The 72,089-nt window shown below is 44.5% G+C and overlaps 3 protein-coding genes and 1 pseudogene across 3 annotated transcripts; 1 reads left to right on the forward strand and 3 right to left on the reverse strand.

Moving 5' to 3' along the window:
• The first annotated feature begins 6,312 nt into the window (after positions 1-6,312).
• Positions 6,313-7,833, forward strand: LOC147981210 (uncharacterized). Its single transcript, XM_087513888.1, has one exon. The coding sequence runs from the start codon at positions 6,478-6,480 to the stop codon at positions 7,465-7,467; it is 990 nt and encodes a 329-aa protein (XP_087370014.1). The 5' UTR covers positions 6,313-6,477; the 3' UTR covers positions 7,468-7,833.
• A 232-nt stretch (positions 7,834-8,065) lies between these two features.
• LOC125531668 (uncharacterized) lies at positions 8,066-20,603 on the reverse strand. The gene is made up of 10 exons (XM_087515895.1): positions 20,541-20,603; positions 20,304-20,485; positions 19,328-19,681; positions 19,147-19,252; positions 18,195-18,274; positions 17,642-17,740; positions 16,381-16,627; positions 15,346-15,452; positions 15,176-15,246; positions 8,066-8,655 (listed from the first exon to the last, which is right to left on the reverse strand). Exons 1-9 carry the CDS (start codon positions 20,601-20,603, stop codon positions 15,201-15,203), a joined length of 1,284 nt encoding a protein of 427 aa, XP_087372021.1. The 3' UTR covers positions 8,066-8,655; positions 15,176-15,200.
• On the reverse strand, positions 12,590-13,825 carry LOC147981211 (uncharacterized; annotated as a pseudogene).
• A 21,786-nt stretch (positions 20,604-42,389) lies between the features above and the next one.
• Positions 42,390-43,138, reverse strand: LOC125531804 (uncharacterized). Its single transcript, XM_048696066.2, has 2 exons — positions 43,021-43,138; positions 42,390-42,904 (listed from the first exon to the last, which is right to left on the reverse strand). The coding sequence occupies exons 1-2, from the start codon at positions 43,082-43,084 to the stop codon at positions 42,507-42,509; spliced, it is 462 nt and encodes a 153-aa protein (XP_048552023.2). The 5' UTR covers positions 43,085-43,138; the 3' UTR covers positions 42,390-42,506.
• Positions 43,139-72,089: the final 28,951 nt, after the last annotated feature.

Consider the following 72,089-nt stretch of genomic DNA (forward strand, 5'->3'; position numbering starts at 1 on the left):
TAGGAACAAAGAGAAACTAGCCTCTGAATTCAGAAAATAAGATTTAATAAAGGCATCAGGAATCAAGAACACAACCATGTAACTAGAAGTAACATTCAGAAAATGTCGTGGTACCATTTTCTGCAACTTGGTTTACCTAGCTATTCATAAACCAAAGAAAGCTTCTCTTGGCATGAAATACATCTAAATCTATAAGTCACAAATGAATCAGAAAGTGAGATTGACAGGATTAACTTCAAAATTTTCATTGTCATTTTCCTTTAGGGCATGCCACAAGCTTTGTGAAACATATACACAATCTGTCAAAGCGCAAAATGGTGATAGTGGGAGCATCGAAAGTTTCACATTTCCAGCTTTTGTCTTAAGATTTGGTTAGGCTTTTTGGCTTTGGGCTTTAGGTCATAGGAAATAGGTATCTAGATCATGATTTGAGCTTGTCCTTTTCCTCCCAACAATGCTCTCTTAATATTGCGGGATCCCTAATCCTGAGCCTTTGAGAGGTCCTTCTTGAGCATTTGCATTTTCAACGATCGTCGATCCACGTCAATATGCATACAAGGGCTAAAACATGTACACACACTTAGTGGCCTTCATTAGTCCCACTAATACATCGTCATCAATACCAAAACATAATTAAAGGGCACACTGTACTTTCATATGTCCTTCTACCATTTTTGCACTCCTCTGAATGTAGGTAGAACCTACGCTTTATAAAGAAGGTGACTGGATTAGGTGAGTTTTTTGTCATGCTATAGGTGAAGGTGAAAGAATCAGGAGTGTAAGTGCATCTAGTGCCACCCCTAGTTGGTTTTGCAGTATTGACGACAAACCTAGTTGAGGGACTAATGTGTTTGTGAGAATTGCAGGATAACACAGGTAGAAGTCCCTCATTGATTCGGTTTTCCTACCAGAGATGACCCTTAAAAATGTATGAAGACATTGATGTCAAAGGTGGTTTATGAAGATATTCACATTCAAGACTATGACAAGAGAAGACACCGCATGAAGCCTATGGAGCTCGAAGACTTAGATCTTTCGTAGTTCTTTTCCTTCTGTGTTGAGTCATAGGAACCACCGTACTGTTAAGTGGGGTCCAAGAGAACCAGTCAGAATGACTGAAGTGATGCTTAAACAAAACCTATGTCTTCGAGTGAAGACTATGAGAGCGAATCTTGTCCAGAGTCGGACAAGTCAGCTTTGCTTGTAGCCCAAGTAAAGTTGTCGTGTGAGTTTGAAATCTGACCATTGGAATACGTGCCAGTTCCTTAGTGACCCAGGGTCATTTCGGACAAATCAGGTCGGGTTGCCTAGTGGCTATAAATAGCCCACCCCCTACAACCATAAACGGTTGGCTGCTCAGATTTAGAGTACGGCTTTTGTCGTTTGAGAGCAACCCACCTCGAAGCCTTGAGAGAGAATTCCTTGCGAGGATAAAGACCTAACCACCCAGAGCCAAAGAGAATTAGGCATCACTTAAGTCTTCTTGTCTGTGTGATCTGAAGACTTATTACACTTGAGGACTGTGCATCCTCCAGCCGGTTAGGCGTCGCGTTCTGAGCATCCAAGAGACATTGTGGATCGCCGGTGAACGAAGTCTGTGAAGGTTTGGGAGTCTCCCTTGAAGACTTACCAGAGTGATTGGGCGAGGTCTGTGAGACCTTAGCTCAAGGGGAATACGGTGAGGACTGGGCGTCCTGAGCTGCGTGTTCAGGACTGGGTGTCCGGGACTATGTGTCCTTAGGTTTAAATACCTAGCCGCCCTAACCAGACGTACAGTTTTCACAGCAACTGGAACTAGTCCAACAAATCATTGTCTTCAACGAGTCACTGGTTTCATCCTTCCTTTCTCCTTACTTACTATTACTCCTTGTGAAGTCATTATATGTCTGCACTATCTTTTGTCTTCACTGAGTGACTGTGTGATTTGTTTGGCTTCTTAATATCTTCCTACCTGATCCTCACTACCTAGCTGCTATTAGTCATTGTGCTTTCACTTCATTGAATACATGACTATGGTTTACCTAGTGTAGTCTACCTTCCGCTGCATGGTAATAGGTTTATTTTTATCGTTTGTCTTCGAAACTTCCATGTTTTGAAGACTTTCATAAAAATTGCCTATTCACCCCCCCCCCCCCCCCCCCGCTAGTCGATATAACGCACTTTCAAGGAGGGGGAGCCTAAAGTGTGGAGGAGGAGTCTACAGTCATCATGGATGGGAAGTGTCGAGTTAGCTCCGATACCATATAAAATCTCATGAGATTAGGAAAGTGTCCACTAACTTTTGGGAGTTACCAGGTGGCCAGGGTTGGCCCATTGGTCGGGCAAAGAGGGCGATCGCACTGCGTCCCAATAAGAGGGAGTGCCAAGATATCATATTATAGTAGTAGCCACTATACAATTATCGAATAAGTAAAAAATACTATCATATATAAAAAAATAGAATCCTAAATTTGAAGGTGCAAGTCTACATCATGAACCAATAACAAGTACCGCATCTGAATGAACCAACCTGATAGGTGGGCGGTGACAATGACATGCTCTTGGTACTCATTCACAGAGGTTTGATCAGCACAATTTCTACATCTTTCTCTTGTAAAGCTCGTCCTTAAAGTCAGAGTTGTCTCCCATTGATGTTGGCCAACTATTCAAGCCTTGGGCAACGGGATGAGTGGTAACAATGACTCTTGAAGGCACACTCAATGGATGTCTTCTTCTCAGCAACTTTGTGCCATGCGTGTACGTAGTCAGGTAGCCGTACGAAGTCCTTATTTGTTGTTGTGCTCCAGGACAACAATGAAGGTGGTTTCTAATGGTTTTCTGCTAATTAAGCGGTCAATTCTCCCTTTTTAATTAACGAAATGGGCAAATATTTTGCCTTATTTAGAAAAATCTGATAAGTGACATTGAGTTTAGTTATCCTGTAAGTCTCTCTCCTCTACAGATCATGCATAATTTTGTGCGAAGCTTTTTATTTAGAAATTAGAAATGCATGTATACACTGATTAAACCAAGCATCGAAACAAGCATATCTAATATTGTATATATGCAAAATTGTATTGTTTCTAACAAATCTTGAGATTGGCGAAATCACTAGAAGCGTCTCGTTGTGACGACAACTTCTCTCCTACTAAAAGAATATTGTGGTGGCCATGTTCCACTACAAGAAACATAACCATACGAGGTATGCTCAGTCCGAGAGCATGCTCATGTTGTGAACTAATTACTGAACCTAGCTTGCGGCACATGTGCAAATAGTTCACTTTATATATACCCTAGACTAGATGGTTCTATAAATTTGCTTACCTAATAATACACTAGAAATCATTATTATAAAATTAAATAGACATTACACTTTAGAGATCTCTATCATGGTATTACATTTACACATGCGCGTACACAAATATACACGTGTGCACTATTTAATTTATGTTTTACCAAAAAATAATTCAATGATAACTTTATCACAATACATAATTTAATTAGAAAAGGAAGCATTGCTATACATTAAAATTGATAGCAAAAGTACTACAATTATTATTTTACAATATTGTTATATGATTAATTATGATAGCTAAATAATAGAAAATATCCTCATTACATATTATAATCTGCTAAAAACATGTTGAAATAAGTATAAAAGTTTGATATAAAAAATAATTATTTCCATTCGTCCCTGTCTCAAATGTGTTTAAAGTTACTTGTAGCATAAGACATCACTTAGTTGGCGTAATGTACGACAAAATGGATTCCTGGATTGGGAAGGTTTAGGGAGGAGAGGATTTCAGTGGATTTCATGAAAACGTTCCTTCAACCCAATCCTCTCAAATCCCACCAATCCCCAAACCCCTGACATGCCCCTACTATTTGGTACACATGGATTGGTACACAGGGTTTGCAAAAGTACTATACAATAACTAAAAATGTAATTTTTACAACTTTAAAATTTTAAAGAAGAAATGTACTCGCAAAAAAGGTACAACTAGATTACACAAAATAACAAATATGCTCGTATAATCAGTTATAAGTACTATTAAAGGTTCAAATGAAAATGGTACATGCATACATGACACAGTCCAAATGAAAAACGTGACACATCCCACGGTCCAAATGAAAAATACAAGATGTTTGGTCAGCAAAAGTCTACAGTTCATCACAACATAAACACATGTTTGATCGGCGAATGCTCCGAGATATATTTGCAGGCGGCACAATGTGGAGGGACTTGTGGCGGCAAAGCATGGTCACCCGTGCTTCCGCAAGATCAAGTCCTTATAAAAAATATAGATGAATTGGTCCAAGGTTAGATGTGTGAAAACCCTCAACATATCAACAACAAAATCGAAAAAAGAATCAGCAAACAAGTTATCATCTATCTTCTCTAGAGTGTGAACAATAAGACAAGACCAACATGAATGGATCTGATTTTAAATTTTGCATAATGTATCATATTATGTTTGTCATTATTATAAATAAGAATACTACTTATAATTATGTGAACATTATTTTAAATAACTTATTTCATTTTTATGTTTGTCATTTAAATATTTGTATACAATTTTAAGTTTTTTTTGGGTGGAATATAATTCTAAGTAAGGGGGGAAACTAACATGTGAAAAATGGACTACGGTGACACCAGCCCATTTAAGACTTATGTGCATGCTCGGCTAGGATCCGGCTTGCCCGCTCCCTCCCCATGCTCCCATCCATGCTCTCACTTCATCCTACGGTTGTCTTTTTTCTTTTAATCTAATCACCCCCTGATTTTAAGGAGGTGAGGCCGGGCCTTATTTTGTTCCAATCAAATCAAGCCACATACGCGAGAGCACGGATTGGCGCACACGCGGGAAGCAGGCAAGTCTCGTCCACTCGGCTATAGGACATTATGCTAGCTATCCAAATGGAGCGTCAAATTGTATTTAAGCTGTTGGCTGGCCCGGCCGGCCAGAGTCCCTAAGGTTTTGTCTTCCAACCTTGGAAATTCCTATTTAACGCACATTGCGTCAAATTGTTGAGCAAACGCACAGAGAGGCAACCGAGCAAGTTAATGGGCCGGCCCATTTGTAGTCGGTAGAAGCTTTCGGTTTTGGGAATCTTTTAGAGGGTTCCCAGTGTTTTTTATTGGTTTTTGGAACCGGTTTTCCTTTTTTCATATTCTTTTTTGTCTCTGTTACTGTTTCTGTTTGTTTTCTTTTCCTTTTTCGTTTCTATTTTTTTAATTTTTACTTTTGTTTCTGTTGCTTTTGTTTGATATTTTCAAATTTTTGTTCTGAATTTAAAAAAATGTTATCATGTTCAAAATTGTGTTCACAATTTTTTTAAATGTTCATGTCTCATAAAATGTTCAGGAACTGCAAAAATGTTCTTGCTTTCAAAATGTGTTTATAATTTAATAAAATGTTTTTGTTTCAAAAATTGTTCTCATTTTCCAATTATTTTCAGGATTTTAAAAAATGATCAGAGATTTCATAAAATATTATTATTTTCTAAATCTGTTCATGATTTTATAAAAGAATTTTTGTTTCAATATTTGTTCATGATTTCATAATATGTTCATGTTTCAAAAAAATGTTCAACGATTTCAAAAAATGTTCTTCTCTTGAAAATATGTTCAGAATTTTCATTAAATGTTTTTTGTTTCATAAAATTTCTAGGAATTTCAAAAAAGTTCTGGTTTTCAAATTATTGTTCACAACTTAAGAAAATGTTCGTGTTTCAAAAAGTGTTTAGGAATTTCAAAAAATGTTCGCGTTTGCAACATTTTGTTCCAAATCGCAAAAAATGTCCCCATGCTTCTAAATTTATGTTCAAAAAACAATTTGAGGCGATTATTTGTGAGAAAAATAAAATTTAAAAGGGGGGTTCGCAAAAAAACAGGTCACATGCCCTGGTCACTGCTTCCCTGATGGGTGGGCCCTGCATCATGCTGGCTCGCCACATCAACACGATGTATATATACAAGCGTGGTTAACACCGTAGATGCACACTCAAGCCAAATTTTGTCACCGATTCGATGTACTATGCCGTAAGTTTTAGCACCAAACTGATTTTTCTTTTCAAGTTCAGGCACCTGTGATGTAATTGACTCCATTAAGAACTCTCAACCTCTGGCCTCCAACGTGCAACAGATTTGCTCGAGGTTCCATCCAAACGGAGACAAAAAGGAAACTAGAGGCACGGATGATGACCATCGACCCGAATAAGCCATGCCGTCATGCCGCGGAAAAGGACAAGGAAGGAGAAGAAAATGATGAGCAGATGCCTCGACCGCTCCGCTCGCGAAGAGACCAAACAGCACGGCATACCGCAACATAATTTCCTCCACCCACTCAGTTGACTGACCAATTCCATCCCAAGTCGTCTCATGAGAATCTTCTTCTCCGGTGACCACCCGCCTCTCGACCATCGACAAGCCACAAGCGCACACTCTCAGCAGCCAAACCCCCTAGCTAGCTAGTAACCAGACCAGTTCGTCCCACCATGGTCGCCGCACCGGCAGGCCCGGGAGGTGGAGGTCCGTCTCTCTCTCCGTGCGCCGGCTTCGTCGCGGACTCCCTGATCCTCCCCACCCGGAACGTCAGGCTCTTCGCGCCGGTCTTGGCGCTCGTCCTCGCCCACACCTTCCTCTTCCTCGCCGTCGCCGTCCACTTCGCCCACGAGTACGCCCTGTCGGGCCCCACGATCTGGTTGCACCCAGCGGCGCTGCTCGTCCTCCACCTAGCGTACCTCGCCAGCAAGCTCGCCACGCAGGCCGCCGTCGCGCTCGCCGCCTGCGCCACGCTCCGCGGCGACCGGCCGCGCTCGCTCGCCGAGCTCGTGCGCGGCACCCCCCGGCCACGCGGCATCTTCGCCTGCGCCGCGCTGGTCGCCGCCGCGGAGCTCGCGTCGACGGCCGTCCCGGCGTACTACCTCGACTCCTGGTACAGGTACAGCTGGAGCCACTCGGACACCGGCGGCGTGGAGTCGTTCGTGCAGGGCGTCCTGCTGTTCGTCTTCCTCGCCACGCTCCTCCTCCGCCTCTTCCTCGCCGCGGTCTTCCCGGTCGCCATCGCCGCGTCGGCGACGGCGGCGGCAGAGGAAGGCGGCGACGGTGGTGGCGGCGCGAGCGCGGCCGCTCATCTCCAGCGCGCGTGGCGGCTCATGACCGCGGCCGCGAGCTGGAAGGAGGCCGCCCTGCAGGTGCTCGTGGTGAGCGTCGTGCTGCCACTGGCCACCTACCCGGTGTACGCGTTTGCTCTGGACTGCGGGCAGGGCGGGTGCGTGCTTTTGCTGGGCAGCCTGTACGGGTTCCTTCTGCCGTCCGCCGGTGTGCAGCTCTACTCCACGGTGGCCGCCACCGTGTTCTACCACCGGGGCATGGAGCAGCAGCGTCGTCGTGATCTTGCCATTCCACTGATGATGAAGGACATGAAGCTAGGAGGTACCCCGCTAAATTCTCTGAAATTGATTAAGGGTGCGACGATCGCCTGAAGAGTCTATGATGAATAGCGATCTGCTCTGACTCGCCTGGAAGAATCCGACATTCCTAATGTTCCTCCTGTCCGAGCAGCTCGGGTGCAAATTTATGGCCATGCAGATAGTGGAAATGGCACTCGCTTTGTTCAGGTTTCAGTAAATTTCCAGGTCCGCCATTCGTGAGCTGCCCAGTTGCAGTCCAAACTTCAGAAGTCGTGTGGCTCATCCTAAAAAAGAAAATCTTATGATGTACTCTCTCCATTCTGAATTACTTGTCGCAAGTATGGATGTATCTAGATGTATTTTAGTTCTAGATACATCCATTTCTGCGACGAGTAATTTGGAACGGATGGAGTATACAAATATAATGATTGTGTTGTACTCCCTCCGTTCCAAATTACTCGTCGTGGTTTTAGTTCTAAAACCACGACGAGTAATTTGGAACGGAGGGAGTATGAAATAAGTTGAATGATCATGGCATAATCACAGAATCTTGAGAAATATGCAATGCGGTTACTGAAAATTGCAGTTTGTGTTCAGTGCAGTTCTCACCGTCAGTTTTTTCGACGAAGGCCATCATTCACTTAAAATCGTTAGAATTTGTGCTCAGTGCTCTGTATCCACTGTGCTGCTGAAGCCAGTAAAACTTTACAATGCTCCCAAACAGGGCCCTTGAATAGTTGAATGATATGCTTCCAATGCTAGAAACCTGGACTCGGGCAGTTAAACAGAATTGTTCAACAGCTCAGCTAAAGAATTTTGGTTGGACTTTTGGCTCCGACTAATAACAAATATATTACGAGCGAAGCAAGAAAATACCGGAATCAAACCACAAGCACCGACAAGCATTGGCCACAGAAATAAAACCGAATGGAGCTGAGCCTACACAAGTTCCACACAAATCAATCCAGAAAATCATTTTTGGCATAATTCTCACAGATCAATTCAACAAGCTCCTTGATCGCCATTATCCGCGTCCTTCATCTGCTCACCAAGTCGCCTCGGGCAGCTCCAGTTAATCGCTCGTAGCTGCTCCAAGGTCTTCATTACTCTCTTGTTCACCGGCAGCCTTGTTCTGCCGGTCTGTTTGTCCCCGTGCACCCTGGTATGTCTACCCTCCTTTTTGTCAGTTAACTTAACAGGCTCTTTTTCAGTTGGCTTTAGCAGCTTCCCTTTCAGTTCGTTTGAGCTGCACTGGTGCCCCTGCATCAAACAGTACATATAGGTAAAGCTCATGTTAGTAAGAAAATGGTCAAGAGCAGTAACTGATTTCTCTTTTCCATCGACGAGAAAAGTACCCATGTTGTCAGTTATTAGCACAAAAACAAGACGTGCAGCAACCTGCAGCTAGAATACAATCACTTGCTGGCTTTGGTGAAATTTCTTAATTTCTTCTTAAACACAACTTGAATACTTTCTCTGGCCTTTCCAGGAACTGGTTGAACACAGTTTCTTGCCTGCTTAACCTCTAGATAGCATTACAACCATATATTCTCTTAATGTGTAGTTTCTCTTAACTTGTCAGAACACAAAACTCCACCACCAACACTGAACGAAACCGAGAGATGTGGGCCCGTGTGCCATCTATTAATTTCCACAACAGTTAACTGTGCACAATTATTCAAGAATGGTTGCGCGCACAAACATAAGACGCGCAAACATAAGACAGGTCAGCAACTTATTTCTATTGGATTAACAGGATTTGTTGAAACAGCTGATACAGAACTGAATATTCATACGATAGTCGGTCACAAAAATATCCAGCAAGTGAGTAGCAGCAGTACACAGAAGTTGATTAATTACCTGCACTCTTGCTCAGATATCTGCAGATCTCACTGGTGTAGAAGGTGGGAAAGAAAACGAAGCGCTTCTTTACATCAAGTTGGGCTACTCCTCGCAGGGTTTTGTTCCTCACATCGATAGCAATCATGAACTCCATGTTTTCCAGGATCCCGTGTTTGGTGCTAGAAGCCAAGTAGACAATATCGTCGTCGTCTATGCTTATGGTGGGGAACGCCATCTGAAGTTTTGGCAACGCTGGCGTCGTGTCGCTGCCGCTGCTGCTCAGCTTAGACAGCAGGTCGCCATGACCTGGAACGCCGCCGGAATCCATGGTGACATCTTTGCTTGAAAGTTGACAGTCAGGTTGCCAGACTGTGTTGATGTATAATGTGTTGTCTAATTTCTCTTATCAGATTGGTCTTTTGATTATATTGGCGAGAGCATGCACTTCTACATGATATCGAAGTCAAGATGTCTTGAGTTCAAGACCCAGCTGGCGTAATTATATTGCAGCCTACTTTCGGTTTTTTGATTGCATTGGCTAGAACATGCACTTTTACAGACTGTAGATGAACCATCAACATCCGGCGCCGGCAGTATCACCATGCTCCACGTTCTGGCCTTCCAGCCACCAGAGTCGACCTTGGTGACGCTCTGCTTCCATCGCACCCATTTTAGATAGGAATCTGTGTTAGAATAAATCCGAGGCACTTTGTGGATCTATTGAGGACCAAGCAATCACACGAGGCACGACATCAAGATTTGTTAACGAGGTTCATCGATATGGCTACATCCCTGGGGCATGACTACGGGCGCTCCTCCCCATAACACCGCTACAATACCGCACCCCGACCGCCGGCACACGTCGCCGGCCCCCCGCGTGCCCGTGCTATTCTGTTGACATAGGTTACATCGTGTGTCTACCCCGCTATATAAGAGAGGCCTAGGATACAAGTGTACTATTGGGACACAACTCATATCCTGTCTACACACAATCCAAAACCAAGTCCAATTGTAACCTACCTTGTACAATAATATTCGACACAATTCTAACAAACTCCACCTTGGCGAATATTCTTCACCACCTTGAATTCATCCATGCGTCGAACCTCCATGTACATTGGACTTGAGATACGTCATGAGCACCGCTCCTACTCCCAGCCTTCATGTGACTCCACCTGCAACTTGTAATCACTCCTTTTCTTAACCACAGTCAACACTCTAGCAAAATTAAGTTCCTTGTTACTCTAGTCCGTGCTCACAACTTTCAGAGTATCCGTCCAACGCCATCACACACTGACCACTGTGTGCGTGAAAGTGAACAACTCACATATTGAACGCCACCTATAAGAGTTACCTGAACTCGACATCATCGCTCTCCTTGACTGTCTGTCTGAAACTTGAAGGAATTTCACCGTCACCCTATGTCACCTTAAGTCAAATTCGCAGTTGGCTTATTCTTTTTTTCCGGATAGTCTCTAGCATGTCCCGCAGCTATAGCACTCCGCCTCTTTCTGTCTTGTCATCCGCACTTTGCCATGTGCACCGAGCACCACAGAATATACGGCCATGTACTCTCTCTGTTTTGACAATTTCAGACTTTCCGCCACTTTCTCAGATTCCCCATGGTCAACTCTCGTCTATCAACCGACACCAATAGACCCAGTCACCTACTTGAACCTGGTACTCGTCAACACTGCTTCAGCACCCCTGCATACTTTGTCTGACCACCAGTGCCTTGGCCTGTCGCTGTGTCCCGTGCTTACCGCACGTCTCGTCGCTATCACCGCGTCGAGCCTCTGCTGTCCTGGTTGAGTCTCCCGAGGTCGCGAACCCACATCACTCAACCCCCACTGCAGAGAACCACCGATCATCGCCGATCGATGCCGAGTATCACACCTCCATCAGACCATTGGGCCCTAGTCTGATCCACGTGTCTCTCGCTATCCCGCTGAAATAGGCTTCGACTCTCCATGCATTTACGCCGTAGCCCCTCCATCAGCACAGAGTGTAGTCATTCATCAGACTCCAGCTCCACCTTCAACATGACTCCATGGTAGATGATCAGTCCACCCTCACACCCCGTTGACTTCAAGCTCCGTGTGTACACCACCTTGAATCAACCCCGCGCCTTGTCTTGTCGAAGCCGCACAAGCCCTCGGGCCTGCACCACGTGTTTCCACGCTCCAGAAGTTGGCCACCATCAGCATCGCGCTCCTATGTCGTCGTCACTGAAATCACCACCATCTTCTGCTTTGACCGACATCCCCGTCGATCCATCAGACTGTCCAGTCCGACCCAACCGAATTATCCAACTGCAACCATGCTCCACCCCGCGTCGTGTCCGCCCGCACATCTCCATACATTGCTTGACACCTTGTGTATGCATGATCCATGCACGTTGCACATCACCGGCCTCGTTTCCCCTTCGTCTGCCATGTCAAACAACAGCACCTCAGCGTACCATGCAAAGAACACCGGAAGGAGTCCCCTTTTAGTCTTCTCGTACATGTAGCAGCAAGCTCAAGCTCACCTTCATGCATGCAGCACCCGTGACTCTTTTTGACTCTCTTCTTGTAGTCCCTCCGTTCCCAAATATTTGTCTTTTTAGAAATTTCAACAAGTGACTACATACGGAGCAAAATGAATGAATCTACAGTCTAAAATATGTCTACATGTATCTGTATGTTGTGTCCAGTTAAAATGCCAGAAAGACAAGTATTTGAAAACGAAGGGAGTACTTTACTTTTCCACGCTATAGATCAACCTGATGGTAATTGGAACTCCCATGGTCTAACACGCTCTAGCAGCTCTTGAAAACGAATCCCTTTTTTTAACTACAAATCCCACGAACCAGCCACGCCACGATGCACAACTTGCACACCAACCTCTAGCCAACTCGCACACGCACACGACCTTCCTTCCAGCTCAGCTTGGGCCTCTCGCGCAGAAACCCACACAGCCTCGCCTAGGCCTGTTGCCGGGCTGCAACGAGCCTAGCTCCTCCACGATTGGGCCACGTTGGACGCCACCTGTGCCACGCGCCTGGCTTTGACTTGTCGTTCGCTCGACCCTTGCAGGACGCTTGCGTCAGCTCCTGTTGTCTGCCTGTGTGCCCTCGCCAGCCGCCACATCGCGTTATGCCACCGATTGGCCGAAACCGATCTGACGATCACCAAAGTCGCCGATAACCTGCTGCCTTTCGCTGATTCTGCCTGCTTTCCGATTGCTCTTCACCACGACAATCTCAGATTGCTCCCCGACGTCCTGCACGCACTTCGTGCTCATCTGCAGCCGGTCTCCATCGCGCTCTCCTCTAGATCAACAATCAGCGCCTTTCTCAAACCTTGTTCATGATACCACTTGTTAGAATAAATTCGAGGCGCTCCGTCAATCTACCGAGGACCAAGCAATCACATGAGGCGCGATATCAGGATTTGTTAACGAGGTTCACCGATATGGCTACATCCCCGGGACATGACTACGGACACTATTCCCCATGGCACCGCTACAATACCGCACCCCGGCCGTCCGGGCGCCGGCACACACCGCCGGCTCCCCCGCGTGCCCGTGCTATTATGTTGGCATATGTTACATCGTGTGTCTCCCCCGCTATATAAGAGAGGCCTAGGATACAAGTGTCCTATTAGGACACAACTCCTATCCTGTCTACACACAATCCAAAACCAAGTCCAACTGTAACCTACCTCGTACAATAATATTCGACACAATTCTAACAATCTAGGGCCTTGTTGTACAGCTTCGTTGGCGGGATGTCATGCACTATCACTAGGGGCTCCACGAGGACGTCGCAGACGAGGATGCCGCGCCAGAGGTCCACCCAGGCGACCGTGCCGCGCTCGCCACCGATCGTGATCGTCTTGTCCGTCTTGTGATACGGCCTGTCTTCTTCCGACACTTCGACGGGTAGGGGGGCGAGCTTGTCCCTGACGAGCTCCTCCACTGACATGGGCACGATGATCCACCCCTCGGACTAGGAGTCGTAGGAGCGGTACAGGTGGACACTGAAATCCCACCTGATAATGGGCGTGTCGCAGTTGCACTCGGTCTTGTACACCGGGGACCAATAGCTCATGGCGGTGACGGCGTACCAGGCGCCACCTTTGCGGCTGAGGAGGGCGGTCGCGGAGTCGTGGAAGCCCCTGGGGTGCGGGTTGGGGAGCAGGTCCAGCACATGGGTTCGTGGCCTGTACATGAAGTAGTCCCAGGACTGTATGACTACACAGACGTTGATGTTGTTAGGGACGCGAAGGAGCACGAGGTCGGCTTCGGCGGCGGCGACGACCCTGGGCTCACGACGGCGGTTGTAGTCGAGGCCGGGGCAGTGGACGCACAGGTAGGAGAGGAGCGGCGGTCGGGCGGCGTGGAAGGTAACCTGGATCGGGAGGCCAGTGCTCGTGGCGCCCCTGGCGGTGGTGGCGTTCGGACGGTCGGCGATGTAGCACCGCAGGTCGATGAGGACGTCGGCGTCGTAGCCGTCGCACTCGGGGAGGGTAGGCGGAATCGTGGGGTTTGGCCATATATACCTGCGGGGTTTTGTGGGAAATCTAGTGCCACGTGAGAAATACATGAATACTTTTAGGAAAACGGTTCACGCCTACACGCCGGCCGAATTTTTCGGCCGGTCGCTTCGTCGCGTGAGGCGCTGGTGTGTGGGACTCCGCAGCAGTCTTTCATAGACGTCAGAGCCATATATCTTCACTAGTATAAATGCCCGTGCGTTGCAACGGGCGAAAATATTTTAAACATAGCATTGTGCAACACCTCTCATATCCAATTTTGGCAAATGTTGGAAATAAAATTACATTGAGCATAGCATTTTGGATCATAAAATTCGGACGTGAAGACCGAAGACCTACTTCAGCTCCGCACTTTCATCCGATGAACGAGTAGTCACATGGAATAGTCTTTAAATCGATCTTACTTATTATTGTTCATAAAAACATGAATATATATTTTTTGAGGTGGTGTTTTTTTTGTAATTTTGAGAACATTTCTAAAAAATGGAATCGTTTTTATAGTGATCAACATTTTTTTGGAAAATTATATTTCATTTGTAATTGTTTTTTGCACTGTTTTTTGGGCTTGGCCTAAGCTGGACCTCGATCGACACATACACAGACAACATGTACTCTCTTCCCCTTCCCTAAAAAAAACTCTCTTCCCCTAAAAAGGACAACACGTACTCTCTGTTACTAAAAAATCATTTTTTTATGTCTCTAGCTCAATAAATTGATTTAAAACAATGCGTAATATTCAATAATTCCCGTTATAAGATTCTGAACCAGAGCATCTCCATAATTTACCTAGGAGGGTCTCTAGCTCAATAAATTGATTTAAAACAATGCATAATTTTTTTATGTCTCTAGCTCAATAAATTGATTTAAAACAATGCGTAATATTCAATAATTCACGTTATAAGATTCTGAACCAGAGCATCTCCATCTGCTGGGAAGCCTAGCCATAGGCTGCCAAGGAATGGCTGACCAAACATGTAACTTGAGCGTTCATGTGTGCATGCTACTGAGCTATGCAATTTACCTAGTAAATTAACTAACCACACAGAATTTATCGTTGAGCAGAGTAGAGCTAGCAGCAACAGTCGAGATATGAAAGCGGCGGAACTGGCAGAGCTCCATCTGGACCTCGCCCTTCTCCTTCTGACTTTATTATTACAGTAAACATACCCATACGTTGCAATGAGAGAAAATTAATAAAAGCATCTATCTAGAATCCCACTCCAAAGAATTATGTAGAGCCAAAGGGGATCCAAACAAAAAACCTCATATGTGCTAATAAATTTTGACAAAACCTATATGTACTAATAACCTTTCCAGATAGTACTAAAAAAGAATTAGGAAATTGTCCCGTTGAATGATGAAAAACAAAAAACGGAAGATAATAGGTTGTTCATATGCACCTGATCTCTCCACCAAAACCAACCATCATCCATCCTCGTCAGCTTCAAGTTCTGTTGTTGTACTGATTCCTCTGCACCACAAACAAACAGTAACCACGATCACCGCAAGGAACTGATAGTGCTACGGCATGCAACCAGCGACTGATTTGTGATTAGGTCGGTGGTTTTACGAGTCGTATGATGCCATTGATGAGTCTGGTGAACAATATGCATGTGAGTCTTCATGATTTTCTTTTAATCTTCGATGCATTGGAGTTTCTTCTGAAGATCTAATCTCCTTCAGAACAATACATAATACAACAACCAAGAGCTAAATAAGTCACAACAGTATCAGGTAGAGTTTTCGGGTTCAATGCACATTGCAAAATGGTTTAGATCAACTTAGCAACCAGCAATTAAGTGGTCAATAATCTCATCTCTACCACGTAATTGACAGGTTTTATCTCCCTGAAAACATCGTTTGAATAAATTGACTTTAGTAAGTATGTTTATTTTTCAAAACCAGCCATGAAAAACATTAATTTTCAGGGGAAGCTTCACTTTCCAAAGAAATTTATCTAGAAATTAATATTTCTCAAGTTCATTCTCTTGTACAGATAGCTAACAGAAAAAAATCCCATCAGAAGTATAATTGAATCTTTATCAATGCAGAAATTGACACCTTCACAAGTAGCTTGGATGCTGTTTCACAATTTTAAAATATAGCACCAATGTGTCCATGTACTTTGCGCCGACTCCCAGCCATCTGTAAGAATCTCAGCAACAGAGACATCTTTGCTAAAGAAAATGTTGTGCGGCCTGGGGATAAGATTGAGTAAAAGTTTCACAATCCACAAATCTTCCTGTCACCTACTTGTTTCTAGTTCTGCGATTGGTTAACTCAGTTACCAACGTAGTAGTGTCAGGCTTTCTACTTTACACAATATCAATAAAATTCATCAGAGAGTATCTTTGTACCTACTCTACCATGAAGAAGCTAGTTAATTTAGCAAAAAAGGCAACTGTGGAAAAACACAGTAGTGCTAGTTTCATTGGAATCTGATTCCTTTCCACCATTGTTAGAGTCTACAGTGCATCGGCAGAACTGAAGGGGTTGAAAAGTTCAGAGACAGTGCCCATCAGGTAGCTAGCAGGTTATACTTTATTTAGAAAAGAGGATGACACAAGATTCTTAGTTCTGTCAGGAAAGAAAGAGAGAGGAATACCATCTCAGAGTGGTTGGAGCCGCGCCACTCCATGGGTACGGCAGCAACGATGCAATCAATCGACGTTCGAGAGTCCTCCTTGGCACCATCACCATCCTGGACTCTGCTTCTGTGCCCACGGGCCAATGGCGTCTGCTCAGACTCAAGCGTTGTGGGTGTACCAGGCGGGGAGCGGGCGGTGAGGTCCCAGGTGGGGGGTGGGAGGAGGCGGCGGGGTGGCACTCGGTAGGTAGAGCGGCCAACGGCGCTGTGGTTGCACGCGAAATCATAGTCAGAACTTTGCATTTGAAGGTACACGCTCAGAGGAACAATTTTTTTCTCGATGCCGAAAGTACCAAATGCCTAAAACTGAAAATCACATCCTGAAACTGAGCATTTTATTGAGAATAGGCAAAAAAAAATTAAAGACAACAATACACAGAACAGGTGAACGGTGATCTGATTTCAACACAAAATAGTCATGAAGAAATAAAATGGGTGGACAGTGATTTGGTTTCTAAACATAAAACTGATCATGTTTATGCCACACATTAAGCACATAATGTGTGCGTATTTGTAGAATGAAACTTCTACCAACTAAAACTACTCCCAAAGGCAATCTTCAATTTGAACCTTAAGACGTAACACATAAAGCTACAGACTACAATTTAGATGCACAAATTTAGCTCACTCAATTCAGTTTAGAGAGTACGCACACCCAATTCTGGAAAAAAAATAATGCGAGGCCCAATTGTACCGATCCTTACACCTGTGAATCTGTGACCCTCCGCTGCATCAAGCATAAACCATCATGAGATTGATTCCTTAATTGATCTGAAAAGAGCTGCTTGGATCTAGATGAACATGCGCGCTTTGCTGCGCCGGGAATTTTTGTGATGATTTATCAGTTACGTCCTTCACTATTTAGATGTTGGCTTTAGCAATCAAATGAACAAATGCCATCCCTCTACATATCAGAACCAGTAGTAATGGGCATTCTTTAACAATTGTTTGTTCTTCTAAAATTAGAACTGAATAGAATCATACATCTCTTTAAAACTAACCTTACGGACATTACAGGAACTGAAACCAAAGGACAACATGCTGTCATAAAGAGATGCGGTGGAATCAGTTTTTTCAGGGTCAATCAAATGAACAAAACAAACATAAAGCAAACTGCACACTGTAGCATATCATCACCTTATAGTAGCTCTGGCCTTGTACAGGAACAAAGTAGAGAGCAGCATGTGGAACCTCTGTACATTTAGTAAAGTAAAATTACCTGAATACCAGTCTTCCTCCAACAGTTCTCAAACTGTAAACTCCATCATACCGCACACCAGATTCAGGAGCATATGAAAAACGCTTCTCTTTGAGGGACCTTTTTAAGTTCGCAAACAAGATGATATAATAACAAATATCAGCTGAATAGTAGATGGCCTCCATATATGCAACAAAATGTATCAGTGAAAAACAAATCATGGAAGATAATAATGCACTGAAACAACACATAAATGAAAAGAGCTGCAATATCATTTTGTTTCACTGAAACGACACAAATGGAAATGGAAAACCATTTCATCTACATTAATCAACTTAATTCATCTTCAGGCTTTTCTAGTCAAAAAAATAAAGAAAATACTTCAATGGTAGTTAATGTTTCAGTCAATACTTCAAATGGTGAGCAGTTTCAGTCAATGCTACATTATTTTCAGGTGACTACAAAATGATGCACTAATGCGAGCAGTTTTAGTCAATTCTCAAATGGTAGTTACAACTTTAAAAGGAAAAAATAGGAAAAGAAGATACATATGTCATGAATCCTAACATGCGACCTTGCAGTCTCAAGGGCAAATCTGATCACTTTATAATATTGCAGGCGACCTTTTGTCTCAAGATAACTCGCTAGATCACCCTATTGAGTTAACACGGATCTAGTTATCGGCAATAGAAGACTAATATTTTCCAGGACAATCCAGTAAGATTCTTTCTTATGGTTGCAATAACAAAAAAAAATTGTTCACGAAACATATATGCATACTGCTTTCAAAAACCCTATTACATGGAGGAATGCTTTTCTAGATATGGATATGATGAAAAAGGAATACACGCATTTGTTCTGTTTGTAAAGTGATCTGGATATGCATAAAGTGACCTGGATATTCAAAAAAATTGTTCACGAAACTTATATGCATACACGCATTTTCTAGATATGAAGAAAAGTATTGTAAAGTGATCTGGATGAGATGCTTTGAATAGCAATCACGTCTTGCAGACTCTCTATTAGGCCAATCACAAGCAATATATTAAAGGAGATGGAATACACATGGCTTAACTTGTCCAGTGTTCCATTTACGTGCACAGAGATTCACAAATCATTTCCAACTCTTCGACATCAGGCTTAACAATAGCAGAAACTTCATATGTTTTCTCGTCAGAGCTAACACACACACACCTCAGGGCATGCGCCCCTCCATGACCAGCCTCACGAAAGCAGCAGCTGCAGACCTCTCCCAGTGGGCGTTTCATTTCAAATCAAAAGACAGGAGCTCACTCCTGGACTGGAAACCAATCCTCCTAGCTCTCTCTGTATAGTTTCCTTGAGGTTGTTGTTCTTAGCTCTCCACTTTGGACGTAACCAGTAAAAAACACTCCCTGTACTCGTGTTACCGGGTACTGTCGCCGCTTGAGGCTTGAGAAATGAAAATTCAGGTGGGGTGCCTTCTCCTCCCCCACTCCCCCAATGTATTGTTAGAACTTGATATAAGAGGAAAGGTGGAATAAAACCTTGAGTAGCTGCAGGTCCATGGCGTCCTTCACATCTCCTTGAAGAAGCCCTTGACGACGGCGACCATGGTGGATGGGGAACTCCCATGGCGTGCTCCATCTGCGTCTGCAGCAGAGGATATGAAGAGAAGGTGAGGTCTAGGGGTAGCGGATCCCGGCCAAGAAGGAAGGAGGGACAAACCTGGGGCCGCCGGAGACGCGCCGGCGAAGCACTGCCCGGAACCCTAGCCACGGGGGTGTGGTTGCGAGCGGGCGGTAGAGGCCAGGAGATGAGAATCTGGCCGGAGGGGAGGGAGGCGCGGAGCATGGGGAGCTCGGCGCCGTGCTGCGCGGCGCCGGAGCTCGCCGGAAGCGGCCGGCGTGGGCGGCGGCGGCGGTGACTTCGTCGGCAAGAGGGAGAGGAGGCGAGCCCGTGCGTGTGTGGTTGTCTTTTTTTTCTTTACAAAGCTGCTCGGACCGCGTGTTGAATACTCCGAACGCCAGGGTGTTTTGTGCAAAATCGAAACGTTTTCTCAGATATCCACTTAAGATAGGACTGCGGGTTAAATTCTGACAAATTGAGGGACTTTTTTGCAAAATGCCCGATGACGGTCGCTGGTTTATTATTAGGGAAGATTCATCACGCAACGAGCTCCTACAAACAACCTAATACGCTTTCATGGACTACAAAAGATTGGATATTTCTTTTTACATGTTTCAAAATTAGGTGTGTTCCTTCTTGCAATAGTTCATCACCATGCAACTGGGGTAGGTCGGTAAGAACATCTCTATGAGGTATAATTTTTTTGCTGGGATCTCTGTGAGGTACATGAAAACATGTTTAGTGTATGTATGTGGCACACCGAATCGTTTTTGTAAAACTGCCAAACCCATTGGATGGCGTCGATTTTGCATCTAGCGGTCACTGACACATCTATGCATGTGCGCGTGCGGGCGAAGCGGAGATTGTGGGCGCAGGTACTGGACAGATAGAAGAGTTGAGGAGAGAGATTGAAACGTGAGAGGAAGAAGCGGAGGAGAGGGAGAGGTGGCCGGGTGGGGCGCTGACGTGGTGGCGGACCATGGTCGGAGCCGTCGGTGGCACCATGGAGGCGTGCCAGAAGAACTCCTCGGCCGTCATGGAGTGGCCCTCGGATGACTCCAGGTGCACGAACTACATGAACGGCTGGCTGATCTGCTGCTCCGCCATGGCCATGGTGGTGATCGCCGACGGCGATGTGGGGCTGTTGGTTAATATGAGCGACGACGTGATGGTGTAGTAGTAGGAGAGGGAGATGTTGGCGCTGGCGGCGATGTTTATGAGGATGCCGGTGAGGAAGACAAGGAGCAGGGTGAAGGCCTTGAGCAGGCACCACGACGACCAGCAACAATTCGTTGCGCGGCGTCAAGGGCACCACCACTCCCGCCGCCGCTTCCTCGTCCCCGATGCCGCCTCTCGGAGATTTGAGCTGCTTCATCGATTAGATTTCCGTGCCCCTCCCTGCAAATCAATACGATCCAGCTGCTACGACCATCAATGCCTTCAATTCAGTTCCTCCTCGATCCTCCTACACGTACGAGCAATCTCCTGATCAATCAATTGATGATCAACTTGCTTGACCCGCCCATGCAACAGACAATTAATTCGGATTGATGATCGGTCTCTCCCTACAGCAAGGCAGAGGCAGGACATGTCCGTTTTTCTTCATGAGAACAGAACATTTTTTCTCTTCATAAACGTTGCATTTCTTTTCATCTGCTCTCCCCTCATGTTACTGAACCATGTCTTTTGCCAAACGTCATTGCATCTGTGTGCTTTGGGATATCTGAACTTCACTCCATGTAAAAGGCATGTTAATTTATGCACAACACACCTGATAAGTTATGCGCAAGCACTGTGATAATTTTGAGACAGGGGAAAAGATGTTGAAAACACCTCCGGTATTTTTTGTGTAAATGACGTGATAATATACTCGCCATAGAATTGATAACTTACGCACAAATATCACGGTAACTTTTAACCCGGTAAAATGAGTTGAATATCCCTGATAATTTACATGTGAATAGCATGATAATATCCACCTCGGATACCTGATGACTTACATGGAAACACCACGATAATTTTTCACCCCCAAAAAAGTTGAAAATATAACCTTTGAAAAAATAGTTTTCCAAAATACCCTCGTTAACTTATATGAAAATTAGCATGGTAATATACAAACCATATACCCGATAACTTACGTACGAATCATAAGTTTCTCCACGGAAGAAATTTTTTGTTGAAAAACATTCCCTCGGAAATTTATGTGAAAATAGTACGGTAATATATGAACCGCATACCTGATTACTTATGTACAAACACCATGATAACTTTGACCGAGGAGGGAAAAGTTGTTCAAAAATATACCCCCTCGTTTATTTATGTGAACAATAGCATGGTAATATACAAACCACATACTGGGTAACTTGCATACAAACATCACGCTAACTTTGACCAAAAAGAATAAAAGGTTGTTGAAAAACATACCCCGCTAACTTAGGTCAAAATAGTATGATAATATATGGACCACATACCCGGTAACTTATGTACGAACATGACGGTAACTTTGACCAAAGGAAAAAATATTAAAAAATATACCACGATAACTTATGTGAAATAACACAGTTATATATGAACCGCATATCCGATAACTTACGTACAAACGCCGCGGTAACTTTGACCAAAGGGGGAAAAAGTTGTTGAAAAACATACCCTCATTAACTTACGTGTGTGGTAATATACCAACCACATACCCAATAAGTTATATACATACACATCACGGTAACTTTGACCAAGGGAAAAAACTATTGAACAACATAACCCCGATAGCGTATGTGGAAATAGCATAGTAACTTGCATACCAACATGGGATCTAGTATTGAAGATCTCGTCGCGACGATCTTTTTGTGTAAAAACGATATTTGCATCGATGACTTGAGCTACAAAACATTTAAAAATTTTGAAATAAGAAGAATCTACAATGACATCAAATTTTTGTTCTCTAGTGCATACATTCATATGCATGTGCAAAGGATGAAAAAACTATTTTGGATGTCTCGGATAACTTATATGAAAGTATGAAGATAACTTGCATACCACATGTGCGGTAAATTATGTGGCCGAGGCATGGTAACTTTTTGACCTGAGAAAAAAGTCGTCAAAAATATACCAATGGGATCTAGTTTCGAAGATCTCGTCGCGACAAATCTTTTATGTGAAAACCATTTTTGCATCCGACCGGCGGTTTGAGCTACAAAACATTTTGAATTTTTGAAATTGGGAGAATCTAGTATGATATCGGATTTTTTTGTCCTCTAGTATATGCATGTAATTTAGAGGAAGAAATGCACGCCGGAGAAGAGTGAGTCATCCTAATGCACACTACTAGGAAAAGGGCTATAGATAAGATTGATACTAATGACGCACCATGGAAGCAGTGCGCCACTACTATATACTAATGGCGCACCAGAAAAAGGGTGCGCCACTAGTATTAAATTATTATTTTTTTCCATTTTCCATACATACTAATGGCGCATCAGGTCGAAGTGCGCCATTACTAGTTCTAAGTAGTAATGGCGCACCAAGCAGACAGTGCGCCATTACTGTAAAATTTTTTTTTTTTGCAAAACTACTAATGGCACATCGTTCCATAGTGCGCCATTACTAGTTTAAACTAGTAATGGCGCACTATTGCCCGGTGCACCATTAGTATATATATTTATTTATTTATTTATTTATTTTTACTTTTTTGCAAAACTACTAATGGCGCATCACCTGCAGGTGGTGCGCCATTAGTAACCTGGGACCCCAACAAGATATTTTGGACAACCCCACACCTATCCACTCACTTTCCCCACTTCATTCCCTCCACCTCCTTCTCCAAGCTTTCGGCCATCTCCTCCTCCTCACCTCATTTCCACCATAGATTCATCAAAATTAAGTGGTGAAATTACCTTTTTTTGATAGATAAATAAGGGGAAAGCTATCTTCATGATGTAGATCTACTTTTTTTCTCCCTAGCTCGCTCCAACAACGTGCACATGCACTTTTTGTGGCCTAGCTAGATCTATGTATGTTTGTGGTGTTGCATGTGTTTGTGGTGTTGCATATATGTTTGTGTTTGAAGGTACCGGTATTTGAAATGCGATAGTTGCCAATATTTTGCCGGAATGTTTTGATTCATTTCCGTTTCGGCGAGAATTTTGGCACTATGCATTCTTTTTGGTCCTATTTTTAGGGAAGGTCATGCCAAATTTTTTCTTGGTTCTAAAATATCGTTTTGCTCTACCCCGCAGGCGACCATGGTCCGCACGATGACTGAAGGCATCGTGAATAGGTTTTTGAGCTCCGCGAAGGCCGAGATGCTTCAAAAGAACGAGACGGAGATAAGATGTCCGTGTCGAAGATGCAAACTGAAGAGCCTTATTGCGGACCCGGATTCCGGGCAGGTGCGGGACCACCTGCTCTTGCGTGGTTTCATGGATGGCTATCGGTGGCAAGGTGATGAAGATGACTATGAAGTCGTCCATGGGGGGCGGGCAAGAAATGAGGAAGGGCAACAAGACAAGTACCACCGTGGTGAGGGCGGGCGAGAAGACGAAGAATCTCCAGGACATGATCACGACGGTGATGTTGTACACAGTCATCATGTAGAAGATGTCGTACATGATGATGAGGAAGATCAAGACGAAGGGCATGATCATGAAGATGAAGATGCCGAAGCAGACGACGATGGAGGCTGGGTGCAGGACCCTCATATTCAAGAGCTGCTTCTCAAGCAGACGGATAACGCAAGAGCTGCCGCCCGAGAGAAAGCCAAGCTGGATCAACTGGAGATAGACGCGGTTACTCCATTGTATGAAGGATGCAGGCCCGAGGATACCCGCCTGAAAATAACGCTCATGGCTCTGGAGATGAAGGTAAAACACAAAATGACCGACGCATGCTTCGACGAGAGCATGTCATTCTGACACGAACGTCTTCCCAAGGGGAACAAGTGCCCGACCAGTTTCGAGGAGGCGAAGAAAATCGTGTGTCCTCTGGATTTACCGCACGTGAAATACCATGTGTGCATGAACAATTGTATCATTTATCGGGACGAGCACGCGGAGTCTACCATATGTCCGGTGTGCGGCGTCACTCGATACAAGAAGAGGAAGAAAGCTCCTCGAAAATCGGTGTGGTACTTTCCGATCACTCCTCATCTGCAGTGGTATTTCGCGGACCCTAAGGTAGCAAAGCTCCTGCGTTGGCACGCGGATAGGGAGGAGAAGAAGCGGGAAGATGACGGAAATGAGCCGGAGATAAATAAAAAAGACAAGATGCTGAGTCACCCTAAGGATGCGAGCCAGTGGCAAGCATTGAACTTCGAATACCCAGAATTTGGAAAGGATCCAAGGAACATCGTGCTGGGCGCGAGCACCGATGGAGTCAATCCGTTTGGCAGCCAGAGAAGCACACATAGCACCTGGCCTGTGTTTGTGTGGATGTACAACCTTCCCCCCTGGTTGTGCATGAAGAGGAAGTACATTCACATGAGTATGCTAATTGAAGGGCCGAAACAACCAGGGAACGACATTAATCTGTATCTGGGGCTACTGAAGGAGGAGCTAGACACGCTGTGGAAAACGCCAAACTTAATGTGGGATGCCCCAGAGAAAGAATATTTCCCTATGAGAGCCGCACTGCTTACGACGGTGCATGACTATCTCAGTTACGGATATCTCGCGGAGCAGGTAGTCCACGGATTTTCTGGATGCGTAAGGTGCATGGATGACACAACGTATCGCCAGCTAGATAGAGATCCCGGGTCTTCGAAAACCGTGTTCATGGGACATCGAAGGTGGCTTCGCGACGATGACCCGTGGAGGAAACGCAAGGATCTGTTCGATGGTGAAACCGAACCCCGAAAACGCCCGTGTACGAGGAGTGGCGAGGAAATAGACGAGCTGTTGAAAAATTGGAAAGACTGCCCACTGCCAGAAAAGAAGCAAAAGGCGCCAGAGCCGGGAAAGAAGCGAAAGGCGCCAGAGCCGCTGCTGAAGGTATGGAAAACGAGGTCTGTTTTCTGGGACTTGCCGTACTGGAAGATCCACCGTGTGCCTCACAGCCTTGATGTCATGAATATCACGAAGAACGTGTGCGAGAGTCTGCTTGGTACCCTGCTCAACATGCCAGAGAGGACCAAAGATGGGCCGAAAGCAAGGGCAGGCTTGAAATCAATGGGCATCAGGCAGGAGCTTCACGCTAATGATGATGATGATGATGATGAGGCGAAGTAGGACACAGAAAGTCGTCGCAAAGGCAAAAAGGCCAAGAAGACCGGAAATGACTACCCTCCCGCGTGCTTCACTCTAAGTCAGGAGGAGATCGAACAGTTTTTCACCTGCCTCCTAGGAGTAAAACTTCCTTATGGTTACGCGGGGAAGATAAGCAGATACCTAGACCCAGCGAAGCAGAAGTTCAGCGGGATGAAGTTTCACGACTGTCACGTGCTGATGATGCAGATACTTCCAGTTGCAATCCGTGGGATCATGGACGCGCACGTCCGTGAAACGCTATTTGTCCTATGCAACTTTTTCGACGTCATCTTTCGGAAGTCGATTGGCGTGAGGCAACTCAGAAGGCTACAGGAAGAGATCGTGGTGATACTATGCGAGCTTGAGATGTATTTCCCGCCCGCATTCTTCGACGTTATGGTGCATCTGCTGCTCCATATCATGGAGGATATCATCCAACTCGGGCCGACGTTCCTGCACAGCATGATGCCATTCGAAAGGATGAATGGTGCCATCAAAGGATACGTTCGCAACATGTCACGTCCAGAGGGAAGTATAGCCAGGGGCTTTCTGACCGAAGAGTGCATCTCCTGCTGCACGAATTATCTAGGCATCGAGAACCCCGTTGGTCTGCTCGTCAACAGGCACCTCGGCAGGCTCGCTGGATGGGGTCACCGTGAGGGGCGCCGCGAAATGCATGTCGACTTCGAGGGTCGACTCGCCGACTTTGAAAGAGCAAACCTAGTCGCGCTACAACACATAGACGTGGTCGATCCTTGGGTGGTAGAGCACAAAACCTTTATTGAGAAGACGTACAATGACCGACGCCAACAGAGGACGGACGGAGATATACTTGAAGAGCACAACTCATGTTTCACGCGTTGGTTCAAGCAGAAACTTCTGTCGTACCCTTTACATGAAGATTCTTCCGCAGAAGAACAACTCATATTCGCCTTGTCACAGGGCGCCGAGCACAACCTGATGACCTATGAGGCGTACGATATCAACGGCTACACATTCTACACCGAGGACAAGGACATGAAGAGCGATGGTTATCAGAACTCCGGGGTAACGATGGAATCCTACACCAGTAACGACAAGGACAGATACTACGGAAGGATCGAGGAGATCTGGGAGCTGAGCTATGCTGGAGAGAAGGTCCCAATGTTTCGTGTCAGATGGGCCAAGAGCGTCCTAAAAGAAGACCGGTATTTCACCACCATGGTTATACCCGAAGCCAAATCCAAGACCGCGGGTGCAAACGTCACCGCGAAAAATGAGCCATGGGTACTGGCTTCCCAAGTGGACCAATGCTTCTTCATTACCGACCCGTCAAAGCCCAGTCGTGTTGTCGTGAGGAGAGGCAAAAGGAAGATCATCGGAATGGATGGAGTAGCCAATGAGCAAGACTTCGACAAGTACGGCGACCCGAAGATCGAACATGACGACGACGATGAAGTAGCAGCACACACCACAAGAAGAAGCAGGACCACCCTACCTAAAGGACGTCCGTTCCACAGAAGAACTCCATTTGCGAAAAAGAAGGGCAAGAAGATTGTGAACAGATAGCTAGCTAAGATCGATTGTATTTAAATCGTAGTCTTCATTTCTCGATTGTATTTCATGGGCACTTTTTGATATCATGAATATTTTTAAATTTTATGGGCACTTTTTGAATTCATGAGGACACTTGATCTCGATCCCCCTCCATCTCGATCTCGATCCCACCCGCACCCTCCCCCGCTAGCTCCACCGCCGCCGACGGCCCACCGCAACCCTCTCCCGCTAGCTCCACCGCCGCCGACGACCCACCGCAACCCTCCCCCGCTCCACCGCCGCCGACGAGCACCCGGCCCCCCGCACCCTCCCCCGCTCCACCGCCGCCAACGGGCACCCCTCGCACCCTCCCTCGCTCCACCGCCGCCGCCGATGATATTTTCAAGTAACAAATTTGAACATATTTTTTAAAAAATTATTACTGTTTTTATAAAAAAAATATTACTGTTATGATTTAAACAAGTTTGAACATATTTAAACACAAATAAATATAAAAACAGCATTTAAAATGCATAAAAAATATTGGGGAGCCTGGGAATCGAACCCAGGACCTCCTGGTGTGTGTGCTACATGCTGACCAGTCGGGCTAGTGGGTGGGTTCTATTGTAGATAGGGTTAGGCTGTAGATATGGTTAGTGGGCTAGATTAAAACAAAATTCTAATGGCGCACCGACGGGAGGTGCGCCATTAGAATAGTCGTACTTATGGCGCACCGAGGGGAGGTGCGCCATTAGAACCCTCCCCCACTCCACCTACTGCCCTCGCCAGACACTTCGTCCTTCCTATCCCTCCACCGCGCCGCTCCCTCCCTCGTCCCTCCCTCCACCGCGCCGCCGCCGCTGCCCCGACCCACGGCGCCGCAGCCGCCCACGCGCCCCCGCCGTCTCCCTCTCCCCTTCCTCCCCCTCGAGCGCCGCCTCCCCCTACGTGCGCCGCGTCCCGACCCACGACGCCGACGCCATGCCTCCTCATCGCGCACGGGGCGCTCTTCCTCGCGCTCTCCTCACCAACCACGATGCGGGCCACCTGCTCCTCACCAACCACGACGCCGGCCACCTGCTCCGTCGTCTCCGGCAGAGGTTACTCCACCTAGCTGCAGCACTCGTGCGCTTGGCGGCTAGGGTTTGCCTCCAGCCCCTCCCCTCCCCCATCAATGAGAGGAGCATCCGGTGCCCTCGCCCTCGAGTTCGTCGACGACGCCGTCCTCCAGCCGCTGCCGCCGCAGTGCCGTCCTCCCGCTCAGGTCCTCTCCTCCTTCCTCCCTCTCCTGTGTTCCTAGGTTCCTAGGTTCCTAGGTTCAGATTTGTGCACTGTAGATGATGTTCCACTATGAACTTACTGATGATGACAGATTTGTGAACTTACTGATGATGACAGGAGATTTGTGCACAAACTACAGTGCACAAATCTCCATGATGGATTAGGTAATGTTGCACTGTGTAGTAAGTTCCATAGATTGTATAATGCTAACACCAGTTTTAATATTACTGTAGCAGAGGTGATTGGGGGTTGTTGGGATAATGTCAAAATTAGGAGGAGGTTGGGTGATTTGGCTGAGCAGATTTGTGAACTTACTGATGATGACAGGAGATTTGTGCACTATAGTTTGTTAATCTGGACATCTTAGTAGCTAATGTATTCAGTTAACCAAAGTTTAGTTCTTGTGTAGTGTAGTTCCCTCCTCAAATTACTTGCAAGCATATTGTAACTATTTTCACTCTGTCCTGAAGGTTTTTGACTACACAATCTGTGGTGACCCACACTCTATTCGTTCACACTCATTGAGTTCGCTTGTGAAGGTATTATATGTTCACATGGTACATTTATGTTTTTCAGCAGCTAATTGATGGTTTGATACATGATACATTTCATGCACAGGTGCTAGAGATGCACTTAACTTGCTAAAATCATCCCCTTGTTCTTACTGGTTATATAAATTCATTGATTGTCCTATGTTTTCTGTCAGGGTATTGTTCAGGAAGCTTGCTTGAGTTTGTGTCCTTTAATTTGTAAATCTGCAGTTCTAGCCACATTTAGGATAAGTTGTTGTATATACTGTCATAAAGTTCAGCAAGAACAGGGCATCAACAGTGCTACTCTAGTATCTAGTTGGGGAGGGACAAATGGACAGGGACAACAAACTATTACTCTTAGGATTAACACTCCTCATATGAGATGAGAGGATTTTTTTAAATTGCTTCTTGCAGTTTTGAAAATTCAGTTTATTCGGTTACTAAAAATTCAGTTAGGCACACAAATTTCAGAACTTCTGTTTGCTGTAACATATTGATGTGCTTTGTAAAACTTGTTCATGTACTAAACTACTAATGCCTTGTGATGCTCTGAATTACTTGTGATGCCTCTGAATTACTTGTGAGACGCCGATGCTGCTTGAGGCCCTTGAGAGGCCCTTCGTGTCGTGATGATTTTGCAGGTACCCCGAGAGGCCCTTGAGTTTGCCGGAATGTTGATTAACTTCCGTTCCGGCAAATTCGGGTACTCCATATGTCCTATTTTCAGCAAAGGTCATGCTGAAATTTTCCGTGAATTTTAGCATGACTTTGCTAAAAATCGGACATATGAGGTACTTGCTACTAATGCATGGGCCGGGGTATCTTAGTACTTAATTAAGTAGGATCAACTGCCCCTTTATTCTTGCTGTATTAAACCATAGGTGGCAATAGAGCCAAGTGATTAGTGCCAAGTGATTAGGCCCAACCTAGGGTGCCTCGGCATCAATAAACCCTAAATGATGAAAACTTAACTTGGCTGCCCCGGATGCCTCGGTGTCGATGAGAACCTAAATGATGTACGCTTAGGCTTTTAGGGTGCCTCGGCGTCGACAAACCCTAAATGATGAAAGCTTAGGCTTTTAGGGTGCCTCGGTGTCGACAAACCCTAAATGATGAGACCATGATCTTGTTCCTTGACAATAACCAACTTTTTGACCAAACTTTTTTCCTATTTAGAGCGAAACATGGCCCACAACAATGAGGCCGGTGGTTCGGGCGACAAGCAATTCTGGGAGCTGTCCCAGGAGATGGAGGAACAACCTCACCGCTATGAGGACGCCGCGGAAGACACGGATCCTGATTACACAACCCCTAGTGGCGTCGGGGATGACGCCACTGATGGTGCCGCCGAGGATGCCACCACTGATGATGGCGGCGCACACATAGATGGCAGCCAACCGAAGAAGCAAAAGAAGGACCGGCGCCTGAATGCGCTCCGCACCGTCAAGGAGGAATTCACTCAAGTGGACTCCGACGGGAATCCAACGGAGCCCAAACATATAGTCAAGGGGTACTCGGTTCAGCTCGGGTGCATTCTCCGGAGCACCGTCTCGATCAACACCGAGAACCTTAGGCATAAGGACCGAGGGAATTTGCGCAACCTCCTCTTCACGAAGCTGCACGAACGATACAAGTTCCCCGCCGAATTTGAAAACACATGCCTCTCAGGGAATAAAGTGAACAGTGCCGCCCTCACGAAGATGAGCACGGCCCTGTCTACTTGGAAAAGCGCGGTGAAGAGAATGATTGATAAAGGTGATAGTTATGAGAAGATCAAGGCGAAATATCCTTTGATGAGCGAAGATGAGTACAAGGAGTTCAAGATCAAGTGGCGAGAGCAGTGCAACCTCCGCATCAAGTCAGTGGGGGAAAGAAATGCGGGAGTTGAACTTAGGGGAACACAAACTCGGTCCCAGCGGTTACAGAGTGGCGGAGTCTATATGGGACAAGGAGGACGCGGAGTGTGCCGAGCAAGGCCTACCGCCCCGCTTCGAGAAATACAGCGGTGACAAGCAGACCAGGAACTATGTCAGGGCCCGGTACAAGGAGGACCCGATAACAAAGGAGCTTACCACAGATCCGAAGACCAGGGCGCTTGAGCTTCTTCTGGTAAGGAATACACCCCCGCGTAATTAGCTCCATATGGTTGCACTCTAATTAATCCCTAATATTTCTAAATGGTTCACGTTCCTTTCGTAGGACACTGAAAGCAGTAGCGCGGGGTCGTCTAAGAGCTCCCCTTTCGACACCCCTTTAAATAGGGCGTTGAACGTAATGAAAAACAAGGATAAGCTCACTAAGCCGACGTCAGCTGGTCGTGTGGCCGGCAAAGGCTTGTCCACAAAATGGGGGTCATACTATACCGCTGGTGTGCGGAAGGAGAAAAAGACCAGCTCGGAAAGCCAGACGCGCGAGGTTGAAGAACTCAAGGCACAAGTGGCGCGGATTCCGGAGCTTGTCCAAGAGCAAGTGCAACAACAACTTGGAACGACGCTCAACGCCATGGTGCCTATGTTGATTCATAGGCTGACGACGTGGATTGCGGGCGGCCAACAGGGGCCTCCACCGGTTCCCAGCTTCATGGCCAGCAACTCGCACAGCGCGCGGGCGGCTCCATTGGTGTCTCCGGCGGCGGCGCCATTGGTGTCTCCGGCGGAGGCGGTATTCATGTCTCCGGCGCCGGCACGGGTATTGGAGCTTAATGCACCCGGGTGTACGCCGGCCGGCACCTCGCCAGCAAGCGCCCCCTCCGTCAGTTGCACGCCCGCCGTTGGCGGTGCCTCGACATTAGCCGAGCTCGACGGCATCACGGTAACTAAGCCTCTCGGCCGATGACTTCATCTCCTTGCCTTTGACTGGGCATCCCTGACGCCCTGTACATGTTTTCGCAGGGCACCGCCGACGTTCCTTGCACTCTTCTGCACTTCGTGGGCGCCGAGTTGGTCGATGTCGCCAAGGGCAGAATCGTTCAACCGGGCAACCCCATGTTCCACGGTAATCCGATGCCACCCACAATGTATAGGGTTCAAGTGGTTCGGGTGCTGCCAGGCTGCGACGAGCTGTTACCTCCGATTCGACCCGCTGGGGCCGACGAAGAAGATGAGATGACCCTCAGCACCTGCGTAAATTGGCCCCTGCTTTGGCCGAAGAGCCAGATTCGTTTGGGGGCGGGGGACACCACCCCACAGACAAGACCGCCAGTCGTGCCGGCGCCAAGCCATGGCAAGAACGCCGCAACGCTACTGGACCTGCCGGACATCCCTATGGCACAGGATCCGGACGGCGACGACAACAACGACGGTACATTTACCAAAGTTGATAAGTACTTTGCCGAACATGGGTACGCTGACGAGTACTGCGGGCCTCTTTCTCAAGAACCCAACCAAGACGACCGCGATCTAGCTGGTACGGCGGAGAAATCCAATTGCAACAGGCGTCGTCTGGCGTTCAGTTCTCAGGACACGCCTCCAGCTCCCGCCTTCACCGAGCCTCAGATAGCTGAGGTGCGAAATATTATCAGCCCCAACACGCTCAAGAAGGCGGTCTGTGAGCAGAACTCGGTCCCATTACAGGAGATCAAGAAGAAGGGACGGAAACGAAAGACTAACAAGGGCGCCGGTGCGAGCCAGCCGGCACCGAGTTCGATCCGTGCTCAGGACGGGCCACCTTCACCTAAGGATATCTCGAGGAGGGTGCATGTGGCGGGTAGGGCGATGCTACCGCCAAATATGCTGAATGCTGCAACCGGTGCTATGCGGAGTCTGCACGACAGTGTTCTTTCTTTGGAGAAGCGGCGTCTCAGAGAGAAGGATGTGGAATACCCGGTTTTCGTGGCGAAGGTGCCAGAGGGCAAGGGCTTTGTGGATGGCGACATTGGGGGTACGATCGTCCTGCGGTTTGATGACATTTTTGCTATGTTTAACCTTCATCCGCTGCACTACACCTTCGGTCGACTGTTTTCGCTGAGTATGGAGATGCGGATCATTAGAGACAAGACCCCGGACATCGTGATAGTCGACCCCTTCTACATGCGTGCCAAGCACTTGAGCAGCGCTGGGGACCGCCAAGTTGCGAGTTCACACCTCGAAGGCGTCATTCTGGCAAACCCAGATAAGGATAACTTCCTTGTGCCTTACTTTCCCGAATAAGTCATCCGTTAACCGCCCCGTAACATATGATTTCTTAGATTTCGATCGTTCTTTTTTTTAACATTCTGTGTTCTGTGCAGTGACACACATTGCACACTCATCCTCTTAAGCCCGAAATATTCCATGGCCACGTATTTAGACCCGAACCGTAACTCCAAGATAGACTACACAAATGTCAAGAAAGTTCTTGATGATATTCTCCCCGCCTACGCCAAATCTGGAGGCACCTTCACCAGGGCAGTTCATAAGTACGGCAAGCACATGTTCTCACACAATACGAAGTTCTGCTGCGTCAAGCAGCCGCCTGGCGGTCAGAAGGATGCCTACTACGCCCTCCATCACATGCGGGCGATCGTAAGGGACCATCATCAACTTCTACTACCAGATAATCTCAAAGATTGGGCCGCGAGCTTGTCGGCAGTCCAGGACGCGGACCTCAGACAAGAATTCTTTTGCATCCAGTCAGAGTTTGCGGACATCATCCATCAAGATGTCCTTCATACCTCAGGGCAGTTCTTCCTCAGATATCAACCGTCCAACAGTGAGATAGATGAAATGCTACAAATGCAGGGTGACAACGACCGCGATTTCAGGACCATCACGACAGACGACGGCTTCATCCACGTTCCTGTCCGATGAGTTGAGTCGAAAGTAATGATGTGTAGTTCTGAAACATTGATTGGCTCATGTTGTAATTATACTTTAATGAATTCGTATGTCTCTTTGGTTTGGACAGTCGTTCAACTTAGATGTAATCGATGCTATTTATTAGTAGGACCATGAATCGTGCTATTAATGTCTTGCTTTTCTCTTCCGATCCTTTTGTTGCATACTTACATATTGCTTATGTATTGTCTGTTGTTTGGCTTGTGCATAGAGATGCCATCGTATGTCGTGTACAAGGGTAAGGTTCCCGGAGTCTACGACGATTGGGAGGAGTGTCGGAGACAGGTTCACCGTTTCAGCGGTAACAGTTACAAAGGGTACACCACTAGGGCGGAGGCCGAATGTAGATACGCCCGCTATCTAGAGGGAGAGAGGAGGGAGCGTTGGAGGAACCGGATGAAGACCAGTTTGATCGCGATGATGCTCATCGTGATGACCACAACTCTCTTCTATGTGATGGTAGTTTAGATGATCGATATCGACTTGTAATGTGAAGGCAAACTCGATACTCGCGGTCTTGAAACTTGTAATGTTTTATCTTTGTTCGGTCTTTTGAATTCGAAGACTAATATGATGAATTGTATTCGGAGACTAATCTTCTATTGTATTCGATGAATCTGATGTTGCTGTGTGCTGCTGTCTATATTCCGTCCAATAATATATTTTGTAATCTGTGCAAAAATCAGAAAAGCAAAAAAAAAATAAAACCTAATATTCATACTAATGACGCACCACACAAGACACTAATGGCGCACTGTGATCATCACACTAATGGCGCATTAACTACTGGTGCGCCATTAGAATGCCAAAGCACATGGGTACATATGGCCCCCTGGGAGGCATTCTAATGGCGCACTGCAGGCTATACTAATGGCGCACTATGCGGTGCGCCATTAAAACACCAGATACTAATGGCGCACCGGTGGTGCGCCATTAGAATTTAATTCTAATGGCGTGATGTCAGTGGCGCACCGGTAGTGCGCCATTAGAAGGCAAATTCGGTGCGCCACTAGCATGCCTTTTCCTAGTAGTGGCATGCGTATGCCAAATATCAAGAAAATAAATATATGGTAGATAAAAGAAATTTACTCCAAAAAACTTACATAATAAACACATTCTGTACTTGACCTAGACTGGTGAACATCCTCTAAGAATCTTTCAAACCAATATGATAGATAAAAACACGAATACATTGTCAGATAACAAACTTAGCCGCGCAAATGCGCGGGTGGCCTGCTAATTATATAATTAAGACAAAAGTCAAACAAGCCATCACGATCGTTCACATATGCTAATATTATTTACACCGTTTGATCATAATAACGGTTCAGATTTAATAGTTTTTACGTAACATGTGATATGCTTGTCGCGTACATATGAAAAGGTATGCATGCCTTGGCCAAAATAGAAAAAAAATACTCCGTCACGTGATACAAAGCATACTCTGTCACGCTGTAAAGGTAGAAGTCCAGCTGGAATACTAATCTAATCGGTCACGTAGATGCATGCATTAAACAAAAGGTCACCTATATTGTCTCAAAACAACACACGGTCACATATAGAAACAATATACTACCAGGCTATATCTATATTTATATCTTCTATCTTCTCTATTAATAAAGCAAGATGTGTTTCTCCGATTTTTTAATCCATTCACCGCCGAATTTCTTTTCTCTATCGAAGGCGGCACTAAATTTTTGTGCGTCCGTTTGCTAGAAAAGAAAAGGCAAATTTCGTACATGGGCTGTGCATGTTGTGGCCCGTCGAAGCCAGCCCACTTATTCCCTGCACACAGCTACGGAAACCCTATTTACCGCACAAGGCCACAAATAGTCTGACCATTGCACAGGGCGCAAGGCTGTGCCAGCCTGTTTTCTTTTTCTTATGTATTTTATTTCTATTTTATTTTTTTCCTTTCTCTATTTTTTTCTTTTTTACCTGCAAAAAATTTTGATTTGTGTTTTCAATTTTTAGAAAATAAATCCAAATTCCAAAATTTTGTTCCTATTTTAAAAAAAATTCGAAACTTGTAATTTTTGTTCTCATTCCAAATTTTAACAAAATTAAAAAAAAACAATTTTTTAAATGTTTGTGTTTTAAAACAAAATCGAAATATTCGAAATAAATTTGCATTTAAAAATATTCTATTTTTCAAAAAAAATTGTGTTCTCCAAAACAAATTGGGATTTTAAAACATGTTCCAGAATCTATAAATATTCTTGTTTAGTGAAATATTCGCAAATTCAAAATAGTGATCATGGTTAAAATAAACACATTTTCAAAAACTATTATAAAAGTTCAAAACATGTTCCTGTTTAAAAAATTGTTCCCAAATTCAAAAAAAGTTAGTGCTTTTTCAAAGGTTCGTGTTTTCAATAAATGTTTGTGAATTTTAAAAATTCTCCCTATTTCAAATGTTGTTCATCTTTTACCAAAATGAACGATATTTTTGAAAAAAAATCCGGATTTCAAATACTGCCCATGTTTTAAAAATATTTTGCAATTCATAAATATTAATTTATTTTTTGGAAAATTTCCAAAATATCAAAAAATGTTTTGAATATGTTGATGCAATATGTTCTTAAACGTTCGCGCTGGTCATTTGTAAGCAAGACCTGTTTATTCGAGTGGCCAACACCCAGTGGTCGAGTTTTTAGGTTGTGAGGTCGATCCTTCAACTTGTCGTTTTTTTATTTATACTCGTGCCTTACGAACACAAGTCGTTTAGGTGCCTGCCAGACGCGAACTAGTGTGCGTCCCATGTGCTATTTGACGATAAAAGAGTATGCTTTTTTACTATAGTTGAAAGAAATTGTGGGGACAAGCCAATAAAAGAGAATATGTTGAATTGGCTCTAATGAAAAGAACTGTGGGCATGTAACCGCTAAAATAGTCAAAGAGAATAAACCCTGATAAAGAAGGGACTGTCTGGTTATGTGTGGATAATGCTAATGAAATTTGATTTATGCATTGCAATTAGTATTCCATCCGATTACATCGTAGTAGGAGAAAGTGGCGAAGCAACCGTGCCCTGAAGGTCGCCGCGCAACCACCAAATGAGAAGGGAGCCACAACCCCGACACGAGGGTGAACCCAAAGGAAAAAAGGCATGAGTTGGTTGGTCGTCACCATGCCGACTAACTCCACTATCAAGATCTCGCAGGCCAAACATGATACGAAAAAAGACCACAACTTCTCGCTCCGTCGCCCCACTGCTCTGCAAACCATTTTTGGTGCACACATCAATTATCTCTCCCGTTGCTTCTTAAAAGAATATCTCTACCGTTGCAACGCACGGGCATATGTGCTAGTTACCGTAAAAATATGAAGACTCCCTGAAAATACCAATAAAAAAAGCAAGGTTCCGTTAAAACAAGGCTAACACATAGACCCAAAGCAACGCATGAAGCACATCAAGACAAAGGCTGCGTTGCCCAAATCTCTACAGAAAAATAGAGCAGCTGCCAAATTAATATACATCAATGCTTATTATCAAAAAAAAAGTATACTTCGATGTTAAAGTGAAAAACTGATCGCTAACAACAGTTCGGAATTTTTTGAAAAAAAAGGAAAAGTTTCTCAATAAATGACGATAGTAACAAAAAAATTAAAGGAAAAATAAATTGATTTCTGTGCTCGGCAAATAAAGACAAGTAAAAAATAATTATCACCACCCGCAAAACTTCTTTAACCTCGCGGCATAGGATAACATATTATTCATATGGCATAAAGTTTATACTTTTCTAGCAATATATACACAAGTAAGACGTAACCATCCGGCCAAAAAACAAACAAATAAGATGTAGCCAATGATACATGTTGGTGACGTCCGATGTCTAAATACCATCTTTTCTATGAACGAGAGAGTATATTCATGAGGATGCCTCTTCATACAAATAAGTAGTGTATGTAGATGTAAATTTTATTATGTAAATAAAGAGCAATTATTTATTGTACAAACCTATCTATATCTATATCTATATCTATATCTATATCTATACCTACTAATAAAGTGAGGTGCGTTTCTCCAATTTTTTAATCCGTTCACCGCCGAAAAGTTTTTTTCCCTATCCAAGGTGGTACTAAATTTTTGTGCGTCCGTTTGCTAGAAAAGAAAAAGCAATTTTCCTACATGGGCTGTGCATGTTGTGGCCCGTCGAAGCCAGCCCACTTATTCCCTGCGCACACAGCTACAGAAACCCTATTTACCGCACAAGGCCACAAATAGTCTGACCATTGCACAGGGCACAAGGCTGCGCCAGCCTGTTTTCTTTTTCTTATGTATTTTATTTCTATTTTATTTGTTTCCTTTCTCTATTTCTTTTTTATTTTTTACCAGCAAAAAATTTTGATTTCTGTTTTCAATTTTTAGAAAATAAATCCGAATTCCAAAATTTTGTTTCTATTTTAAAAAATGCTTGAAACTTGTAATTTTTGTTCTCATTCCAAATTTTAACAAAATTAGAAACACAATTTTTTAAATGTTTGTGTTTTAAAACAAAATCGAGATATTCAAAATAAAATTGCATTAAAAAAATGTCCTATTTTTCTTAAAAAATTGTGTTCTCCAAAACAAATTGGGATTTTAAAATATGTTCCAGATTCTATAAATATTCTTGTGTATTGAAATATTCACAAATTCAAAATAATGATCGTGGTTAAAATAAACACATTTTCAAAAACTATTATAAAAGTTCAAAACATGTTCCTATTTAAAAAATTGTTCCCAAATTCAGAAAAAGTTAGTGCTTTTTCAAAGGTTCGTGTTTTCAATAAATGTTTGTGAATTTTAAAAATTCTCCCTATTTCAAATGGTGTTCACCTTTTTCCAAAATGAACGAAATTTTTGAAAAAAAATCCGGATTTCAAATATTGCCCATGTTTTAAAAATATTTTGCAATTCATAAATATTAATTTACACAAGTAAGACGTAACCATCCGACCAAAAAATAGACAAATAAGATATAGCCAATGATACATGTTGGTGACAGCCGATGTCTAAATACCATCTTTTTTATGAACGAGAGAGTATATTCATGAGGATGCCTCTTCATACAAATACGTAGTGTATGTAGATGCAAATTTTATTATGTAAATAAAGAGCAATTATTTATTGTACGAACCTCTATATATAATCCATACAACCACTATTAGATGTACAAAAGACTCTATTATTTATTCAGAAAAAGTCGCACACCATAGTGAACTCCCTGATTTGCAATATGTATTTTAGAAGTTTAAATATTTTTTCCATAAATGTTAAATTCCATAGTTCCTTAAAAAGGTTGTCCAATATCCCGTTCATGAAGAAAGATGAACTCGGCTCGGATTCGTATTTGTGCAGAAAACAGATCCAAAAATTGATCCACTTATCGGAAGTTTCCCGGAGTTTGAACGGTCAGATCGAGCTGAAATTTTAAGAGGTGGTAGACATAGGAATTCCGCAGCCAATGAACGGTTGGATCTTCAAAAAGATGTCCGAGCTGGATGATGGACTCCTTGCCCTAAACTTGTCCAAATTCCCGTCCAGATTTGACAGGGTTCCAGTATATAGGAGATTGCCGGAGATTCCTTCATCGGAATACGACAAAATTTTACAGGGTTGTTGTAGACTCAATTCCGCACAATTCCACCAAAGCAATCGTCAAAGCGACGCTCGAGAAGGGCGGTGACGGCGGATACAGCTTCGCTGTCCAGAAAAACACCACGGTCGCCCGAAGGCAATGTTGATGTTTAGCCTCCGAGCTCTATGGATGATTCCTCCATGTTCTTGATAGAGATCACAGTTGATGTTGATGAAGGCCTTCGTCCAAACATGACGATCCGAGGCGGAGCGCAGTCCTTGGTCGATCCAAGTTGACCAGTCGAGCCGGCGACGAAGATGCCGACGTTGCGGTTGATCTACAGACGAGCCATTGACCCTTTGTTAATCTGACAACCGAACTCTCAATGAAAGCACCATCGTCGGTGTCAAAACCGGCAGACCTCGGGGTAGGGGGTTCCGAGCTGTGTATTCTCGAATCAATGATAACAGGAATGAAGGAGACGATGTTTTACCCTGATTCGGGCCCTCTTGATGGAGGTAAAACTCTATGTCCTGCTCTTGTTTATATTGATGGAGTATCATATACAGAGTTGATCTACCTCGAGATCATATGTTGTGGTCTAAACCCTAGGGGTATGATGATGAATGTCATAATGATCTATCGACTAGCATGGTATCGGCTTATATAATGTACCGGAGGCCTAAGATAACAAGAGTCCTAGTCAGATACTTCAGTGGAGAGGCGTCCTTTTCTTGATCACCAGTCTTGTGGAATCTTCCTCGTATACGTTATCCGCTGCCCGAAGTGGCCAATTAGTGAACCGCCATGAGGGTCCTCGGCCCGATCCACCTGGTCGAAAGACGACGTCATGAGTATCCCCTAATCCAGGACACCGACATACTGGTGCAGATGCACCCACGGCAAGCCCCGGCCTCGGTCAGGGGCGCCCATGGGGTGGCATGGGCATGGCTTGTATTCCAGCGAGCCGAATTGGGGCCAAATCAACCCTCAATGCAACGACCTTCCTTAGTGCTCTCTCCCCATGCTTCAAATTGACCCCCACCATAATCCCCTCGAGCAGCAGCAGGGAACATGCTAACGGGGGCGTTGACCCCATACCCATACCCCTCCAGCTCAGGCTCTCTCCCTGCATGCGCTTGCCTCTATGTCAAAGGACGTTGCAGCCTAGGACACTTGGTGGATGCATCAATGCAAGACACCCTGCTCTGCCTCCAGTCGCGCACCGCGCTCCCACCCCATCCCCCATCCCGGCAAACACGCTCCCACAACCACGGCAACCACGAGGCGAACGAGTGGTCGTGGGGAACATCTTCACTGCAAGACACCCTGCTCTGCCTCGTGATCGTGAGCGACGAGGTTGGGGAGATGGGTCATGTGAACATGTGTTCATGGTTCGTAAGATCTCTTTTTTACTTTTTCTTTTCCTTTTCTTTTTTCCGAGCATCGATGGGAGGGACCGAGGAAGGGTCGCACAAAGGAAAAAGGATAACGCTACATCTACAAAAATCTTTTACATACCTTACGTGAGAGTTAACATGGAAGGTTTTGATTGGAAAGGAAAAGGGCACATGCCCACAATGAAATTTAGGGCATGTACAATGGTTGATAAGATAGTCTTATTTTAAGTTTTGCATGTAATTTAAAGATGACAAAGAAAAATGTCTACAATGGGTCATCTCTTAGCCTTATCTTCAATAACTAGCAATTCCTAAAAATGTGGTGAGACATATTGGGCTAAGAGATCATCTCTTGTCTTATCTTAAATAAGAGAAGACAAGCCTTCTCTTATGAGTTCTCTCTCCTCCACCTCGTTATTTATCCTACGTGGCACTCGTAAGATAGCACCATTGTACATGCCCTTAGGCTGGTCATAGTGGGGAGTAACTTAGACTAGTGCCATACATATGACACTAGTCTATGTTACTATCTTCATAGTGCTAAGTGTCATAGAAGTAGTATCATATGTGGTTGCATTTATTAGCTTATAGATTCAACATTTCTTGGGAAGCGCTATGTGATGATAACCCAATGCTCCACCTTGTATGGGTGCTAAGCATGCCATGTAGACGAAAAATCTGATGTGGCAAGGCAATTAAGAGGAGAGAGATGGGTTTGGTGACCCCAGGAAGAACCAATGCCAAGCGCACAAACCTAGGCAAAACATTTAAATGAAGCAAACTCACCAATGCATGAGAGAGTTTAGTAGCCAAATCATTAAATGAAGGGAGTAGCTAAGCACCTATGCATTGGGGAGTTTGGTTGCTAAGTTATTTAATATGCTTAGCACCCCATCTAAGTACCAGTCCATTGGGAGCAGCCTAATATGTTACTCCAAACCAGGGCCGTATCTCTGCATGTGCAACCGGAGCAGCCGCACAGGGCCCCCAAAACTATGGGGCCCCTAATTTTGCTAAGCATGTACTAATAATAAGTGGATCACAAACTAATGAACTGTGAAATGAAATTGTAAAGAGAAAAAAATAGCAGTCAACCGTGGAACCACCACCGACCGAGGCCCCACAACCAAACCTATCTCTCTGCATAACGCAAGGAGAACTCCTGAAGCAGATTACTTATCAAGTTCTACAGTGCTCTTCTCTGTCTTCCTTGAGACCTCAGTGCTCAGTGGCAAATCAAACCCCCGAATTAATTCCCTGGAAATTAACTTTACATCGTTCTTTCTCGAGTCCGTGCACCCTCTGGTATCCTAATAGCTCAAAGTTTTTCTTTTGGTGTGATGTAATCCTTTGAAACACTGTACTACTACTACCACATTGCTAAAAAAATCTATACTACTACCACAAATATACAGTGATTAATAAAAATATTTTTATTGGCTTTATTATACAACGGGGCCTAAATTGTGATCTTGCTCCGGGGCCTAGATTTCCGGGATACGGCCCTGCTCCAAACACCTCTCTCCTCATTAACTAGGTGTCACATAAGCAAATTTGTCTTAGAATGTGTTATGTTACTAGCTAAGTTACTCCCACTATGACTAGCCTTAGGGGGAGGAGATTAATTAGAGATGGAAGGTTTCGTAGGCTTTAGTAGCCTGTTCGTAGGTCTAGCATTTTTTAGGGGGGAAACAGGTGTTGGCTCGTTGGATGCATGGTGTTGTAGGAGGAAACAAATCGGTGTTGGGTAGTACATAACATGGGATCGTAAGGGGGAGGCGGTGGAAGAAGGTGGAACCATCACAGCGACAGGTTCACTTTAACAGTAGTACTACCAAGATTTTTATTATTCTCACGCAATCAATTATGCATATGTACAAGTCAAGCATTGATTAATTCCTTTCTTATTGAAATCATTTTCCACGGATGGGCGGACTAGACCATTTTCTCACTGGTTGGCAGCTGGCGGAAGCTTTTCTTCTTGTTTTCTCCCGAGGGCGGCTCTGGCACATCACGTTCATATGGCGGCGGCTTCTTCTTCTTCTTAGGATCGGGCACCTCGGGTTCACCCGGTGGCTTAGGCACGTAGGTTCTCACAGTGGTGGTGGGTTTTTTCCTGCATTCATATGTACACATGCACGTCTTTCTCTTAGGTATGTGAAAGTAGTTGCCGTCGTTGTCTTCGTTGACCTCGTAGCCAACAATTGATTTCTCATCGGAGCAGTACCCACCCTTAAAGTGCTCGTACTGACAGGCCCCGATGCAAGCCGTGGTCTTGCACATGCTCCTTTGGCCCCACTTGCTAGGGGCCGTGCATACGCGAGCCTCCGCACCTGCATGTGACTTAGAATTAATATGTGCACCAGAAAATTATAGTACAAATTGTTTCATCGATTGATCTAAAATTGCATGGAATTGCAATGTGATAAAAACTGCTATATGAACTTACAGAAGGCCAAGAGAAGAAAGCCCAGGGTGAAGGTAGTGAGAATCTGAGCGCCGCTGAACGCCATGGCCAAGTTCTCAAAATAAGTTGTTGGAATGATGATGTGAGGAGCAGAACGGGGTCCGAGTGCTATTTATTGCACTCCTCTTGGCTATGCATTCAATGCCTTAGAGGATATGAAAATCCAAATGTTGGATATAAGCATTTATGTAATGGCTTAGAGGATATGGAAATCCAAATATTGGATACAAGCATTTGTGTATATTAGTATCTATCTCCAGTAATTAATCATATGTATCCAAATAAAAGCTTGTGCCACCGCACCAAAAGAAAATTTCTGCTGGCTCTTGGTGCAATTACATTGATGGCAACGTAACAGCAAAACACAAATAATACTTGCTTACTCATAGTTGGTTACATGCAAAAAAAAATCTGTGAGTGAACTCGCCGTGGAAAACAAATTATGTTAAGGCCATCCCTCATGCAAAACGCCTATACAGGTGCTTAGGTAAATAAAAAAGGTGTGGCTAGATCTCAATCGACTAAGACTTAACGAAGTCTCAGTTAAGTAACAAAACATATAAAGAAGAAGAAAGAAAAACTCAAAAAGAAATTTTACATGGATCTCCATGTAAGATCTAATGAATATAGCATTGACTAAGACTTCGTTAAGTCCTTAGTTGACTGAGATTGAGGAATCCCGAAATAAGAAGATAACAAAAAAAAGTCATTGAGGGCTTTGTGCTTCAACGCCCAGATTTGAAGGATCTTCCAACCTAATACTGCAACATCTTTATTCAGCAGCTAGTCTGGCTAACATGGAGTCGATCAACATGGTCATTTGGCTTAGTAAGTATCCAAAGTCTAAAGAAGGTCTGGCCATGATTTTCTAGTCTGACTAACCAGGCCATGACCAACAAGGGCACCACTCATGGTGGGCATAAAACCCAATACCCGAAGCCCAAACCCGAACCCGTGTATTCCGAACCTGAAAAACCCGAACACTAAATCAGGTAACAATTTTAGAAACCCAAATTTTATTGGGAAATTCGGGTTTCAACTCATGGTACCCGAATAGCCCAAATTACTCGAAATTAGGAGAATTCCAATCAAAATCCCACTTCCTGGAATCGGCCTAGCCCAATCAGGGAATAAGAATAAGGCCTCGATTTACCTAGGTCAAACGAGCATAGTCACGACCCTTATCCACTTCCCATGATGTGCCACCAGTCGCGCAGTCCTCTCTCTCTCTCTCTCTAGAACACCTCGTTCCTTCCTCTCGCCCTCTCTTGAAACCAGCGCCTACAATGCAACGCAGACGGCCACATCCTTGGTCCCTCCACCAACATGTAATGCGGCCGAGCGGGCGACAATCTCCTTAACTCCCTGTACCTCGCCAGCATCATCACCATGGTCTGCACCTCGCAGCCGCTATCTGCGACGCGCACGAGGCTCACAATCTCCCCCTGCAATATGGCCGATGGCCTCCTATGTGGCTCGACAACCAACCATTAGTATGCCAACATCATATGTGACCTCCTATTGGGGGTTTGTCCCAACATCCTAGTCCCACTATCCTGCCGCCATGAGAAGCGCATGAGGCGAGGCTAGATCCCACAACCTTTGAGTGAGAGGGAAGCAAAGGGGAGCGATGCATCAACCATTAGTATGCCGCGAGCCGCTGCTGCCATTTTGTTTGTTGTGCTAATTTGGGATTATCATAACACAAACCTGAATTTTTGGGTTTCTTTTTTTTTCACGAATATTTCGGGTGTTGATTTTGGAAACCCAAATTTTTAAAAATTCGAATTACCATACCCGAAATTTTGGGTAAACCTGAACGCCCACCCTGAGGCACCACATTCCTCCAAATCCACCGCCATTAGCTCTTGAAACCCATCCAGATGACCGCATCGACGCGTCCACCACCACGATGAATGTGGCAATCGGATGCATGCTGGAGGCCCTCTAATAGATTTGGGTAAAATACCTCACTGCTAGCTTGGATAAAGTGAGATGTCATACTAGAAGCCCAACTTCTATCGTGCTCTCCCATCCATGGCATCGCCATGATGGCCAAAATAAGAAGGGGAGGACACGAGAGAGACTTGATCTTGTGCGATTGCACGCTTATTAAGGGAGCTAGCGATAGAACCGTCGCCTCCCTTTCACCTCATCATGGAACCAGAGGAGAAGATGACATCGACAACAACCATGCACCGTGCAAGCAACAGTGGGCAGCCTCTCATTTTCCTGCCCTAACCCTAGGTGGCTAGGACAAACTCTCTCCAAACTACACCAGTGAGCTTGTGGATTCGCCTCCCCTTTTTCTACTGCTCTGGTGGCCGGTGGTGGGGAGAAGAATCTGGGTGCCTCCGCACTGGTTGGTAGTTTAGGTTGGATTTTTTTGTCCTTGCAAGTGCAGGGCTCGAGCGTATGGCGGCGCTACTTCTCATGCGTTAGGTATTGTCAGGTGTATAGTTTGTTTGAAAATCCTATATTTTGGGCCGTGGATCCACGTGCATAGCTGACGGCCTTTTCCAGTGGCGGCGTTGATGTCCTGGACCCATTTGTTCCAATGGCACGCATTGCACGCAAGCCGGTACGTAACGGCCGACGTGCATGCCAGCAGCTTTGGATGGGGCACACACACGTGACCACTCATTTTATTAGCTAGCCCTACAACGCTTGCATATCCCAGATAAACCTATTCTCCATTTGAACGACGAACCTAGACTGGCGAAGCCATGCAACATTTTGGCAAAACTTTTTACTGCAAGTTAAAGTTGTGCCAAAGATAGTATAAAGTTTGTAAACACATACTTCCTCCGTTCCAAAATAGATGACCCAACCTTAGCGCGGTGTCGGCCGGCGGGAAGGAGAAAGGGTAGCGCGACTCGGCTTGCTTCTGGTGAGGTATGTTTGGGTGATGCTCGTTCCGGTAAGTGCTCAATTTTGGCCCGGATTGGGTTCGGGTGAAGCTTATTCGGCTTCTGTGCACATTGTAGATGGAATGGAGTTCGTCTTCGCTGTCTTCGTTCGACGATTCGGACATAGAAGATTTGATCCTCGACGGCAATGATGAAAATCTAGTGTTTTTGCATCTCGTCGACGAATTTGAGGCGGGGCCGCCTAAAAATCGGCGCTAGTCGATGGTCGGCCAGCTATGCATTCCCTGTAACCGAGCTCTCGACGACAAAATGCTCATGAAGGACTACTTCGCCGAGGTACCGACATATCCGGCTAACCTCTTTCGTAGGCGATATCAAATGTGTATGTCACTTTTTTTCCGCATCGTCGAGGCTTGCGAGCAAAATCGTTGTTTCTTCACCCGGCGTAGGAATGACGCCAGGTTGATTGATTTTAGTGCATATAAAACAAATCGGCGGCGATGCGAGAGATTGCATATATTGTTGTGGCCAACAATGCAGATGAATGTCTTTGCATTGGCAAGGATACTGTCGGTGTTAAAACCGGCAGATCTCAGGTAGGGGGTCCCAAGCTGTGAATCATGGATCGATGGGTAACAGGAGACAGGGGACACGATATTTACCCAGGTTCGGGCCCTCTTGATGGAGGTAAAACCCTACGTCCTGCTCTTGTTTATATTGATGGAGTGTCAAGTACAGAGTTGATCTACCTCGAGATCATATGTTGTGGTCTAAAACCTAAGGGTATGATCAATAATATCATAATCCTCTATTGACTAGCTTGGCCTCGGCTTATATAACATACCAGAGGCCTAGGATAACAAGAGTCCTAGTCGAATACGTCGGTGGAGAGGAGTCCTTGTCTTGATCACCAAGTCTTGTGGAATCTTCCTCTCATATGTCTTCGGCTATCCGAACTGGCCCATGAGTAAACGGCCATGGGGGTCCTCGGCCCAATCCAACTGATCGGGAGACGATGTGGTGAGTACCCCCTAGTCCAGGACACCGTCAGTAGCCCCCTGAACCGGTCTTCAAGTTGCGGACGCTCCTCAGTTCTTCCGAACTGTTCTTCGTCTTCGGTCGTCGGTCTTGAAAACTGGTTCAACAAATCTTCCCATCTTTTATCTTGAGGATTGCCGAGCTAAATCTGAATATCTCACACGTCGGGTATCTGAGGAGCCCTTTAAGTCTTCGGCCTTTATCAATGCCTCGTTATTTTTATGCCACACCTCGGGTTTGAAGTTGTTCCCGGGCGACAGTGTCCTCTTGCGTCCGAGCTTCAACGCCAGACTATATTTGAGGTATCTTTTGCAGACGAGCACCAAAGCCGGACCGCTTCCGAGCTCCAACGCCGGAATGTATCCAAGCTCCAACGCCGGACTATGTCCAAGCTCCAACGCCGGACTATGTCCAAGCTCCAACCCGGACTATATCCGAGGTGTCATAGATCACCTTGGTTCAAAAAAGTTGAAGGAGTTTAGCCGAGCTTAGTGCCGGAAATGCCCTCTATGGAGCCAGCCACTGGCGCCCGAGCTTTATGCCGGACTGCTTCCGAGGTGGTGCACCACCCCGACTGTGGGCCGATTTTTGTCAATATTTTTGATTGGTGCAATTTATTCTCTGCCGAGATATATAGCCAGTAGCCCTCAAGGTGTGTATCGGTCTAAAACCTGAGATGCACCTAAAAGATGACATAAGACCGCTGATCCCAGTAGCCGCTGAGACTCGTGTTGATTTGTAAAATCGGCCCGAGTATCAACTCCTAGCTCGGCAGAATACTTCAGGACACAAAAAGCGGTGTGCAAAGCCCTCGAGACTCAGGCTGGGTGCGGCCGACCAACCTGAGGATCATAATCTCCTCGAAAATGATATTGCACTTAAATTTTCTGCACTGGATTGCCAATGCAGTAGCCCCCTAGACACTGGTCGGGTGGCAACATCAGATCAGGGGATCAATGTGCCCCTTTAATATTAGTAAATGATAAGCCCAAAGCCCAGTAGCCCCCGAGCCTTAATACGGGCACGGGTGGCCGAATTAAGGATCGATATCCAGAGTAAAATCACAAATTATGTGTAATGATTCTATGTATCCAAGTACTCTACATCATTAATGCTCGGATCCGCATTGTACAAAACTTTGTTGACCGACCATCGACTTCCACCTCCTCGGCCAGTAGCCGAGGAGTGTTTGTCCTACTTTATAAAGCCGTTATAAGGGCAAAGATTTATGGAAAACAAGGCAATCCGGCCATACGGTTTTATAAACAAAGGTATGTGGAGAGATATGTTATATTACTTAATGTAAGAAAAATCTTCCAAGGAAAATAGTCCCACTATCGGTTCCTTTCTTTGGGTCGTCATGCGTATCATGATCATGAAACTTCACCTCCGATCAATGTGGGAAGAAAATATTGAGGATTTAGTTCGGGGAAAGTTCCCAAACTCTGTGGTATTAATGAACCAATTTTTTTACTTCCGTCGTTGCCAACCAATGTGATCCTTTACGATCGCTAGCTTTCGGCTTCACCCAGTCTGAGGTACTAACTCGGATGACCCGGTAGTAACAATCACATAGGTGATCCATTTACCGCCTAGCCGAACAATCGGGAACGTAGCGGTAAGCACAGGAGCCACGCAACCTAGCTTGGAAAAAAACTTAAGTCAAACTGATGCATATTTATGACTTTACAATGATGATTACGGAAGACAGCCCTTGTATATTAAATACAAATGACGATGATATGTTTATTTTGACTCCGTTGCGACCGTTTATCAGTTGAAAGTGGCCCACCGTCGGCTTCTACCCCTTTGTAGATACTACGCAGGGTGTCTCCACAATAACAAGACAACCCTTAGCCGACGTCTCGGTGCCCGAAGGTAGTTGTGTTAGCGGAAACGAGGCAATCAGATATGCGGGCTTTATAACTTTCACTTAGTCATAGGAGTTTTAAACGGGGGAAGCTAGCTACGAGCCCCCGGTTAGTGTTCGGCGACATCTGAGGTCAAGCCGTAAACACTTCGGCCAATGTTATGAATGGCCCATCATTTTAACATAGTCATTGGATCGCTCACCAGTTTACGCTTATTGTGACAGTCAGTTTTCGGCTTTCTCCACTCAGGTGCTTAACCATGCGAGCTGGAAGCACAATCGCAGTGGTTCTCCCTTTGCACACCTAGCTGAACAAAGCGGAACATAGGGGGAAAGCACAGGAGCCGGGCAACCCAACTATTTGACCGAAGACACAATTTGAAACCAATGCATATATAGCAATATCCGAGAATATTTTTGCCGAATCTCTAAAGGTGTCCGACGTTGCACTGCGAGACTTATGCTGAAAACACACAAATAGTTTAAAAGTGCCATAAGCTTGGAAAACCAAAAAACGTCAGTAAAAACTTGACGTCCGAACAAGATCAAGTGTTCGGTGCCAATCCGAAAATTGGAAAAAAGAAAAAAATGTGCTTCTGCCGTGCTTTAACATGACACACCCGATCTCAACACTTCAAGCGGGCCAGCCTACGGCTTCGAGCTCCTTATCCCAAAGGCGGAGTACTTCTTCGAGGCCATTTTAGCGAACTAAACTCGAGCGGTAGAAAAAGACTTTGCAACGACCAAGAAGAAAACACATTTACTATAAAACAACTCATATAAATTTTAAGAGCCCCCAAGTGACTTGGGTAAAAGAATTTTATGTATAATGATTGTATGTACCGATGTACTTATATCATATTTGTGTTCACCCGAACTTTAAACACGTCTTAACCGAGCGTCGGCTTATCCCTCTTCGGTCAAGGACCGAAAAGTGTCATGTACTCCACCTGTCGAAAGCATCAACGGTGTTTCCGATAACCAGGCAATCAGGCCATAAGACTGTAACAAACAAAGCGTGCTCACGGAACTTATGCTATATTACTGACGAAGTGTAAGAAGCATCTTCGAAGAAAATAGTACCTCCACCGATACCTTTCTTCGGTTGCTCATTGTTACTATGAGACTTGTGCAATAGATTTTTTGTACTCATGAGTTCCGTTGTGTGCCGACCATTATTGAAAACAATAAGAGCGCTAGCTTTCGGCTTCACCCAGTCTGAGGTACTAACTTGGATGACCCGGTAGTAACAATCGCAGATGTGCTCCCTTTACCGCCTAGCCGAACAATCGGGGACGTAGGGGTAAGCACAGGAGCCAGGCAACCCAGCTTGTGAAACACTTAAGTCAACATGGTGCATATTGTGGCGTAATACACGAACAAGGAACGAAGCCGTACAAGTATAATCATATGCAAGAGGGAAGGCTTCATAAAGGAAGCCCCCAAGTAAACGGGGTATTTGAATTTGCTTGCAACTAACAAGGTTTTGACAAAGAAAGTTTTCGCAAATGACTTTTTGTCAAAAAAGCATAATGCTTGGTCGAACCAAACGAAATTTAAAACTAAAGGTTGCATGGAAGCGACTTAGCTGGTTAATGTGCACGGTGTTGATGCACGGCCCGAGCTTACGTAGGGACAAAGTCCCAGCCCCCAAGCCAGTCCCGAGATGGCGGAGCGAAGAGCTCGACACTTCGAAGTGGCGACATAGCACGGCCAATGCAGGCCGGCGGTGTGACGCCGAAGTCCCCCGCGTGGCTTAATGAAGTAATGACGAAGCCCTCGGTCCAACCGAGGTGACATGGTACGTCGGTACGCCGAGGTGACAGCGCTGCGTGAACCGGATCCTTTACCTATGCATAGAAAATAGTGCAAGCCGGGGATAATAGGAATAATAAAAAAATGTTGCATAATTAATAATATCCGCAAAGTGAGTAATAAAAGAAATATGGCCTCTGTGCCGAACACTCGATGACGTAGAGCTCTCTCAGCGATGCCGAAGTCCCCGAGGCAACCGAACATGTTGGTATGGCGATTCGACCAACAAGGTGATCACGCGAGCCGATTGGGACAACGACGTCGGCTTGCCAAAGTGACCGCGTGATGCAGTGATACGTCTCCAACGTATCTATAATTTTTGATTGCTCCATGCTATATTATCTACTATTTTTACATTATTGGGCTTTATTATCCACTTTTATATTATTTTTGGGACTAACCTATTAACCGGAGGCCCAGCCCAGAATTATTGTTTTTTGCCTGTTTTAGGGTTTCGAAGAAAAGGAATATCAAACGGAGTCCAAACGGAATGAAACCTTCGGGAACGTGATTTTCTCATCAAATACAACTCAGGAGACTTGGACCCTACGTCAAGCCAACTAACAGGAGGCCACGAGGTAGGGGGGCGCGCCTGCCCCCCAGGCGCGCCCTCCACCCTCGTGGGCCCCCTGTTGCTCCACCGACGTACTTCTTCCTCCTATATATACCCACGTACCCCCAAACGATCAGATACGGAGCCAAAACCCTAATTCCACCGCCGTAACTTTCTGTATCCACAAGATCCCATCTTGGGGCCTGTTCCGGAGCTCCGCCGGAGGGGGCATCGATCACGGAGGGCTTCTACATCAACACCATAGCCTCTCCGATGAAGTGTGAGTAGTTTACTTCAGACCTAAGGGTCCATAGTTAGTAGCTAGATGGCTTCTTCTCTATTTTTGGATCTCAATACAATGTTCTCCCCCTCTCTTGTGGAGATCTATTCGACGTAATCTTCCTTTTGCGGTGTGTTTGTTGAGACCGATGAATTGTGGGTTTATGATCAAGTCTATCTATGAATAATATTTGAATTTTCTCTCAATTCTTTTATGTATGATTGGTTATCTTTGCAAGTCTCTTTGAATTATCAGTTTGGTTTGGCCTACTAGATTGATCTTTCTTGCAATGGGAGAAGTGCTTAGCTTTGGGTTCAATCTTGTGGTGTCCTTTCCCGGTGACAGTAAGGGCAGCAAGGCACGTATTGTATTGTTGCCATCGATGATAACAAGATGGGGTTTTCTTCATATTGCATGAGTCTATCCCTCTACATCATGTCATCTTGCTTAAGGCGTTACTCTATTTTTAACTTAATACTCTAGATGCATGCTGGATAGCGGTCGATGAGTGGAGTAATAGTAGTAGATGCAGGCAGGAGTCGGTCTACTTGTCTCGGACGTGATGCCTATATACATGATCATACCTAGATATTCTCATAACTATGCTCAATTCTGTCAATTGCTCAACAGTAATTTGTTCACCCACTGTAGAATACTTATACTCTCGAGAGAAGCCACTAGTGAAACCTATGGACCCCGGGTCTATCTTTATCATATCAATCTCCTCCTACTTAGTTATTTACTTTGCCATTTACTTTGCCTTTATTTTACTTTGCATCTTTATCATAAAAATACCAAAAATATTATCTTATCATATCTATCAGATCTCACTCTCGTAAGTGGCCCTATAGGGATTGACAACCCCTATTTGCGTTGGTTGCGAGGATTTATTTGTTTTGTGCAGGTGCGAGGGACTCGCGCGTAGCCTCCTACTGGATTGATACCTTGGTTCTCAAAAACTGAGGGAAATAGTTACGCTACTTTGCTGCATCATCCCTTCCTCTTCGGGGAAAACCAACACAGTGCTAAAAGAGGTAGCAAGAAGGATTTCTGGCGCCGTTGCCGGGGAGGTCTATGCAAAAGTCAATATACCAAGTACCCATCACATACCCTTATCTCCCGCATTACATTATTTTCCATTTGCCTCTCGTTTTCCTCTCCCCCACTTCACCCTTGCCGTTTTATTCGCCCTCTCTCTCTCTCTCTATCCTCCCTCTCTTTCTCCATTTGCCTCTTTTTGCCCGTTTCTTGTTTGCTCGTATGGTTAGAATAGTTGTTTATTCATTACTAAACAGAGAACCTAAGATCTATGATCCTCATCCACTTGCTAATCTTTTTAAGAGATCCAATTATGATGAACCAATTGCTAGTGAGTTTTTGCACTAGATTATGTTTATGAAGTTTTGCTTGAAATTCGTGAATCTGAAAACTGTGATAAAGTACCTTATGGGGTGATTCCCGATGGATCTTTGAATAAAAAGCATGATTGAAATGATGATAATATAAATTATATTGATATAAATTGTGCTAATAATATGCAAAACCCTAAGCTTGGGGATGCTAGTTTTGCTATGACCTCTACTTGTTGCAATGATCATGATTGGGGTGATTCTTCTTACAATCTTGAAAATTTATTTAAGCCCCATGATGAATATAAGATTGATAATAGTGTTTGCAATGTTATTGAAAGTGGGTTTGGAAGAGTGTCAACTTTAGATCCCACATATTTGGAGAATGTTCAATCTTATGAAATTTTTGATAAAAGTGGGTTTGGAGAGGTCATGACTTTAGTTAATGTTAATCCCACTATTTTGGAATAGTGTCAATTTTGCATGCATGTGGATCATGTTGAAAATATTTTATGTGATAGCTATTTTATTGAATTTTCTTATGATCCCACATGTAATTATTATGAGAGAGGAAAGTATGGTTGTAGAAATTTTCATGTTACTAAATTACCTCTCGTTATGTTGAGATTGCTATTGTTTCTTTCCGCTCCCTTGCATATGCTAGTTTTTGCTTGCCTTGATAATTTGTTTGCCTATAAGATGCCTATGCATAGGAAGTATGTTAGACTTAGATGTCTTTGTCACATGTTTTAGGATGCTCTCTTTGTGCTTCAATTCTTGTCTTTCATGTGAGCATCGTTGAAATCTTATGCCTAACTATAAGGCTTTAAAGAAAAGCGCTTGTTGGGAGTCAACCCAATATTTATCCTTGCTATTATTCAATAAATAAATTATTTAGCCTCTGTTTTGGTTGTGTTTTTTGTGTTTAATTAGTGTTTGTGCCAAGTAGAACCGTTGGGAAGACTTGGGGAAAGTCTTGTTGAACTTGCTGTAAAAAACAGAAAATTTAGCGCTCACGAGAACTGCTGTTATTTTTATTTGGAAAGTGATATTTAGTTAATTCTTTTTGTAGATGATTAATAGATAAATTCCTCACGTCCATAAATTTATCTTAGAATTTTTGGGGTTCCATATCTTGCGCTAGCTACAGATTACTACAGACTGTTCTGTTTTTGACAGATTCTGTTTTGCGTGTGTTGTTTGCTTATTTTGATGAATCTATGGCTAGTAAATTAGTTTATAAACCATAGAGAAGTTGGAATACAGTAGGTATAACACCCATATAAATAAAGAATGAGTTCATTACAGTACCTTGAAGTGGTCTTTTGTTTTCTTTCGCTAACGGAGCTCACAAGATTTTCTACTTTAAGTTTTGTGTTGTGAAGTTTTCAAGTTTTGGGTAAAGATTTGATGGATTATGGAACAAGGAGTGGCAAGAGCCTAAGCTTGGGGATGCCCATGGCACCCCCAAGATAATCTAAGGACACCTAAAAGCCAAAGCTTGGGGATGCCCCGGAAGGCATCCCCTCTTTCGTCTACTTCTATCGGTAACTTTACTTGGAGCTATATTTTTATTTACCACATGATATGTGTTTTACTTGGAGCGCCTTGTATGATTTGAGTCTTTTCTTATTAGTTTACCACAATCATCCTTGATGTACACACCTTTTGAGAGAGCCATACATGATTTGGAATTTGTTAGAATACTCTATGTGCTTCGCTTATATCTTTTGAGTTATATAATTTTGCTCTAGTGCTTCACTTATATCTTTTAGAGCATGGTGGTGGATTTGTTTTATAGAAACTATTGATCTCTCATGCTTCACTTAGATTATTTTGAGAGTCTTAATAGCATGGTAATTTGCTTAAAATCCTAATATGCTTGGTATGCAAGATTAATAATAAAACTTTCTTATGAGTGTGTTGAATACTAAGAGAAGTTTGATGCTTGATGATTGTTTTGAGACATGGAGGTAATAATATCAAAGTCGTGCTAGTTGAGTAGTTGTGAAATTGAGAAATACTTGTGTTGAGGTTTGCAAGTCCCGTAGCATGCACGTATGGTAAACGTTATGCAACAAATTTGAAACATGAGGTGTTATTTGATTGTCTTCCTTATGAGTGGCGGTCGGGGACGAGCGATGGTCTTTTCCTACCAATCTATCCCCCTAGGAGCATGCACGTAGTACAGAGGTTTTTGATGACTTGTAGATTTTTGCAATAAGTATGTGAGTTCTTTATGACTAATGTTGATTCCATGGATTATACGCACTCTCACACTTCCATCCTTGCTAGCCTCTTCGGTACCGTGCATTGCCTTTTCTCACATTGAGAGTTGGCGCAAACTTCGCCGGTGCATCCAAACCCCGTGATATGATACGCTCTTTCACACATAAACCTCCTTATATCTTACTCAAAACAGCCACCATACCTATCTATTATGGCATTTCCATAGCCATTCCGAGATATATTTCCATGCAACTTTCCATCATTCCGTTCATCATGACACATTCATCATTGTCATATTGCTTAGCATGATCATGTAGTTGACATAGTATTTGTGGCAAAGCCACCATTCATAATTCTTTCATACATGTCACTCTTGGTTCATTGCATATCCCGGTACACCACCGGAGGCATTCATATAGAGTCATCTTTGTTCTAGTATCGAGTTGTAATCATTGAGTTGTAAATAAATAGAAGTGTGATGATCATCATTTTCTAGAGCATTGTCCCAAGTGAGGGATATAAAAAAAAGAGGAAAGGCCATAAAAAAAGAAGGCCCAAAAAAGAGAAAGGCCATAAAAAAAGAAAGAGAAAAGGCCCAAAAAAAGAAAAAAATGAGAGAAAAAGAGAGAAGGGACAATGTTACTATCCTTTTCCACACTTGTGTTTCAAAGTAGCACCATGATCTTCATACTAGAAAGTCTCTCATGTTATCACTTTCATATACTAGTGGGAATTTTTCATTATAGAACTTGACTTGTATATTCCAACAATGGGCCTCCTCAAGTGCCCTAGGTCTTCGTGAACGAGCAAGTTGGATGCACACCCACTAGTTTCTTTTGTTGAGCTTTCATACATTTATAGCTCTAGTGCATCCGTTGCATGGCAATCCCTACTCCTTGCATTAACATCAATCGGTGGGCATCTCCATAGCCCATTGATTAGCCTCGTTGATGTGAGACTTCCTCCTTTTTTGTCTTCTCCACATAACCCCCCTCATTATATTCTATTCCACTTATAGTGCTATGTCCATGGCTCGCGCTCATATATTGCATGAAAGTTTATATGTTTGAGATTACTAAATTATGAAACAATTGCTTGGCTTTTCATCGGGGTTGTGCATGATGATATCATTCTTGTGTGACGAAAATGAAACATGACTAAACCATATGATTTTGTAGGGATGAACTTTCTTTGGCCATGTTATTTTGAGAAGACATAATTGCTTAGTTAGTATGCTTGAAGTATTATCATTTTTATGTCAATATGAACTTTTGTCTTGAATCTTTCGGATCTGAATATTCATACCACAATTAAGAATAATTACATTAAAATTATGCCAAGTAGCACTCCGCATCAAAAATTCTGTTTTTATCATTTACCTACTCGAGGACGAGCAGGAATTAACCTTGGGGATGCTTGATACGTCTCCAACGTATCTATAATTTTTGATTGCTCCATGCTATATTATCTACTGTTTTTACATTATTGGGCTTTATTATCCACTTTTATATTATTTTTGGGACTAACCTATTAACCGGAGGCCCAGCCCAGAATTATTGTTTTTTGCCTGTTTTAGGGTTTCGAAGAAAAGGAATATCAAACGGAGTCCAAACGGAATGAAACCTTCGGGAACGTGATTTTCTCATCAAATACAACTCAGGAGACTTGGACCCTACGTCAAGCCAACTAACAGGAGGCCACGAGGTAGGGGGGCGCGCCTGCCCCCCAGGCGCGCCCTCCACCCTCGTGGGCCCCCTGTTGCTCCACCGACGTACTTCTTCCTCCTATATATACCCACGTACCCCCAAACGATCAGATACGGAGCCAAAACCCTAATTCCACCGCAGTAACTTTCTGTATCCACAAGATCCCATCTTGGGGCCTGTTCCGGAGCTCCGCCGGAGGGGGCATCGATCACGGAGGGCTTCTACATCAACACCATAGCCTCTCCGATGAAGTGTGAGTAGTTTACTTCAGACCTAAGGGTCCATAGTTAGTAGCTAGATGGCTTCTTCTCTATTTTTGGATCTCAATACAATGTTCTCCCCCTCTCTTGTGGAGATCTATTCGACGTAATCTTCCTTTTGCGGTGTGTTTGTTGAGACCGATGAATTGTGGGTTTATGATCAAGTCTATCTATGAATAATATTTGAATCTTCTCTCAATTCTTTTATGTATGATTGGTTATCTTTGCAAGTCTCTTTGAATTATCAGTTTGGTTTGGCCTACTAGATTGATCTTTCTTGCAATGGGAGAAGTGCTTAGCTTTGGGTTCAATCTTGTGGTGTCCTTTCCCGGTGACAGTAAGGGCAGCAAGGCACGTATTGTATTGTTGCCATCGATGATAACAAGATGGGGTTTTCTTCATATTGCATGAGTCTATCCCTCTACATCATGTCATCTTGCTTAAGGCGTTACTCTATTTTTAACTTAATACTCTAGATGCATGCTGGATAGCGGTCGATGAGTGGAGTAATAGTAGTAGATGCAGGCAGGAGTCGGTCTACTTGTCTCGGACGTGATGCCTATATACATGATCATACCTAGATATTCTCATAACTATGCTCAATTCTGTCAATTGCTCAACAGTAATTTGTTCACCCACTGTAGAATACTTATACTCTCGAGAGAAGCCACTAGTGAAACCTATGGACCCCGGGTCTATCTTTATCATATCAATCTCCTCCTACTTAGTTATTTACTTTGCCATTTACTTTGCCTTTATTTTACTTTGCATCTTTATCATAAAAATACCAAAAATATTATCTTATCATATCTATCAGATCTCACTCTCGTAAGTGGCCCTATAGGGATTGACAACCCCTATTTGCGTTGGTTGCGAGGATTTATTTGTTTTGTGCAGGTGAGAGGGACTCGCGCGTAGCCTCCTACTGGATTGATACCTTCGTTCTCAAAAACTGAGGGAAATAGTTACGCTACTTTGCTGCATCATCCCTTCCTCTTCGGGGAAAACCAACACAGTGCTAAAAGAGGTAGCAAGAAGGATTTCTGGCGCCGTTGCCGGGGAGGTCTATGCAAAAGTCAATATACCAAGTACCCATCACATACCCTTATCTCCCGCATTACATTATTTTCCATTTGCCTCTCGTTTTCCTCTCCCCCACTTCACCCTTGCCGTTTTATTCGCCCTCTCTCTCTCTCTCTATCCTCCCTCTCTTTCTCCATTTGCCTCTTTTTGCCCGTTTCTTGTTTGCTCGTATGGTTAGAATAGTTGTTTATTCATTACTAAACAGAGAACCTAAGATCTATGATCCTCATCCACTTGCTAATCTTTTTAAGAGATCCAATTATGATGAACCAATTGCTAGTGAGTTTTGTGCACTAGATTATCTTTATGAAGTTTTGCTTGAAATTCGTGAATCTGAAAACTGTGATAAAGTACCTTATGGGGTGATTCCCGATGGATCTTTGAATAAAAAGCATGATTGAAATGATGATAATATAAATTATATTGATATAAATTGTGCTAATAATATGCAAAACCCTAAGCTTGGGGATGCTAGTTTTGCTATGACCTCTACTTGTTGCAATGATCATGATTGGGGTGATTCTTCTTACAATCTTGAAAATTTATTTAAGCCCCATGATGAATATAAGATTGATAATAGTGTTTGCAATGTTATTGAAAGTGGGTTTGGAAGAGTGTCAACTTTAGATCCCACATATTTGGAGAATGTTCAATCTTATGAAATTTTTGATAAAAGTGGGTTTGGAGAGGTCATGACTTTAGTTAATGTTAATCCCACTATTTTGGAATAGTGTCAATTTTGCATGCATGTGGATCATGTTGAAAATATTTTATGTGATAGCTATTTTATTGAATTTTCTTATGATCCCACATGTAATTATTATGAGAGAGGAAAGTATGGTTGTAGAAATTTTCATGTTACTAAATTACCTCTCGTTATGTTGAGATTGCTATTGTTTCTTTCCGCTCCCTTGCATATGCTAGTTTTTGCTTGCCTTGATAATTTGTTTGCCTATAAGATGCCTATGCATAGGAAGTATGTTAGACTTAGATGTCTTTGTCACATGTTTTAGGATGCTCTCTTTGTGCTTCAATTCTTGTCTTTCATGTGAGCATCGTTGAAATCTTATGCCTAACTATAAGGCTTTAAAGAAAAGCGCTTGTTGGGAGTCAACCCAATATTTATCCTTGCTATTATTCAATAAATAAATTATTTAGCCTCTGTTTTGGTTGTGTTTTTTGTGTTTAATTAGTGTTTGTGCCAAGTAGAACCGTTGGGAAGACTTGGGGAAAGTCTTGTTGAACTTGCTGTAAAAAACAGAAAATTTAGCGCTCATGAGAACTGCTGTTATTTTTATTTGGAAAGTGATATTTAGTCAATTCTTTTTGTAGATGATTAATAGATAAATTCCTCACGTCCATAAATTTATCTTAGAATTTTTGGGGTTCCATATCTTGCGCTAGCTACAGATTACTACAGACTGTTCTGTTTTTGACAGATTCTGTTTTGCGTGTGTTGTTTGCTTATTTTGATGAATCTATGGCTAGTAAATTAGTTTATAAACCATAGAGAAGTTGGAATACAGTAGGTATAACACCCATATAAATAAAGAATGAGTTCATTACAGTACCTTGAAGTGGTCTTTTGTTTTCTTTCGCTAACGGAGCTCACAAGATTTTCTACTTTAAGTTTTGTGTTGTGAAGTTTTCAAGTTTTGGGTAAAGATTTGATGGATTATGGAACAAGGAGTGGCAAGAGCCTAAGCTTGGGGATGCCCATGGCACCCCCAAGATAATCTAAGGACACCTAAAAGCCAAAGCTTGGGGATGCCCCGGAAGGCATCCCCTCTTTCGTCTACTTCTATCGGTAACTTTACTTGGAGCTATATTTTTATTTACCACATGATATGTGTTTTACTTGGAGCGCCTTGTATGATTTGAGTCTTTTCTTATTAGTTTACCACAATCATCCTTGATGTACACACCTTTTGAGAGAGCCATACATGATTTGGAATTTGTTAGAATACTCTATGTGCTTCGCTTATATCTTTTGAGTTATATAATTTTGCTCTAGTGCTTCACTTATATCTTTTAGAGCATGGTGGTGGATTTGTTTTATAGAAACTATTGATCTCTCATGCTTCACTTAGATTATTTTGAGAGTCTTAATAGCATGGTAATTTGCTTAAAATCCTAATATGCTTGGTATGCAAGATTAATAATAAAACTTTCTTATGAGTGTGTTGAATACTAAGAGAAGTTTGATGCTTGATGATTGTTTTGAGACATGGAGGTAATAATATCAAAGTCGTGCTAGTTGAGTAGTTGTGAAATTGAGAAATACTTGTGTTGAGGTTTGCAAGTCCCGTAGCATGCACGTATGGTAAACGTTATGCAACAAATTTGAAACATGAGGTGTTATTTGATTGTCTTCCTTATGAGTGGCGGTCGGGGACGAGCGATGGTCTTTTCCTACCAATCTATCCCCCTAGGAGCATGCACGTAGTACAGAGGTTTTTGATGACTTGTAGATTTTTGCAATAAGTATGTGAGTTCTTTATGACTAATGTTGATTCCATGGATTATACGCACTCTCACACTTCCATCCTTGCTAGCCTCTTCGGTACCGTGCATTGCCTTTTCTCACATTGAGAGTTGGCGCAAACTTCGCCGGTGCATCCAAACCCCGTGATATGATACGCTCTTTCACACATAAACCTCCTTATATCTTACTCAAAACAGCCACCATACCTATCTATTATGGCATTTCCATAGCCATTCCGAGATATATTTCCATGCAACTTTCCATCATTCCGTTCATCATGACACATTCATCATTGTCATATTGCTTAGCATGATCATGTAGTTGACATAATATTTGTGGCAAAGCCACCATTCATAATTCTTTCATACATGTCACTCTTGGTTCATTGCATATCCCGGTACACCACCGGAGGCATTCATATAGAGTCATCTTTGTTCTAGTATCGAGTTGTAATCATTGAGTTGTAAATAAATAGAAGTGTGATGATCATCATTTTCTAGAGCATTGTCCCAAGTGAGGGATATAAAAAAAAGAGGAAAGGCCATAAAAAAAGAAGGCCCAAAAAAGAGAAAGGCCATAAAAAAAGAAAGAGAAAAGGCCCAAAAAAAGAAAAAAATGAGAGAAAAAGAGAGAAGGGACAATGTTACTATCCTTTTCCACACTTGTGTTTCAAAGTAGCACCATGATCTTCATACTAGAAAGTCTCTCATGTTATCACTTTCATATACTAGTGGGAATTTTTCATTATAGAACTTGACTTGTATATTCCAACAATGGGCCTCCTCAAGTGCCCTAGGTCTTCGTGAACGAGCAAGTTGGATGCACACCCACTAGTTTCTTTTGTTGAGCTTTCATACATTTATAGCTCTAGTGCATCCGTTGCATGGCAATCCCTACTCCTTGCATTAACATCAATCGGTGGGCATCTCCATAGCCCATTGATTAGCCTCGTTGATGTGAGACTTCCTCCTTTTTTGTCTTCTCCACATAACCCCCCTCATTATATTCTATTCCACTTATAGTGCTATGTCCATGGCTCGCGCTCATATATTGCATGAAAGTTTATATGTTTGAGATTACTAAATTATGAAACAATTGCTTGGCTTTTCATCGGGGTTGTGCATGATGATATCATTCTTGTGTGACGAAAATGAAACATGACTAAACCATATGATTTTGTAGGGATGAACTTTCTTTGGCCATGTTATTTTGAGAAGACATAATTGCTTAGTTAGTATGCTTGAAGTATTATCATTTTTATGTCAATATGAACTTTTGTCTTGAATCTTTCGGATCTGAATATTCATACCACAATTAAGAATAATTACATTAAAATTATGCCAAGTAGCACTCCGCATCAAAAATTCTGTTTTTATCATTTACCTACTCGAGGACGAGCAGGAATTAACCTTGGGGATGCTTGATACGTCTCCAACGTATCTATAATTTTTGATTGCTCCATGCTATATTATCTACTGTTTTTACATTATTGGGCTTTATTATCCACTTTTATATTATTTTTGGGACTAACCTATTAACCGGAGGCCCAACCCAGAATTGCTGTTTTTGCCTGTTTTAGGGTTTCGAAGAAAAGGAATATCAAACGGAGTCCAAACGGAATGAAACCTTCGGGAACATGATTTTCTCATCAAATACAACTTAGGAGACTTGGACCCTACGTCAAGCCAACTAACAGGAGGCCACGAGGTAGGGGGGCGTGCCTGCCCCCCTAGGAGCGCCCTCCACCCTCGTGGGCCCCCTGTTGCTCCACCGACGTACTTCTTCCTCCTATATATACCCATGTACCCCAAAACGATCAGATACGGAGCCAAAACCCTAATTCCACCGCAGTAACTTTCTGTATCCACGAGATCCCATCTTAGGGCCTGTTCCGGAGCTCCGCCGGAGGGGGCATCGATCACGGAGGGCTTCTACATCAACACCATAGCCTCTCCGATGAAGTGTGAGTAGTTTACTTCAGACCTAAGGGTCCATAGTTAGTAGCTAGATGGCTTCTTCTCTCTTTTTGGATCTCAATACAATGTTCTCCCCCTCTCTTGTGGAGATCTATTCGATGTAATCTTCTTTTTGCGGTGTGATTGTTGAGACCGATGAATTGTGGGTTTATGATCAAGTCTATCTATGAATAATATTTGAATCTTCTCTCAATTCTTTTATGTATGATTGGTTATCTTTGCAAGTCTCTTCGAATTATCATTTTGGTTTGGCCTACTAGATTGATCTTTCTTGCAATGGGAGAAGTGCTTAGCTTTGGGTTCAATCTTGCGGTGTCCTTTCCCGGTGACAGTAAGGGCAGCAAGGCACGTATTGTATTGTTGCCATCGAGGATAACAAGATGGAGTTTTCTTCATATTGCATGAGTCTATCCCTCTACATCATGTCATCTTGCTTAAGGCGTTACTCTGTTTTTAACTTAATACTCTAGATGCATGCTGGATAGCGGTCGATGAGTGGAGTAATAGTAGTAGATGCAGGCAGGAGCCGGTCTACTTGTCTCGGACGTGATGCCTATATACATGATCATCCTAGATATTCTCATAACTATGCTCAATTCTGTCAATTGCTCAACAGTAATTTGTTCACCCATCGTAGAATACTTATGCTCTCGAGAGAAGCCACTAGTGAAACCTATGGACCCCGGGTCTATCTTTATCATATCAATCTCCTCCTACTTAGTTATTTACTTTGCCATTTACTTTGCCTTTATTTTACTTTGCATCTTTGTCATAAAAATACCAAAAATATTATCTTATCATATCTATCAGATCTCACTCTCGTAAGTGGCCCTATAGGGATTGACAACCCCTATTTGCATTGGTTGGCGAGGATTTATTTGCTTTGTGTAGGTGCGAGAGACTTGCGCGTAGCCTCCTACTGGATTGATACCTTTGTTCTCAAAAACCGAGGGAAATTCTTACGCTACTTTGCTACATCATCCCTTCCTCTTCGGGGAAAACCAACGCAGTGCTAGAAGAGGTAGCACGCAGTCGAAGTCGATCACCTACACCCATAAAATAGTGCGGTCCAAAAAGGATAATTGCTTTTCGCAAAAATAATTTATTGAAAGAGATGTAGCCTGGTGCCGAAGTCAATGTCGATGCAGGGCATCGGCGTGACATGGTGGAGGCATGGCAAAGCCTGACTTCATAGGCTGGTCTGAGTTCTGGATGCGGCATTCGCCGAACTGTATACGGAAACTGACCGAACCACCACGCGACCGTTGTTAATGCGGCCACCATTTGATAGACCTGTGTACAGATGATGAAACAAACCAGAGTAATAATTCTTGGAAAAAATAAACCCAAGCAAGAGAGAAAAAAACTAGGATTAATAACACCTAGTTTATCTGTTGTATCAATCTGGAGAAAGGTTACTCCCAAAATTGGGAATCGATCCACACACCCATTGCCTGATGGGTGATGAAACGATGGCATGGCGATGCTGCCAAAGGTTGGCTCGTCGAGGAAAATCCCGTGGTCCAGCTAATGTGATGAAGCTGGTCGGCTGGTGACGCCGAAGACTCCGAAGTAAGTTGATGAAGAGATGGCGAAGCCCTCGGTCTAGCCGAGGATGCGGAGCAGGTCAGTAAGGAGACGTTGCAGCTGCCATGTCGACTGAGGTGTTGAAGCAGTTCAACATGATGGACATCGGCTTGAAGAAGCAACAGTGCGGCCATGCCGACGCAGGTCGTAACTTGTGACGCAGTCAATGCCGGCTTGATGAAGTGACCATGCGGCGACGCCTGTGTGCCCGCTCCGTGTAGTCCGTGGGGCGGCGATGTTGGTGATAATTTATCCTTTGTGATTCCGAACTCTTGTTCGCTCGCCCATATGATGATCCAAAGAAGTTGAGCTCGGCTTAAAAAGCGACGACGTGTCTAGCGCAGGTCGGCAGCCGTGGAGCAATATTGCCGGACTGGTTTGACACCAGCATGATGGTGAAGATTACCTCAGAGGAGGCTTAAAATTTTATGGGCACGTGTTTAAAAACAACGTGCAATACCCTAGAAGAAAATTCCTGTCCAATATCACGTTCATAAAGAAACATGAATTCGGGTCGGATCCATATTCGCGTAGGAAACAGATCCGAAAATTGGTCCACTCATCGGAAGGTTACCGGAGTTTGAACTGTCGGATCAAGCTGAAAGTTTGAGGGGTGGTAGATATGGGAATTCCACATCAGATGAACGGTTGGATCTTTCAAAGGACCTCCGAGCTGGGCTCTAGAGACCACGCCCTAAACTCGTCCAGATTCCCATCCATATTTGACAGGGTTCCGGTATATCGTAGATTGCCTGAGATTCCTCCATTGGAACCCGATGAAATTTTGCATGGTTGATGTACACTCAATTACGCACAATTCCACCAAAAGGAATCTTCAAAACGATGCTCGAGGAGGTGGTGGCAGCGGATACAAGTTTGCTGTTCGAAAAAACAGCACGGTCGCCCGAGGGCAATGTTGACGTTGAGCCCCCGAGCTCCATGAATGATTCCTGCATGATCTTGATAGAGATCGGAGTTGATGTTGATGAAGGCCCCCGTCCAAACATGACAATCGGAGATGGAGGGCAGTCCTCGGTCGAGCCGAAGTGACCAGTCGAGCCGGCGATGAAGATGCCGGCATCGCAGTTGATCTGCGGGCGAGCCATTGATCTTTTGCCGAACACACAGTGAAACTCTCAATGAAAGCACCATTGTCGGTGTCAAAATCGGCAGATCTCGGGTAAGGGGTCCCAAGCTGTGTATCATGGATCGATGGGTAACAGGAGACAGGGGACACGATATTTACCCAGGTTCGGGCCCTCTTGATGGAGGTAAAACCCTACGTCCTGCTCTTGTTTATATTGATGGAGTGTCAAGTACAGAGTTGATCTACCTTGAGATCATATGTTGTGGTCTAAAACCTAAGGGTATGATCAATAATATCATAATGCTCTATTGACTAACCTGGCCTCGACTTATATAACATACCAGAGGCCTAGGATAACAAGAGTCCTAGTCGAATACGTCGGTGGAGAGGAGTCCTTGTCTTGATCACCAAGTCTTGTGGAATCTTCCTCGCATATGTCTTCGGCTATCCGAACTAGCCCATGGGTAAATGGCCATGGGGTCCTCGGCCCAATCCAACTGATCGGGAGATGATGTGGTGAGTACCCCCTAGTCCAGGACACCGTCAGATACCACCATCAAAAAGTGTCTCTATGTTTACGAAGACAATAATCCGAGTTTTTGGCCCGGAGTATCTTCGCGCTCCAAAAGAAGGTGACGTGTGTTGGGGAACGTAGTAATTCAAAAAAAATTCCTATGATCACGCAACATCTATCTAGGAGGTGCATAGCAACTAGAGGGGAGAGTGTGTCCACATACCCTCCCAGACCGAAAGCGGAAGCGTTTAGTAACGCGATTGATGTAGTCGAATGTCTTCACGATTCAACCGATCCAAGTACTGAACGTACGGCACCTCCGTGTTTAGCACATGTTCACCTTGATGACATCCCTCGAGCTCTTGATCCAGTAGAGAGTTGAGGGAGAGTTCCGTCAGCACGACGGCGTGGTGACAGTGTTGGTGATGTGATCCGCGCAGGGCTTCACCTAAGCACTACAACAATATGACCGATGTGGTAAACTGTGGAGGGGGCACCGCACACGGCTAAGAAAACAATTGTTGTGCCTTTGGGGTGCCAAGGAGGGGGAGGAGGAGGCCGGCGGCCAAGGAGGGCGCGCCAAGGGGGAGTCCAACTAGGATTCCCAATCCTAGTTGGATTCACTTTCCCATTCCAAGAGGGGGGAGGAGGGAAGGAGAGGGAGAGGGAAAGGAAAGAGGGGGCCGCGCCCCTCCCTCTAGTCCAATTCGGACTGCCTTGGGGGGGGGGCGCCACCTCGTGGCCTTCCCTCTCCTACTCCCTTATGGCCCATCAAGGCCCATAACTTCCCCGGGGGGTTCCGGTAACCCCTCCCCGATAAATATCCGAAACGTCCCGAAACTTTTCCGGTGTCCGAATACCTTCGTCCGGTATATCAATCTGTACTTCTCAACCATTTCGAGACTCATCGTCATGTCCGTGATCTCATCCGGGACTCCGAACAAACTTCTGTCACCAAAACACATAACTCATAATACAAATCGTCATCGAACGTTAAGCATGCGGACCCTACGGGTTCGAGAACTAAGTAGACATGACTGAGACACATCTCTAGTCAACAACCAATAGCGGAACCTGGATGCTCATATTGGCTCTTACTGTTGGGGAACGTAGTAATTTCAAAAAAATTCCTACGCACATGCAAGATCATGGTGATGCATAGCAACGAGAGGGGAGAGTGTGTCCACGTACCCTCATAGACCGAAAGAGGAAGCGTTATGACAATGCGGTTGATGTAGTTAACGTCTTCACGATCCGACCGATCCAAGTACCGAACGCATGGCACCTCCGAGTTCAGCACACGTTCAGCTTGATGAAGTCCCACGAACTCCGATCCAGCAGAGCTTTGCGGGAGAGTTCCGTTAGCACGACGGCGTGATGACGGTGTTGATGATGCTACCGACGCAGGGCTTCGCCTACGCATCGCTACGATATTACCGAGGTGGAATATGGTGGAGGGGGGCACCGCACACGGCTGGGAGAGATCAACAGATCAATTTGTGTGTCTAGAGGTGCCCCCTGCCCCCGTATATAAAGGAGCAAGGGGGGAGGCCGGCCGACCCTATAGGGTGCGCCAGGAGGAGGTCCTCCTCCTAGTAGGACTAGGACTCCCCTCTTTCCTACTCCTACTAGGAAGAGGAAAGGAAGGGGGAGGGAGAAGGAAAGGGGGCGCCGCCCCCTCTCCTAGTCCAATTCGGACCAGAGGGGGAGGGGCGCGTGGCCTGCCCTAGGCCAGCTCTCTCTCTCCACTAAGGCCCATAAGGCCCACTATTTCTCCGGGGGGGGGGGGCGTTCCAGTAACCCTCCGACACTCCGGTTTTCTCCGAAACCACCCGGAACACTTCCGGTGTCCGAATATAGCCGTCCAATATATCGATCTTTATGTCTCGACCATTTCGAGACTCCTTATCATGTCCGTGATCATATCTGGGACTCCGAACTACCTTCGGTACATCAAAACACATAAACTCATAATATCGATCGTCACCGAACTTTAAGCGTGCGGACCCTACGGGTTCGAGAACTATGTAGACATGACCGAGACACATCTCCGGTCAATAACTAATAGCGGAACCTGGATGCTCATATTGGCTCCCACATATTCTACGGAGATCTTTATCGGTTAAACCGCATAATAACATACGTTGTTCCCTTTGTCATCGGTATGTTACTTGCCCGAGATTCGATCATCGGTATCTCAATACCTAACTCAATCTCGTTACCGGCAAGTCTCTTTACTCGTTCCGTAATGCATCATCCCGCAACTAACTCATTAGTCACATTGTTTGCAAGGCTTATAGTGATGTGCATTACGAGAGGCCCAGAGATACCTCTCCGACAATCGGAGTGGCAAATCCTAATCTCGATCTATGCCAACCCAACAAGTACCATCAGAGACACCTGTAGAGCACCTTTTATAATCACCCAGTTATGTGGTGACGTTTGGTAGCACACAAAGTGTTCCTCCGGTAATCGGGAGTTGCATAATCTCATAGTCATAGGAACATGTATAAGTCATGAAGAAAGCAATAGCAGTAAACTAAATGATCAAGTGCTAAGCTAACAGAATGGGTCAAGTCAATCACATCATTCTCCTAATGATGTGATCCCGTTAATCAAATGACAACTCATGTCTATGGTTAGGAAACTCAACCATCTTTGATCAACGAGCTAGTCAAGTAGAGGCATACTAGTGACACTATGTTTGTCTTTGTATTCACACATGTATTATGTTTCCGGTTAATACAATTCTAGCATGAATAATAAACATTTATCATGACATGAGAAAATAAATAATAACTTTATTATTTCCTCTAGGGCATATTTCCTTCAGTCTCCCACTTGCACTAGAGTCAATAATCTAGATTACACAGTAATGATTCTAACACCCATGGAGTCTTGGTGCTCATCATGTTTTGCTCATGGAAGAGGCTTAGTCAACGGGTCTGCAACATTCAGATCCGTATGTATTTTGCAAATCTCTATGTCTCCCACCTGGACTTGATCCCGGATGGAATTGAAGCGTCTCTTGATGTGCTTGGTTCTCTCGTGAAATCTGGTTTCCTTTGCCAAGGCAATTGCACCAGTATTGTCACAAAAGATTTTCATTGGACCCGATGCACTAGGTATGACACCTAGATCGGATATGAACTCCTTCATCCAGACTCCTTCATTTGCTGCTTCCGAAGCAGCTATGTACTCCGCTTCACACGTAGATCCCGCCACGACGCTTTGTTTAGAACTGCACCAACTAACAGCTCCACCGTTCAATATAAACACATATCCGGTTTGCGATTTTGAATTGTCCGGATCAGTGTCAAAGCTTGCATCAACGTAACTATTTACGATGAGCTCTTTGTCACTTCCATAAACGAGAAACATATCCTTAGTCCTTTTCAGGTATTTCAGGATGTTCTTGACCGCCTGGCAGGCCTCTGGTTCCCTTCTTTGGCTATATGGTGTCTTTCACCCTGGAAAAAATCAAGAGGAAGCTTTTGGGACGAAACACCACCGCCATGAGGCGGAACCAATCTAGGGCTCTGGCGGAGCTGTTCTGTCGGGGAAACATCCCTCCGGCAGGGGGAAATCATCGCCATCGTCATCGCCATTGATCCTCTCAGCGGGAGGGGGTCAATATCCATCAACATCTTCACCAGCACCATCTCCTTTCAAACCCTAGTTCATCTCTTGTATCCGATCTTTGCCTCAAAGCCTCAGATTGGTACCTGTGGGTTGCTAGTAGTGTTGATTACTCCTTGTAGTTGATGCTAGTTGGTTTATTCGGTGGAAGATTATATGTTCAGATCATTAATGCATATTAATACCCCTCTGATTATGAACATGAATATGATTTGTGAGTAGTTACATTTGTTCCTGAGGACATGGGAGAAGTCTTGCTATAAGTAGTCATGTGAATTTGGTATTCGTTTGATATTTTGATTAGATGTATATTGTCTTTCCTCTAGTGGTGTTATGTGAACGTCGACTACATGAAACTTCACCATTATTTGGGCCTAGGGGAAGGCATTGGGAAGTAATAAGTAGATGATGGGTTGCTAGTGACAGAAGCTTAAACCCTAGTTTATGCATTGCTTCATAAGGGGCTGATTTGGATCCATATGTTTCATGCTATGGTTAGGTTTGCCTTAATTCTTCTTTCGTAGTTGCGGATGCTTGCGAGAGTAGTTAATCGTAAGTGGGATGCTTGTCCAAGGAAGGGCAGCACCCAAGCACCGGTCCACCCACATATCAGATTATCAAAGTAACGAACGCGAATCATATGAGCATGATGAAAACTAGCTTGACGATAATTCCCATGTGTCCTCGGGAGCGTTTTTCCTTCATATAAGAATTTGTCTAGGCTTGTCCTTTACTAAAAAAAGGATTGGGTCACCTTGCTGCACCTTTTTTACTTTCATTACTTGTTACCCGTCACAAACTACCTTATCACAAAACTATCTATTACCGATAATTTCAGTGCTTTTCTGCTCCTCGTTGGGTTCGACACTCTTACTTATCGAAAGGACTACGATAGATCCCCTATACTTGTGGGTCATCAATCGACTGTTTGAAATTTCCTTTGACTAGTAGCCTAATCTCGTAGTTTCTCAATACATTCGTGTTGCAAGTTTTCTGTTTTGACGATCCTACTGCACCGATGCCGCAATTACGCGCACACATTGTATTTTTTTCTCCTCCATCCTCTGTCTCAGAGCCATCCTATTCATCCCTTTCGACGTGGGGACCGTTCCTCTTAACCTCCTTGCCCGCATCCTACTACACTGGAGTTGTTTTCGGCGTTGGTCGTCTTGGCCTCCTCTCTCTCGTCCTACTGCACTGACACTGCCATGGCGCGTGCACTACATTTCTCCTCCTCCGTCCACTATCTCCGCGTGGACTTTCTCTGGGACGACGAGACTAGCAACTAGTTCGCGCCGCTGACGGGGTCGCTCATGCATGAATCCGTGCATGTCATCTCGGACACGGCGCCACGACCACCGTCCATCGCATTCGCCATGTACCGACGCTCACTGCATTTCTCATCCCCCGTCCTCAGCCTCAACGCGCCTCCGCACAGACTATCCACTAGTATAGCAAGGTGCTATACAAACGGTTTTTAACCCCTTTCCGCGACGGCATTTTGAACCGTCGCCAAGTGAGTGTGTGCAATTGGGGGGTCCTTCCCACACGACCCAAAACCATCGGGGATAGGTGTAACACCCCGGATATGATTTTCCCAATTTGTAATCCAACTCTTGCCGTTTCCGGCTTTAAGTTAATTTATTTTCTCGGGTTCGGGTCTTTGTCTCCGTGTGTTGTTATCATTGTCATGCATCTCATATCATGTCATCATGTGCATTGCATTTGCATACGTGTTCGTCTCTTGCATTCGAGCATTTTCCCCGTTGTCCATTTTGCATTCCGGCGCTTCGTTCTCCTCCGGTGGCCAATTCTAGCTTTCTTTCGTGTGTGGGGATTAAACATTTTCGGATTGGACCGAGACTTGCCAGGCGGCCTTGGTTTACTACCGGTAGACCGCCTGTCAAGTTTCGTATCATTTGGATTTCGTTTGATACTCCAACGGTTAACCGAGGGACCAAAAAGGCCTCGTGTGTGTTGCAGCCCAACACCCCTCCAATTTGGCCCAAAACCCACCTAACCCTGCTCCATCACCTAGAGCGTTCGATCACGACCGCGTGGCCGAAAACCGCACCTCATTTGGACTCTCCTAGCTCCCTCTATGCCTATAAATAAGACCCCTCCGTTTTCGGATCTTCCTCTCCCCCCGAAACCCTAGAAATCGCCCCCGCACCGGCCGGACACGTCCGAATCCGGCCGGACGCGTCCGCTTCGCCCCGCCTTGGCCACTCCCGCGGCGCCGCGTGGCCTCCCGCCGCCGCCACACCCGCCGGCTCGCCGGGCCCAAGGCCGGCCCCCTTTGTCCCGCGCCCGGGCCGCGCCTCCTCCTCCAGGGCGCCTCGCCGCGCCGCCCTGCCTCGCGTCCGGCGCCGCCGCCCCGCCGCGCCGCCCCGCCGAGCAAGCTCGCCGCCGTCGCCTCCTCCTCGCCGGCCCCGGCCACCTAGAGCTCGCCGTGCTACAGTGCCCACGCCGCCGCTACAGTGCCGCGATCCCGATCCAGATCTGGCGTGAACAGTAAATCCTAGGAGGTTGAATTTTCTCTAAGTCCCTAAATTTTCAGTCCATGTGCCTATATTCAACTTGCTATATCTCCGCATCCGTAGCTCCGATTCATGCATATAGCATATCAAAATGTTCGTCTCAGAGAGTACATCATTTCATTCCATTGCATCATTTTCATTTGAGTTCATCTTGATGCCCGAAATGCTAT

This window comes from Triticum urartu, chromosome 3A (genome assembly GCF_056163025.1).
Source record: "Triticum urartu cultivar PI428250 chromosome 3A, HENAU_Tu73, whole genome shotgun sequence".
Taxonomy (NCBI): Eukaryota; Viridiplantae; Streptophyta; class Magnoliopsida; order Poales; family Poaceae; genus Triticum; species Triticum urartu.

Excerpts from the sequence above, each read along its gene's own strand:
- LOC147981210 (XM_087513888.1), top strand. The coding sequence starts at position 6,478 with ATGGTCGCCGCACCGGCAGGCCCGGGAGGTGGAGGTCCGTCTCTCTCT.
- LOC125531668 (XM_087515895.1), bottom strand. The coding sequence starts at position 20,603 with ATGAAGCAGCTCAAATCTCCGAGAGGCGGCATCGGGGACGAGGAAGCG. Across the intron at positions 17,741-18,194 it reads TTTGCCCTTGAGACTGCAAG|GTCCCTCAAAGAGAAGCGTT; the intron begins GTCGCATGTTAG and ends GAACTTAAAAAG. Across the intron at positions 16,628-17,641 it reads GGAGGAAGACTGGTATTCAG|CGCCGTTGGCCGCTCTACCT; the intron begins GTAATTTTACTT and ends GTGCAACCACAG.
- LOC125531804 (XM_048696066.2), bottom strand. The coding sequence starts at position 43,084 with ATGGCGTTCAGCGGCGCTCAGATTCTCACTACCTTCACCCTGGGCTTT. Across the intron at positions 42,905-43,020 it reads CTTTCTTCTCTTGGCCTTCT|GTGCGGAGGCTCGCGTATGC; the intron begins GTAAGTTCATAT and ends AGTCACATGCAG.